At 32.1% G+C, this 60,948-nt stretch overlaps 3 protein-coding genes and 1 non-coding gene across 4 annotated transcripts; 1 reads left to right on the forward strand and 3 right to left on the reverse strand.

Moving 5' to 3' along the window:
* Positions 1–16,938: 16,938 nt before the first annotated feature.
* Positions 16,939–38,619, reverse strand: LOC140044800 (uncharacterized). The gene is made up of 17 exons (XM_072089474.1): positions 38,543–38,619; positions 30,778–31,026; positions 29,874–29,947; positions 27,863–27,900; positions 27,192–27,436; positions 26,956–27,028; positions 25,633–26,011; positions 24,492–24,588; positions 23,992–24,075; positions 23,145–23,365; positions 22,557–22,727; positions 21,078–21,215; positions 20,554–20,812; positions 20,300–20,432; positions 19,881–20,025; positions 19,524–19,622; positions 16,939–19,420 (listed from the first exon to the last, which is right to left on the reverse strand). Exons 1-17 carry the CDS (start codon positions 38,556–38,558, stop codon positions 19,394–19,396), a joined length of 2,448 nt encoding a protein of 815 aa, XP_071945575.1. The 5' UTR covers positions 38,559–38,619; the 3' UTR covers positions 16,939–19,393.
* A 2,744-nt stretch (positions 38,620–41,363) lies between these two features.
* On the reverse strand, positions 41,364–41,436 carry Trnar-ucg (transfer RNA arginine (anticodon UCG)). Its single transcript has one exon. It is a non-coding gene; the product is annotated as a tRNA-Arg (tRNA).
* Positions 41,437–43,332: 1,896 nt separating this feature from the next.
* LOC140044822 (dehydrogenase/reductase SDR family member 11-like) lies at positions 43,333–47,166 on the reverse strand. Its single transcript, XM_072089500.1, has 7 exons — positions 47,029–47,166; positions 46,173–46,382; positions 45,490–45,584; positions 44,610–44,736; positions 43,931–44,017; positions 43,687–43,752; positions 43,333–43,511 (listed from the first exon to the last, which is right to left on the reverse strand). Exons 1-7 carry the CDS (start codon positions 47,164–47,166, stop codon positions 43,470–43,472), a joined length of 765 nt encoding a protein of 254 aa, XP_071945601.1. The 3' UTR covers positions 43,333–43,469.
* Positions 47,167–48,594: 1,428 nt separating this feature from the next.
* Positions 48,595–58,549, forward strand: LOC140044809 (uncharacterized). The gene is made up of 9 exons (XM_072089487.1): positions 48,595–48,991; positions 52,611–52,770; positions 53,164–53,312; positions 53,524–53,650; positions 54,716–54,774; positions 55,345–55,461; positions 56,268–56,354; positions 56,827–56,974; positions 57,448–58,549. The coding sequence occupies exons 1-9, from the start codon at positions 48,812–48,814 to the stop codon at positions 57,759–57,761; spliced, it is 1,341 nt and encodes a 446-aa protein (XP_071945588.1). The 5' UTR covers positions 48,595–48,811; the 3' UTR covers positions 57,762–58,549.
* Positions 58,550–60,948: the final 2,399 nt, after the last annotated feature.

Here is a 60,948-nt window from a genome sequence, read left to right on the forward strand (position 1 = left end):
AATATTTACAACTGCTAAGTTGTCAATCTAAATCGGATACGATTGCATTGCTTTTAAAAATTGTTAGACAGAGAACGTATGTTTTTAGGAAGTAGTGTTATACAAACCAGGGAGTTGACTCCCTGTACAAACCATGGAGGACCTCCATGTACAAACCAATATAAACATATTTAAAATTGCAATAATAATCTGTAAATGCTATCTAGTAAATGCGTTATTAAATAATAAAAATTTAACACTGTGACAAATACTGGAGTAAATACATAAGTATATTTAAAATGCGACTTAACTTTAACAATAATTAATATAAAAAGATAGATTTAATAAGTGCAAACAGAATTAATAACACGAGAAACTAAGGTAGGCCTACCTTTAATAATAAACGTTTCATTGTTAAAGTAATAGTAAAACGTACGAGATGTGGAATTATTAAATGTGCGACATAAAACACAACTGAGAACATTTAATCAAATTACTAGCTTTTGACACATTGATGGCGTGGATAATGGGGTTCTTCGACAAAATTTAGGGAAACCGATTGAATAAGCTTAATGCACTTTTTATTTTTTTTTTTTGGTGTAAAATGGTTCAATAGATATCTCGGAACCTCTTCAATATGAAAACTACAATACAATTACATCACGACGTGTTAAATAGAGTAAAAATTAGTTTGTGTAATTGTCGCCCTAATTAGAGGGGTTGGGTTGCATTTATTCAATTTATTCGAATAAATACGGTACTATTTTTTTCACATTCAAATCTTTGTATTATACAAGTATATACTGATTTAATATAAATGATATTAAGTTAAAAACATATACAAAACAATATTATTATAAAAAGAGTGTAATTATTGTAGATTATGAGTTTCAAATAAGTGTGAATATAAAATAGCCTAAGTAAAATCTTCACCATTAATTCTTTCAAGTCTTGATACAACTCTTATTTCTTACTGAATGATGTGGTTTTTGCAACTCTGGTTCTTTTTTTTTGTCCTGGTTTTTTAGCACATTGTGGTGTTGCAGGAATAATTAATTTCCCGTCTTTAGATGTTGTTGTTTTTGCAACTGTTTTGTTCAGTGATATTTTCAAAAATCGTAAAACATATTTGTTTTTTTCATCTTCAGATTTCCCTATCCAAACAGAATTTGGCACTGTATATTTCTTTAATCTAGGGATAACGTAAAAATTGCCTTGTCCGTGAATTGCACGCCGGGCGTCTGCATATTGTAATTTCGCAATTTTGTGTAGAATTTGTACTAAATCTGGAAGCCTTTGTGGTTTCCAGTTAATGGATAGTTTTAGAATGTGATTTATGCTTTCGCAGTTGTTGTTTGTCCAACGGTCCGGAATCACTCGGTCGGTAATATTGGGTCTGAAAACCTTTTCTTTTAAGGTTGGGCACAGTTTATCTCTAAAATAATTTCCAAATAGTGGAACTTGTTTTTGGAAATCTATTTCCAATTGTAGTGAACGTTTGTCAAATTGTGAAATGTTTGTACTCCCAAGTAATCCGGACGGCGAAAAGATTTTGTTTAGTATTATTTGTCGGTACTTATTATTTGCTCCTTGCTTTTCAAGCAAGTAACGAGATGCATTTTGCTTGATATGCCTTGTGCACAATATGTGTCGCGAATTGGGGAAAGAAAAGTTTAAAGCTTTCAAAATTGCCTTTTCTTCGTCGGAACCTATGACCATATTACAACTCATACCAACTTCGGAATTGTTTATGTCACTGTCAAGCTGACAACGCAAATGTGTAAAGAAATCAAGATACGTGCTGTACCGACCATCCCAGTGTAATAGCATCGGGCCGACAAAAATGGGATGATCATTTGCTTCTTTTTTAAGCAATAGAGTGTTTTTAAAAACAGTAACCGTTAAATAGCAAGCCCCCAAGTTAAAAGTCCTATCGATCCCTAGTATACTTTGAGAAATATTGCCACAACAAAACCTTCGTAAGTCATTAATTTGATTGTTTGTGTACAGAATTACACAAGGAGGCTGATTAGGTACAGCAAAGACTTTTTTTACAAATTCATGTTTTGTTAATTCGGTTATTAAATTTTGTATATCATCGGCAACATTAGACCTACTACCTGTGGTGAGTTTTTTTGATCGGTTATATTTCAAATTTCTCAGTTGTTTCATATCTCTGGGTGCGCTTTCGGGGTTAGAAAAAACCATATCTGCGTAAGTATCCCTGGGTTTGGAATGGACAAGTCTACATTCAGCATCACGTAGAACTTTCGGATGAGTACGTACGTATTCTGTGTGTGTATGTCTGTCATTACCATGTGACGAAATGGTAAAAGGAAAATTGCCAATGTATTCAACTACTGCTTTAGGCCTATTGAAGTTGTTCATTTTTTCGTTTTCGTTTTCTATCCACGACACTCGTTTTTTGTACCCTTTGTCTCGTTTTAATTTACAATAACACCTATGCAAAGTTATAATATTAGTCGGTTGTGGTACGAGCGGGACCCAAGTACCGTTTTTTTTAATGCAAAATCTATCACACTTAAAGACAATGGTGATAAGCCTTCCAGCTACTCTTGTGAACTGTGTCTTCGGAGTACTACTACTTGACGAGTCCCATACACCACAATCATCAGGAAAGAAGCTACGACCACCTCCAAAACGTTGTTGTACATTGCCTTCATTGTTGACAACAAATAACATATTTTCTTTAACACCCTGCGGAATGTCTGGGAATGTTGCATTTTCTGATGTTTTCATGAGGATTTGGTATAGTTCAGACACCTGAACAAATTTTTTGTTTAACAACCGCTTTGTGAACCTTTTGCACGACATTCGGTCACCTAAAACGAAGCATATTGAAAATTTCAAAATATTTAATAACAGTAATAGGCATGTTTCCTTTTTTGCGGGCACTGTTTATAAACTTTATTTCAATAGTTACTTTTGAGCAAATGTATGATGCATGCATTTTCTATTTTATATGTAATATTTTCACAATAGAATATTAGTATATTAGTAACATGTAATTGTACCTTAAGAACACGCTAAAACGTAGTCGATACATCTAAAGATAGTTTTATTTGGAAAATAAAAGATATCAGCCGTCACAATTTCCCACAAAAATAAACAGAATTATTTTAATTTTAATTGCATATTGGAAATGATAATGAATTTTGTTTTCGAATATTGTGTCACACAAAGATAATGTAGATTTTATTAATATAGTGTTTCAATTAGGTTGTGTAAATTAAATAACGAACCTTGCTTTTCCAGATCAGAACTAAATGAATTGTTTATGTGACTGTATCGTGTTTCGGAATTACTTAGAGCAACTTCAGACTCGGACGAAGAAAATATAATTGGTGAATTATCGCCGACGTCTTCAATCTTGACAAATGCAGTGTGTCCCCTCTGTTTTTTTCCTTTTTAAAAATATATAAATATTTGTCAAACCATAAAGCAATACATAACTTACAAATGTATTCCCCTATATTTTCATGCTATTGCTGGGAGCTTTTCTTTTGCTTTTTAACGGTAAATAACATACAGTACATGATAAACAATCAGACATTGAATCGTGTTCTATATCATGATACATTTTATCCGCATTTTATGCAGGTTGACCGCAGTACTATTGCAAATAACAGTACTTACAATGATAGGTGTATTTTAAACACTACCCTCTTATTAATAATGACACGATTTACTGTATTTGGTGATTTGAGTTTTCTATTTGAATAATGAAACTCGAATCTTGTTATTGAAATATCATAAATTTAAGAAACTCAAATATCTGAGTTTTTTAGATCTAGGAAACTTAGATATATTTAAAACTTGTGTTTTCTAACACAGATCTTGTAATGCGAAGATCAAAACGAACAAAACACTTACTTTCATGTTGCATAGTTTTTGTGGTTTTCGAGTCGGGCGTTGTCATCGACGTGCTTTTTTCCTTTATGATTTCGCTGTGGGGGTTACAAATTGGGGATTGGAAAATCACACTATCGCCGGAAGGCCTTCCTGTTATAGGCGTATGCAATACATCATTACGATTAGGTAGTAACTTTTCATTGGTGTCTGTATGATCACTGCTGTCGTTGTTGGAGTCAGAAAATTGATGTGATAATGAAATCAAATCAAAATCTATATCGGAAGATTGGCTAAAAAAAGAGGTAGCTGGAATGCCCTTAAAATTAGCCATCGTGGCATTTGTGTCTGTCTTTTTGCTGTTGTCGCTGTTTGGTGTGGAGCGTGGAGATATGGAAATCATATCACGTTTATGGAAAGGTTGTCTATCAACAGAAGTGGAGGGAACGTCTGTAGGATCAACCTGTGGTGTTGAGTCAACGGAATCAGATGATATGGTTGCGATTCGTTGCTTCTTCTTCGGTCGCCTTGTTTTCTTTTTCCGCACTATAAAATGTAGATTCATATCGATAAGTAAAAACACACAATGTTATATGATCTAGATACATTCAGATATCTCAGTTTCCTATAGACACCTACACTTATTGAATAAAACATTACTTTGTTAAAAAAAAAACAACAGATCAAAACACTACCTCCTGCATGATTCGTTACTTTCGTGGTTTTTAAGTCGGGCGTTGTCATCGACATGGGTACGTTGTCGCTATTTGGTGTGAACAGTGGAGATATGGAAATCATATCCCGTTTATGGAAAGGTTGTGTATCAACAGAAGTGGAGGGAAAGTCTGTAGGATCAACTTCAGACTCGGACGAAGAAAATATAAATGGTGAATTATCGCCGACATCTTCAATCTTGAAAAATACAGTGTGTCGCCTCTGGTGTTTTCCTTTTTGAAAATATATAAAATATTTGTCAAACCATAATGCAATGCATAACTATACATGTATTCCCCTATATTTTCAGGCTATTGCTGGGAGCTTTTCCTTTGCTTTTTAAAGGTAAATAACATACATGATAAACAATCAGACATTGAATCGTGTTCTATATCATGATATACATTTTAGCCGCATTTTATGCAGGTTGACCGCAGTACTATTTTTGGCAAATAACAATGAGTACTTACAATGATAGGTGTATTTTAAACACTACCCTCTTATTAACAATGACACGACTTACTGTATTATGTGATTTGATTTTTATATTTGAAGCTTGAAACTCGGATCTTGTTATTTAAATTTCATAAATATAGGAAACTCAAATATCTGAGTTTTTTAGATCTAGAAAACTTAGATATATCTAAAATTTGTGTTTTCTAACACAGATCTATTCTTGTAATGCGAAGATCAAAACGAACAAAACACTTACCTTCATGTTGCATAGTTTTTGTGGTTTTCAAGTCGGGCGTTGTCATCGACGTGCTTCTTTCCTTTATGATTTCGCTGTGGGGGTTACAAATTGGGGATTGGAAAATCACACTATCAGAAGGCTTTCCTGTTATAGGCATATGCAATACATCATTACGATTAGGTAGTAACTTTTCATTGGTGTCTGCATGATCACTGCTGTCGTTGTTGGGGTCAGAAAATTGATGATCAAAATCTATATTGGAAGATTGGTTAAAAAAAGAGGTAGCTGGAATGCCCTCAAAATTAGCCATCGTGGCATTAGTGTCTGTCTTTTTGCCGTTGTCGCTGTTTGATGTGGAGAGTGGAGATATGGAAATCACATCACATTTATGGAAAGGTTGTCTATCAACAGAAGTGGAGAGAAAGTCTGAAGGATCAAGTGTTGAGTCAACGGAATCAGAAGATATGGTTACTGTGGTTGCGATTCGTTGCTTCTTCTTCGGTCGCCTTGTTTTCTTTTTCCGCACTATAAAAATGTAGATTCATATCGATAAGTACAAACACACAATTGTATTTGATGTAGATACAATCAGATATCTCAGTTTTCTATAGACACCTACACTTATTAAATAAAACATGTCTTTGTTAAAAAAAAAAAAAACAGAACAAAACACTACCTCCTGCATGTTGCGTAGCTGTTGTAGTTTTCAAGTCGGGCGTTGTCATCGACAAGGGTACGTTGTCGCTGTTTGGTGTGGAGATTGGAGATATGGAAAACATATCACGTTTATGGAAAGGTTGTCTATCAACAGAAGTGGAGGGAAAGTCTGTAGGATCAAGTGTTGAGTCAACGGAATCAGACGATATGGTTGCTATGGTTGCGATTCGTTGCTTCTTCTTCGGTCGCCTTGTTTTCTTTTTTCGTACTATAAAAATGTAGATTCATATCGATAAGTACAAACACACAATGTTATTTGATCTAGATACAATCAGATATCTCAGTTTCCTATAGACACCTACACTTATTGAATAAAACATTTATTTTTTACAAAAAAAAAAACAGAACAAAACACTACCTCCTGCATGTTGCGTATCTTTTGTGGTTTTCAAGTCGGGCGTTGTCATCGACATGGGTACGTTGTCGCTGTTGGGTGTGGACAGTGGAGATATGGAAATCATATCCCGTTTATGGAAAGGTTGTGTATCAACAGAAGTGGAGGGAAAGTCTGTAGGATCAACTTCAGACTCGGACGAAGAAAATATAAATGGTGAATTATCACCGACATCTTCAATCTTGAAAAATACAGTGTGTCGCCTCTGCTGTTTTCCTTTTTGAAAATATATAAAATATTTGTCAAACCATAATGCAATACATAACTACAAATGTATTCCCCTATATTTTCAGGCTATTGCTGGGAGCTTTTCTTTTGCCTTTTAAAGGTAAATAACATACATGATAAACAATCAGACATTGAACAGTGTTCTATATCATGTTATACATTTTAGGCGCATTTTATGCAGGTTGACCGCAGTACTATATTGCAAATAACAGTACTTACAATGATAGGTGTATTTTAAACACTACCCTCTTATTAATAATGACACGATTTACTGTATTATGTGATTTGATTTTTATATTTGAAGATTGAAACTCGGATCTTGTTATTTAAATTTCATAATTCTAGGAAACTCAAATATCTGAGTTTTTTAGATCTAGAAAACTTAGATATATCTAAAATTTGTGTTTTCTAACACAGATCTTGTAATGCGAAGATCAAAACGAACAAAACACTTACCTTCATGTTGCATAGTTTTTATGGTGCTTTTTTCCTTTATGATTTCGCTGTGGGGGTTACAAATTGGGGATTGGAAAATCACACTATCGGAAGGCTTTCCTGTTATAGGCATATGCAATACATCATTATGATTAGGTAGTAACTTTTCATTGGTGTCTGCATGATCATTGCTGTTCTTGTTGGGGTCAGAAAATGGGTGTGATAATGAAATCAGATCAGAATCTATATTGGAAGATTGGTTAAAAAAAGAGGTAGCTGGATAGCCCTCTAAATTAGCCATCGTGGCATTTGTGTCTGTCTTTTTGCCGTTGTCGCTGTTTGATGTGGAGAGTGGAGATATGGAAATCATATCACGTTTATGGAAAGGTTGTCTATCAACAGAAGTGGAGGGAAAGTCTGTAGGATCAAGTGTTGAGTCAACGGAATCAGATGATATGGTTACTGTGGTTGCGATTCGTTGCTTCTTCTTCGGTCGCCTTGTTTTCTTTTTTCGCACTATAAAAATGTAGATTCATATCGATAAGTACAAACACACAATTGTATTTGATGTAGATACAATCAGATATCTCAGTTTTCTATAGACGCCTACACTTATTAAATAAAACATGTCTTTGTTAAAAAAAAAATAACAGAACAAAACACTACCTCTTGCATGTTGCGTATCTGTTGTGGTTTTCAAGTCGGGCGTTGTCATCGACATGGGTACGTTGTCGCTGTTGGGCGTGGACAGTGGAGATAGGGAAATCATATCCCGTTTATGGCAAGGTTGTGTATCAACAGAAGTGGAGGGAAAGTCTGTAGGATCAACCTGTGGTGTTGAGTCAACGGAATCAGATGATATGGGTACTATAGTTGCGATTCGTTCTTTCATTTTCGGTCGCCTTTTCTTTTTTTGAACTATAAAAATTTAGATTTATCTCGGTCAATAATATAAACACACCTCTGAGATAACTTCGTTACAATAAAAAATAACAATGAACCAATCTATTGCGTACACTACGTACGGATAAGTTTTGTGTATTCTTATCCTAAAATTTTATTTTTTTTAAATTTGTACAAATAAATAAGAAACCATTTGTCTAAATTAGTAGAGTAGGCCTAATTTACCTTTCCTTTTGATTACTTTCTTGTGACCAATGTCGTCATACGAAGTAGATGACAAGCAAGATGACAATATTTCGGGTAAACACACTCTCTCATCTATTAAAGAACTGTCCAATAACGGGACAAAGTGGTTAGGAATCCACGTACCCTTTGAAGAAGGTAATAGTGTACTAGTCCACATAATAAAAATCGGATGTCTGTCAGCTGTTTCTTCGCAAGGATAAAAACTTCTATTCAATATGCGATGTGCATTGTCAGTAACGCCATTATAAGGAGGATACACAGAAATAATTTCTTGCCCTATAACACTAGACAACGCCTGTATCTGCCAAGCTGAAGAATAACCGCTTTCACGACTACAATCTGAACAAGCGAGATTGTAATCAGGACTGGTTAAAGCAATTTTTGAATGTTTGTGCAGTTCCTTGTAGAATGTTTCTTTTTCTACCATATCAACAAATGTTCTTACGCGAAGTTCAGTAGCAATGTTTTCATTGCCAGTCAAAGCAACAGCTACGGCATTAAACAAGCAGCTACCGTCACCAGCGACAGATACAGGGATTAAACGCCCACCTCCACATTTGTTCATTATACTTGTAGAAACAGCATCGATGACATACTGTTGAGATATCGTAAACGGGGGTTTACTAAAGCGATGATTACGTAGAAATAAACGTTCACTTTGCGCTATGTCAAGTATATTGTAATTGTTTTTGGTAGCTGAATCAATACGCTCTAATGAGGCCAAAAAATCAAAACTGCCATTAGGGCTACAGCATTCGGAACAAGTGAAATGCAAAGGAGAGTTACCTAAGCTATGCAAGTTTGCTTTAGTTAAGTTTTCGCACAATATGTGGAACCAGCGTAAGCAATAATCACAAAATATACTGTCATTGTTGCACGCAAACTTACAAACACCACAAAAGTATTTCCCCGTTTTTTTCTTGTCACAATCAAAACAAGTTAAACAAGGTCTAGTTTTTTTGTGCTGCCTTTTTTGTCTGTACATATTCTGAAAGTAAAATAAGAACAATTGGTTTGAAAGCAATTGTAAGGTCCTATCATTAGCAAGTACACATTATATTTATCAGATTATATTTACACTTTTGCAGCATTTACTATTTATAGAATAAAAATGTTATCTGCACTAAATAAGCCAGTCGGTAAATCTTTATGGAATTCATTTAAAAGCAATATGTTATATAACATTGAATGTGAAACATATAACAATAAAGAAAAAAGTATAGAAAAATGGGTAGCTTTAAGAAATAAGATTATGATAATATAATTTCTAATTTGATACGATTAACAGAAAAAGAATTACAGTGATACGGGTTACTGGTGGTACTGAGCTATTATTGTTTATTTTTATCATGTATATAAATATATTGTATAATCCGGGTTGTAAAATGAAAACAAACAAATGAAAATGTGTGAACTATTTTAAAACGGGATAGATGATAATGATGATCCTGTCAAGTGTATAACAAAATATAAGAAAATTAATGAAAAAAGGAGTAATACAGAATTCATATATGTAAAAATGTTACTTATGAACTGTAACGACATTTACAAGTTAAATAATACGATTTTATGTAATATGAGATAATATGAATGTGAATAAAAGTGGTGTTTGCGCCACAAAAGAGAAAAAGAAAAAAAAACAAGTACACAAATCAAATTGCTTAACTTAGGCTTTATTGTTTTTCAATTCTTTATATCATTATTAGTCAAAATGATTAGTTTGATGATTTTTGGGTAAAAATTAAACTGCGAATGCGTATACGCGAAAAATTGCGATTCGCACAAATAAATAACTTGAATACCGTTGTAGATATTTAAATTAAAGCATTCTTTATACACTGAATAATGATTAACTATTAAAAAATGAACTGTAAATAATTATGAATGACTTACCACTGTGTGCTCGTCAGAACCGAACGGTTAAGTAAAAATAGACTGAACTGTTGTACAACTGAACTGAACTGTACAAAAATAAAGATTTAGATGGATTTTCTCCAGTGAGAATTCAAGAATAAAGGTATGATGTGTTTTTTTATCGCTTTAAATAGTGGAAAGAAACTTCAGCAGAACCACGCTTTTTACATAGTTGCATGAAGGTCTTTTTTATTGGCTTATTTTCTGAAGCCTAACACCGTCAAAGTTCTAGACCAATCGCAATGCACATTTTGCCAAAGCTGCTCTCATATTTGGGACCATCTTTAAGAAATCGGAAACCAACAGGCTGCTTTGATAATAACCGCACACGGAACCGGTGCTATCGCCATATCAAACACTATTTTGACAAAACCGTCCGACTCCGATAAAATGCCAGTTATTCCACTGACATATTGCAAAATAGGTTACCGTCAAGAATAAACATGTAAGGAACTCCTTTGTATGATCTTGATAAAATTACTAAGGTTCTTCGAACACAGAGACCAGAGACTAAGAGATAGGTCGAAACGGGTGTCTCAAAAACAGAGACCAGAGACCCGAGACCCAGGGTCTCTGTTTTCGAGAAAATCTGGAAAACAGAGACCCCCACTAAAACGTCTAAATAATACGTTATATAGGGGGTCTCTGTTTTCCAGAAAAACTCGAAAACAGATACCCCCATTAAAACGTCTCAATATTAAGTCAATATTACGTTACATAGGGGGTCTCTGTTTTCCAGAAAAACTCGAAAACAGATACCCCCATTAAAACTTCTTAATATTAAGTCAATATTACGTTATATAGGGGGTCTCAGTTTTCGAGTTTTTCTAGAAAACAGAGACCTCCACTAAAACGTTTCAATATTAAGTCAATATTACGTTATATAGGGGTCTCTGTTTTCGAGAAAAACTCGAAAACAGAGACCCCCACTAAAACGTCTCAATATTAGGTCAATATTACGTTATATAGGGGGTCCCCACTAAAACGTCTCAAAATCACAGAATGACGTATCAGTAATAAACGGTAACTGATATGCCGATATCAAAGAACATGCCGCAACGATAAGAAGATTGATGAATTCTTGAACGCGTGTGAAGAGACTGTCATTTTGGAATACAAGGTCGACGTCCTAGAAGTTAAGTAAGATGTATAAATGCATGTTAGAAGCTAAAAAGCGGGAGATTATTTCAAAAACTGACACTAGTTTCGTAACCTTTATTAACAAGCATAAAAGATAATAACGTACAATGCAATAACAAAATGATATGAGGTCAGACTTTGAGGCAGACTGGAGGATGAAGACAAATATATTGTGTTGGGCGAACCTTTAAAAAGAAATGAATTAAAAAAATAAAAATAAATTGATAAATAAATAAACATAAATTCACGGTTTTTGCGATAAAAGTTGGGTTTTAATAATTTATGACCAAGCTCGTTGGTGGGTATTTGCAACACTCTCAATAAACAGGGATTATATTAGGGGGTCTCGGGAAATCTCAAAAAAAGAGACCCCCAATATAATGAGACGTTTTAGTGGGGGTCTCTGTTTTCGAGTTTTTCTCCATTAGTATTTGTTTTATTATAAGGTTGTTGACATTATAATGTGTCTATTGTATATTTTAATGGTATTATACATATGCCTACATCATTATAATATAGCTCATCCCCACCCTCCTACCTCCTCCATTAGGCCTATTCCCTGCCCCACCGTTCGATAGAGATTAAATATAAATATATGAAAATTCACTAAAATTAGTTGTGAAATTAGGTTCTTTTTTTCGTAAAAAAATTAGATTTATGAATAACTTATACAAATTCTCAAGTGTCAACAATAAATCGTCTGTGTTTTTAAACAGTGAATAGTAGCCGATAAATTCACGTGCATCCTTCACAATAACAATACAAAATATAACAATATACATACAGAAAATTATAAAGGCAAAAAACAACTAACAACCCCTAAAATATCCTCTACCCTCCGCAACACCCCAACCAATTTTAATCGATACATAGGGACATAGGGTAGATCATTACTGTACAAAAATGAATAAAGAAATATAGTGAAATTGTATTAAATAAAATCAACAGAAAACACAGCTTATTAATAATACAAACGATTTGTTTTGTAATTCAATTCTCCATTCATCTATCATTATAGAGTTAAGTTTCTTAAAATTTTAGACATTTAAAAGGAGAGAGGAGAAAATATATTTGGATTCACAATTACACTTCCATCTTTAGTATTTCATACAAAGAGCGTTATGGATCTCAGTTAATTGGAGACCAACCAGAGGTGCTTTTTTTAAGGTATAACGCGCCATTTGGAGCTTGATACGCTTTAGCTTATCTTTATCTATTCTATACTTAAAGAGCACCAAATAAATGAACAACCATAGTTGATAGAACTATCGATCTCCACAGAGTATCTCCATAATATACTAGTTCAAGTTACTGATACCGTATCTATAAGAAACTGAAATACACAGCATGCTTTATACGTGTGTGATTGCATTTGATTGTGGGAATAGACATTTCTCAAATGTTGTGGTCTTCATGACGTGCTCTTTTGAAACATCATATTCATACTGGTTCAATAATTTTGTTAACGCTAGTTTTTGCAGGTTATTTATCCTTTTGATACGATAGATCACGACATCCTGATCAGTCGTATGCAGAAGGAATTTGGCATTACTGGCTTTTCTTTAAATTGGGTAGATAGAATATTGATGGATCCATTCTTCTTCCTTGGTAGTTTTAATATTTGTCTCAGTCGAGCCTTGTATTTCAGGACCTGGTACCCAAGCTATAGTTTTCCAGAGGTTCTCCCATGTTGAAAATCTCAGACTGACTTATTTTCATTACTATCTATGGGTGCTGCCTCATCGATAGTTAGTGTCATCAACTACAGAAACGCTGGCCCTTAATTATAGCATCTAAAAAAGGGTGTAATTCGCTCTCGCATACTTTTTGTGTTGTAGTTTGTAACATATTTCATGCCTTCTAAGTTCATCTAACCAATATTCCATTCGGATTGGATGGTGCGAGGTATTGCATCATCCCAGCCAAGTTCTTGACGGCATCAATTCTGTAAAATAAGTTAGTAAATTAATTCGATGAGTTGCATAGGCCTGTCAGTTATGGCCTTAAGACAGATTTCCGAGGAACTACGTAGAATTGTTTGCCGTGATTAATTACAATTTTTGTATGAAACGTATATACAGGTTCGAATCCCGCCAGAGACATTTTTTCATACAACTAAAAAATACGGAACTTTCGCCAATGACGCGTTTATGAGATCATGTTCCGATGAGCACTGTAATTTGACAGTATTTATTTATATATAATTTACACAGTGCTTCGCAATACAATTGTATAAATATAAAAACACAACAGGCATAGAAATAAATTCCAAACCGCCCGGTGATACACTGAAAATTATTTAATTAATTTTTGAAATGATAAAGATGAGGAAATCTGTGAGAATGAGAAAAAGTCGACCCAACCGAGACTCGAACTCGGACCGTCTGCTTGATATGCAGTTGCCCTAACCATTAGACCATTTCATGGTATTGTTCTTTAACTCGATTGGATAACGACCCTTTAACATTCTCGGCGTGGTACGGTTGGAACACAACTAGTCCTCAGTATATATATATATATATATATATATATATATATATATATATATATATATATATATATATATATATATATATATATATATATATATATATATATATATATATATATATATATATATAATCATCAAAGTAAAAAAAAATGTATAATACAGCGCAACACATAATCCTTGATGTACATAAAATAAAGGTAACAACAATATCGCCAATGCATTTAATGTAAAAATATTATATCGTCATTCACCTCTGGAAAGTAACCTGGCATGGTTATGACGAATTTAATGAACATGCAATCGTAAAAGTTTGTAAACAAATCAACGTATAGTTAGAAATAAATACCCAAATAGATATTATGTTTTTCTCCTGTCATTTGTTTAAATCGGGCTATATACAAAATATTTGTACTGTGTATTTGACCTCCATTTTTAAATGTAGCAATATATCCGTTTTGCCCATTTTTATCCTAATACATTTTAAATAAAAATAAAAGTTTTAAAACACAGAATCGATTGAATTTATATTTATACTGGGTAACCTCTTCAGTCAAAGACTGGTCTCCCAGAGGACCCAGTTGGTGATCAGTGGCTGTAATGTACTAATACACCGGGGTAACCCCCTACTCGTCTCGTACTAGGTTCTTTAAAGTGCACACGAGCGAGATGTGTACACTGGACCTACGGTTTATAGTCCTTATCCGAGAAGACTCGTTCTAACCACCAGAACCACGGAGTGAGTGAGCCTCGAACCCCTGCCGATGTTATGGCTACGTAATTACTGTTCCACTGTCGTAACCGCTCGGCCACTCACTCCCTACGAATGTCTACTAATGTTGATTTGCGAAATTATTGGTTTAGGTTCCCGACCAAATCAACATTAAACTCAGATTTTCGCCCAGTTTCTAACCTTCATACGTTAGGTAAGATTATTCAGTATCTAACCATTTCCTGTCTACTTTATGAAACATATCAGTCGGTATAAATAATATAATAAATCTCATAGTACGGAAACTGCTCTATCGCGTTAAAAGTGATATATTATGTTGATGAAACATGATAAAGGGTGATATATTATGCTAGTTTTGGCAGTTTTTTTTTTATCCTTTTGATACGATAGATCACGACATCCTGATCAGTCGTATGCAGAATGAATTTGGCATTACTGGCTTTTCTTTATTAATTGGGTAGATAGAAATAAAATTACTTCAGCATTACATAAAAGGGATTTTTTTATTGGCGTCTTTCTTGATTTGTCAAAGTCAGTCAAATACCACAATACTTCTATCACAATTAATTGATTGGTTTAAAAGTTATTTATTATTTACCTCCGCCAAGGAGGTATCTCTAATCGATCGCGTGTGTCTGTTTATTTGATTGTCTGTCTGTTTGTTAGCAGAATTACTCAAAAAAGTTATTGCAAGAAATATGTGGCCAAGGACCACTCCATTACATTTGGAGGCAATCCGGACTACGGTCCCAATTTTTGACCACTTTTTAGTATTATTTTCAGACCTGCTAATTTACGATTTGCACCGAATAGAGGTGTTTTTCACAAACTGTTTTACATATAAACACAATATACACAAATAAACGTCGTAGAAGTGGTGTATTATTGTCATGCGGTAAGTACATTTGAAATCGCTGAAATTATACTATGTATTCGAGAACCATCCCTAGTTGTTAAAATTGTTATAAAATACTAAAAAATATTTTAGAAGTGATTATATCGAATTACAGTATTTAAAAATGCTTATATATTAAAATGCTTATATATTATGCGTGGTGCGTGTTAGTGTTAGGCTACTATTATGTAGTTTCTTTTATATTATATGTAGGAATACTTTAACTTTCCAACTTGTATCTTTAAAACCTTATTTCATGTTTTTTTCTATGATAATGTTTTATTTTTCAAAGGGTCTTACGACTACAGACAATTCCTTGTCTCCGTAAGATTCATGTAACATATATATTAAATATCTAACATATTGTAGATTCTGTAAGTAAATGCACGGTGTTATCATTGAGTTTGTACGATATTGAGTTAAATTTTGTGCACACTTCCATTTCGTATGGTCTCTATCTCCTTGGCTTTGCGCGCGCGGTCTTGTTGGCTTTAGAAACACCTATCAATAGAGGGCGACATTTAAAAAATATACTGTAGAAATTTGTTTGGCGTGCGAGGTCAATATAGTAGCTGCATCAAATTTGTTTTCGGTATTTAGATATTGTTATTTTGTTTTCGGTTTGTTTTCGGTTGTTTTCGGTTGTTTATGGTTGTTTTCAGTTGTTTATGGTTGTTTTCGGTTGTTTTCGGTTGTTTTCGGTTGTTTTCGGTAATTAGACTGACCGGTATGTACAGTGCATTTTTTTCATCCACAAAAATACACCAGTCGAACTTTGCATGCTTACGTCAAACTTAAAGCTCAGGTACAGGCATGAATTTTACATATAATATTTGGTTAATTGTACATAAATCAAATATTTGTCGAAAAAACATGAATTTCCCTTAATATAGTCAAATACAAAATTTGGCAAAATTCTTCCATAAAAACCAGGAAGACTTTTTTTAAGTAGTTAGGTAGTTAACCTAATGTAATAACATGTCTGGTGACTCCCTAGACGGTGAAAAAAGATGGTGGATATACGGTGGATACTTTTTGCTATAGCATGAAAATAAAAATCTGAAGTTGAATAAAAATATCAGAAATGTAATATTCAAGTTATATTATCTATATTTAGTCATCTGATAACATTTTTTACCACACCATTTATTTTTCATAGCTTTTTAAAATGCCTCTCTATTTACAAAATGTGTGTACAAAAGAATAGAGATTTTACTGTGTAATTTGAACTATCCCCCCCCCCCCCACTGATAAGAAAGGGCTTATTTTCAACAAGCTCGTGTAACACAAATAAAATCGATCAAATATAGATCGATAATTATTAGAATGTCTGATCAATAGACATTTTTTGCCCGCACCTTGCCTTTAAAGCTCAGGTACAGGCATGAATTTTAAATACTAGATGGTAGATGGTAAATCTAAAAAATTATGAAACATAGGGGAAACTATAGATAAAAAATTATTGGAATGTATGATCAATAGAAATTTTTTGCCCGCACCTGGCCTTTAAGGATTTGAAGCATGGTATTTTGGTAGGGGTGAGAGAACATTAACATGCGTATATTACAACAAAAAAAAGCCTGCCACATGCATCATTTGTTGTTTTATTTTCAAGAACTAGTTCACTTGTTAATCTCCGTTAATCCAGATATCTGTTAGCTGCATCTCATGCAACATGAAGAAAAACATGTCTATAAATAGACTATTTCTGTAGATACACATGCTTCAAATAATAATGACTTTCCTTTAACTTTGCTGTATTATGACCCATATCATAATAATTATTCTGACACAGTAGTACACATGTATAATAACATTATGTATACATTTTGAATTCCTTGAAAGTCTGTATACATATATAAAGTTAAAGTTCAGTTGCCTACAGTATACTGAATATCATAACCCATCATTAATATAGAAACCCACCATATATTTTTATTTTTCCTTACATTTTTTTATAACCAGTTCAGTTGAGTGCAGTTACTACATATGAAATAACTCATAATATTTTTCTAAAAGTATTAATAATAATACCATTAAAGGTTGTTTCATTTACATAATTGAAAGACTATAGGCCTATAGGCCTGAAAAAAAAATGACAATTCAGAAAACTAAATATACAGTACACATTTACCATTTAAGGTCAATTTTCCACAGAAAAAAACCTGGACAGTGTACAGGTTAACACCACCACTGCCAATTTAATAAAATAATATTTAAAACATACTACAGTACTAGCAATGCCTAATTAATAATAATAAATTGTGAGAGGTTCAATTAAAGAAACAAATATTTAAAATTACATGAAACTTGCTCACAACGGTGAATTATGATGGGCATTATAAAGCATGGGATTACAAAGGCATTATCAATATTAGTCCAGATCCCTATGTATTTTCGTGTGCAGATCATGGGGAAAGTGTAAACATTGTGTTTTATGAATATTTGAATCATGCTGACCTCAAGGTCAAAGATGAATTTTAGAAATTTGACAACATGGGTTTTTATAACCAGCATGATTCAAATATTCATAAAACACAATGTTTACACTTTCCCCATGATCTGCACACAAAGGCACTTTTTTGACATAGGGATCTGGACTACTGTATATGGCATTCCAAATTCCATATACATGTAGAGGCAATTTGCATATGTGTTAGCAGGTGTAACGAACGGCATGCAAACCTTTTTATTCTTTGTCTCTCTCTCAACTACCGACCATTGAACAAGCAGGACGTATTTGTTTTACTTACCGTTGTTTGTTAACTCAAGGAACTTTGCGTATCCTGTACATGTACAGAAGAAACTATATTATTGGAATATATTATGTGTATATAATTACGGAGCCAAGTATAAGAAGTTACTAATGATATTTGGACCCAATGCATGCTCTCACAACAACTTAAATTATTTATTTGGTTAAATAGTCAAAGAAAGTATACATCTCGCATTATATATTCATCTGTAATTAGAGGTAGGCCTAACTATTTAATTAAGATGTTTCTTTACAAGTATGGAATGCACATGTGTCAAAATTCTTCTAAAACTTCCTAAAATACAATATTTAAAATGCTAAAAAAAAAAACTAAACATATACAGATTAAAATCTTGCAGCAATTATAATATAATTTTCCAAAAAGCCATTTAAAATTTCAGTAATATTCATTATTTTACAAGCTGTCTGTGTAGTTACATGGCAAATTCTTAAATACAGTAAAACTGTTGTTAGTCCTCTAGCCTTCAAGTGACGAATGTATCATGGATTTATCCTAAGAAATTTAACACATCTGAAATAATGCAGGATTCACCACAAAAAAAAAAATATTATTTAATGTTTCTTGGGTGGTAATGGTGATAATATGGTAGTAATTAATCTTATGATAAACCAGGTACAATTATTTTTTGGTCAATTTGACACTAGTCTCATTTTTCTTAAATGAAAATATCAGCAACAATAGTTCCAAGCACCACATTTAAAAAGTGCCAAATTAAATGCTTTACACATGTACACATGGTAAGATCCACATACTATGAAATCTACCTTTATTTGTACAAATTTAATTCTTTTGTTCTTTCAAACAGGTCCCATATAAAATACAGCATTTAAAACCGAGATAAATTAAGAAAACAACTACTATCTTCTTTAACAAAAATTTACTTAAGTTTAAATAAGACTTATATTTTTATATGTCAATCGATCCTTTGTGGAAGACAAATGGTGACATTTGTTTATTATGATATAATCATATAAAATCTTGTTTTTCAATGTTAACATATTAAACCTAGTAGAAATATTTAAAGTTAACTTTGAGGAAAAATAAAAATCAACCAGCAATCAGAATCTTTAGTAAAAAAAAACAGCATCATTATCTTATACGTGTTTGGTTAAGTTGTACCAATCACAGGGTCCTAGATTGAACCCTATTCTGGTTGTGCCTACCACGGCAACACCCATACCCTCCCACAATGCCCCACTTCTTCAATACATAGTCATGTCTAGTTCTCCTCTCATATATTTATTTACATAATAATAATAAGTACCACTATTCTTTTCCCATAGCTTCAAACATCTAAAAAGGAAAAAAAAAGAAAATAAAAAGATCAATAACAAGCTCACTAAGCAAAAGAAATAGCTAAATAGAATCAATTTACATACAGTATGTCTGACTTTACCTTTGCTCTTGCCATAACATTCTTTGAAGATATAGCACGTTGTAGCATTGGCGACGCTCTGCCACTTGTTTTGTTTGAAAACTTTTCAACATTTAGATTCTGTAGAGATAAAATCAATTAACAAATCAAGTTTAGATAATCGTCTTATACACACGCTACAATATTTGGTTGCAATGAAGTTAAAACAGATTGCTAATGTACTGCACATTTATGTTTATTGCCAGTGCGCCAGATAGTCTGATGACTTTCCCGCCTCGGCTGCTTTGCTCATATCTTGGATTGCTTTCCTTCAGTCCAGTACTTTACTGTACCGTAGTATTAAATTTATGCAATGTTCTTCTTAAACTATACTAATACCTCATCTCCTTTGGAAGCTCTCGCTATCTTCTCCTCCATCTCAGTTAGTTCTTTACTCGAAGCTGTCCACTCTTGTATGGCTGCATTTAACTCTTTTTCAATTTTGGCTTTCTTTGCTTCATCTTGACATGCATTTTTTCTTCCTCTATTAATATTAAACAAATGAAATGGTAACATTATATACAAACCAGTTAAATCTAGGTATCTATGTATGTACATAAACATTTTTTTAAATACATTTATGATTCGGTCAGTCATAAATTTAAGCCACCATTTCACGAAAAAATGTTGTTGATAATGGAAATCTTCCATTCTGTGAATGTCTATAGCTTTATGAATTTATTTAGAAACAAAGATAATTTTGATCAGTGCCCTGAATTGTTGATGTGAATACTATTTTAAAAGAAATCTTGGTTTACCGAAGTTCAGTTTTCTTTATGCGAAGATCTTCTCTCTTCTGCAGCAAGAGTTTCCTTTCTCCTTGAAGTCGATCAATATCTAATAAATGCTTTTTGTCAGACTTCACAAATTTGTTTTCCATTTTTGGAACTTCTGCAAATATAAAATAGACAGATTTTTGTTTTAAAATAATATATTTGTACCATGTTTTGAAGCAATATTTAATAATTTCTCGGGACCACTCAATATTCTTTTTTAATTTATTAATACCCACCCGAGACTTTCTCTTCATTCTTTTTTTGTACAACTTCAGTGACCAAAGGCTCTACACTGACTTTACTGGAATTGTCTGCTCCAGAATCTGCATTACTATCTGCATCATCTTTTGGCTCTTCTGTTTTTTTACCCTTTTCCTTCTTTTTCTTTTCTTTCTTTTTCTTTTCCTTTTCCTTCTCCTTCTTTTCCTTATCTTTAATGTCCTTTCTTTGAAGGTTAGGCGATTTTTTGGGTTGCAATTTGGCCTTCAGCCATGCCTGGAATAAAAGTGTGGAAATTGTAAGTATGAACTTTCACCACAAATACAGATTTTGTGATTATAATTCGTAACGAATGATGTTGAAAATGGAACAAATTTAATAAATAAGTTAAATACTAATTAATCTCTTTTTGTCAAGTTAAAATATTATCTACCAAAAAAAAATTAGAAATTAAAACTACTTATTTGAAAAATGGTTTGGTAAACATGTATGCATACTGTAGACCCAGGAAAAACACATTCCAGAGTTGTTTTAAACTTACAGATGCCGTGGGGTTATTTTGATACACTGGATCAGTTTCTGGTTCTTCTACATTGATTGTTGGTGTTTCAGGCTTAGCCTTCTCTATTGATTCATCCATTTCAAGGTAAACAGAATCTTTTCCTTCTGTTTCTGCGGACTGAATACAAACCACATTCAATTTTTTCTTGGTTTTGACTAATACCAAACAGATTAAGATACTCTTGCTAAGTTACAGTAACTACTGTATTCATTTAACCATAATAAAGCAATACCGAGTCATCTTACCTGAGGTGACTGCAGAAAACATTTTTTTTCGTGTGCTGTGTTTGCACAATACATTTGGCAAAATCAGCAATAATCATTAAAGCTATAATGTTATAATATTAATGGCCCAGGGACCACTAACGGTTGGAATCCAATCACCTGTGAAACTGATGTGAACATGATTACACATCCTCATATTCACTTTCTTTTTGGTTATCACATGGTATACTACAAACCTTATACTTTTTACTATTTTTTCCCATTATGAAATATATTGATTGATTGATTGAAATATATATTTATACTGGGTAACCTCTTCAGTCAATGACTGGTCTCCCAGAGGGCCCAGTTGGTGATCAGTGGCTGTGATGTACTAATACACCGGGGTAACCCCCTACTCGTCTCGAAAGATGTACTAGGTTCTTTAAAGTGCACATGAGCTAGATGTCATTTACTCTCAATTCTTAATTCTGGCCCTGAAACCTTGACTCAGAAATACCGGGATGGTGTCCGGCGGGGGATAGTTTTACCTTAGTTAGGCATAGTTAAGCTTAGTTACATTTTTTTTTTTCACATTATTGATTGTCTCCATCCCCGAAACCTCGACTAAGAAATACTGGAATGGTGTCCGGCGGAAGATAGTTTATTACCATTAGTTAAGGTCCTATGTAAAGCACCTAGAGGGGTCAGTGATCCATTAGGCGCTATATAAATACTGTTTATTATTATTATTATTATGTGTACACTGGACCTACGTTTTATAGTCCTTATCCGAGAAGACTCGTTCTACCACCAGAACCATGGAGTGAGTGAGCCTCGAACCCCTGCCGTTGTTATGGCTAGGTAATTACGGTTCCACTGTCTTAACCGCTCGGCCACTCACTCACTCACTTATATTAAACAATAAAACAGATTTTTTAAACATGGAGATCTACCTGATGCCAAATAAAATTTTAGCTTTTGTCAGAACACAAGATCTTTCCATTTACAGTACCGACTAATTGACCGATTTTCAAGAGATTATTCTACAGCTTTGATTCTTAGCAGCATCAATTTAGATTTAATACAAAAACATTTTTATTATTCAAATTTGTTTGAATTCAGTTCTTGATCTGATAGTTGTATCAAGGAAATACCATTTAACAATGTTATACGCAACTTTACAAACCCTAAAAAAATGATTTAATCAAATCACTAATAATAAAATAAAGTTAAACATATCAAATTAACATACATTTTCAAAGCGTTGCAGCAGAGAAAAGATACTGGGTAGCTTTGGATTTTGGACAACAGGTGGTTCCATTTGCTCTTCTGGCATGATGTAGTCACTTTCCAAACTCTCAGCAAAGCCAGTCTCCTGGATCAATTTTCGTAATAGTTTGCCATGGTCTAACTGGTTCACTGCCTAATATCAATAGGTAATGATGGTACATAAAAAATGATAATTAGAAAATAAATTTGATAATTTTATTGAATGTATGGGAAAAACATTTTAAAGAGGCAGTAAAACTATTAATGCAAACAAATTTGTATCATGTTTTCTATCCTATTGTTACATAAATTCAATATGGCCATCATAATTGTCAAATAGATAAATGATGCCCATGGTTTCATAAGACATAATCCCCATGGCAATACCACTACTCTACAAAATCAACAAAAAACACATATATTTAGAAACATTTTTCATAGCAGAAACGGATAACCTTGAAAAACTAACAAAACTTAAATTTAAATAAATACAACTGTAAATGCTATATTTTTATTCCACCAACCATGAAATTAAACAATCATATCAAAAGGTTTTTGTTGAAAAACTAACCTCGATGTAGAGATAAGTTGTGTCACCCTCAAATAGTGTTAGTGTATTTTGTCGTTTGGCTTGTTTTCCTTGTCCAATCTCCAAGCCTTGTAGGGGCTGTGACAGTACAAGTTTTTCACCAGATGTGTCTTTGTAAATATGTATAATTTGATTTGTGACCAAACAAAAACGTTCCTTCCATTTTGTTTCTCCATGTACTGGACTATAGACATTTACAACTCCTTAAAAAATTTAAAACAAAAAATACTGTACAGAAACTCTGTATACATGCTTTGGCATGTAGTATACAAAAGCGATTTTATGCAGCTAAAAAAAAATTAGAAAACTAGCTAGTTGAAAAATTTTATCCATCAAAATGTTGGCAAACTTCCGAAGAGGAAACCCTTAAAATATAACTATTCAAAAATAGAGAAGGAAAAAAGAAGAAAAAGCACGAAATAAAGAAAGAAACAAAGAAAGAAGGAAAAGAAGAAATTAAACATAAAAGCATTAAAAAAAGTATAAAAGAAAAAAAATAAAGCAAAAAAAGAAAGAAGAAAAGAGTAGATTAAAAAATAATTAACAAAAGAAAACAGAAAGCATAAAAGAAAATCAAAAAAGAGAAAAAAAAAGTGAAAACAAAAGAAAATAACAAAAAAGAGGAAAAAAATAAAAAGACACACAAATGCAATAAAAAAAAAGCAAGACACAAAAGAAATAAAACTAATTAATTAAAGGGAAAAAAGTAGAATAAAAAAGAAAAATAAAAGAAAAATGAAAGAATAGATAAGGAGAGAAAAAAGAAAGAAAAAAAATTAATGACAATTATAGAATAAAGATATTAATTTATTAGTAAATAACTTTCTACCTGCAAGGTTGCCCTCATTGTCCTCAGTAAATACAGGAACTGATCTGGATCGTCTCTTTAACATATTTGGTAACTTTTTTTTATCTGTAAAAATAAAATCGGAAAATAATTACGAGCTCTTAAAGATTGTCCACCTGAAAAATAATTTTTTTTCTATTTTATTTTAATATGTCATTTGGATGTTCCATAATAGTTATTTACTTTGATTAAAAATTGATTTGAAAAAAATAAATATTTACCTGAAAAAACGTATATTTACAAAAATTAGTCAAATTGATTGCAAGGTTGAATTTAACCATTTGTTTTGTCTTTATATGTGTTTTTTTTTTTGTTCTGTGGAAGTGATTACATTTATTAAAACTACAAAATGGCCTTTTTAAAATCTGATTTTATAAATCTTTATTTGTCATGTTTTTGGGGGGACAATACATCTTTAATCTAGATAGTAAGATGGCACAAAGTCATATGTGAGATGCTACAAGTTGAAAATATATAGTTACCTTTTTTAGATGGCGCGTCTGTCACTTCAAGAATTGAACTGTGTGGGTTATTTTCAGATGGAATGTTGTCTGCATTTGTCGCCTCTTCTTGGAGTACCTAAAACATTTAATTTATAGGGAACTTTGTGATGACCAAGGACTGAGGATTAATGTGTTCTCTTTATTGAAGGAATAGAGTATAGGGAAGTAAATCCAAACTTTCCCATATGCACACAATACATTATTAACATGACCTAACTTTTTCCTAAGTTTTTACTACAGTAGTTTATAACCTAAATCTCTTTATTCATCTCACAAACAAACAAAAAAAAGCAAGGAGTAAACCTATAATTAACGATGAAAGAGACATCCAAGAAACCCCAAGGGGCTTGTGATAGGAGGCCCACTAAAAAATAGTTACATTAATTAAGATACCGTAAAAAGAATAAAAAATTAAATTTTTTTTTGTCTTGTGTGGGTTCGTCCCACTTTTATTATAGTTCTATAAATATAATAATATATGTATATATGCACATTTATATAATTCTCTTATTTATAAGGTACATTGTTAAAAAAAATACATATCTTTTGAACAGTATATACATAAGACTAAGATTATTTTGATGTTAAGAAGTAACCACATTTACATTCATATACATTTTTAAAAATACAATTAATTAAAATATGTCGATGGCAATAAACTGACGATAAAAATTGATTTAAGAAAAACGTACTTATGAAAAAGTTATTATTGTTGTTTTATTCTGTTCGTGTCCGTTGTCTGGGTAGAGAGGCTACAAACTCAGGGGAAGAATATAAAGAATCTTCCCTTTTCACCAAGAAAAAAATGGATGAGATGAAAACGAAGAATGCAAAAGCTTGAAAAAAGGGTGTTTAGAATGGATAGGATGGAATGATATATATAATGAAAACCGTAAGGTTAGAGTCCATACACAGTGCAAGTCCAAGGTAATATTTTGGCTCTGTGTGTATGAGTCGCTTCATACCCGGATCTTAAAACTAATATAGTTACTAGGCCTATATACAATGTATTTAAGAGATAAAAATAGCATTTTTTTTTATTTCATTAATTTAAGGAGATTTTGCTTTATATCTCCCCATTTACATTGAGCTTTAAAAAATTAAACTTAATTATGAATACCTTAATCCAAGTTTGAAGTTTCTCTTGGCTTGTGGTTGCAAAGTACTGTGACGTCTGCCCCTGGTGATGGATTCCAAATACAAATTCATTCTTTCCATCCTGTACATCCTCTGTGATATTGTACCCAAACAGGGTCAAAGATTTTGATGGCACTTTATCAGATGGCTTACTATACATATATAAAACACCCTTGTTCACGGTGCAATATTTTCTGCTCCACTTTCCAAGAGAGATTCTTGACAATGTACCAGAAAAGCTTTTGATGGAGAGAATTCCGTAGTGGATGATGTATGGGTCATTTTCACATCGTATTTTGAATTGTTCAGCTTTACTATTTCTTGTTTGTACCGGAACATCTCTTTCTGGTAATGAAGGTGCACTAAAAAAAAAACAAATGTTATGCAGCTATCAGACTTCTTAACTTGCTATATAAAAATATGTTTGCTTTATTTGGCAATATACTAATTTTATAGTATTCAGGATGCTTGATAAATACCAAAGATGTCTTTAAATGGGGGTTCTCCTCTAATGTACTTATTTTCAAAGAGATCCAAAAATATACCAAGTATATACAGTATATTACTTTCTGATACTTTGCTGGTAAGCCAGCGACCTAAATATAACATATAGTAACTTCACAATCCTAAGCTAAATTCAATGGATTTAATTGTATTTAAGTCTTTCTGCTTTAGATAATGTAACATTTTAACAAATTCCTAAAATTCTAATGAACTGTAAAGCCACAAAAGACAGAATTACAAACAAAATATAGGCCTACTTTTGTGTATTCTACACAACATGCTCAATCAACAAAAGAAGTTGACAGTCTGACACTGTATTGTGAGTTTTATTGTCTAGTTTAACCACAAGTTACTATACAAGAATGAACTAAACCATGCATAAATCTAATACTTCAGGACCTTTATAAAACAATATAAAGCCTGGTTAATTAGACCGCAACATTTTTGTAATGTTGCTCAAGCACTGTATCAATTAAAAAACAGGGTCGGGTTGTTGGATATGTATGTATACATTGATTGTTGATTATGTGTTATGATAATATGAATTCTACCAAAATCTCAACCAACCATAGATTTTTTAAAAATTTGAGTAGGTCGATCATGATTATCAATTATGTTGTCATTTAAGATGTCACCACATTATTTTCTAGAAATCTTTAGAGCTATCTGTGAATTATATTTCTTTAAACTAGAGGAATGTTAGCAATATGACTAGTACTCAGTGGTGTGAATAAGCCTCTTCATAATATTAGGCCCACTGGGCTTATATTTGAGACATACACATATACATTTAAATTCTTACATTGTCTGTTGCTCATCTACAAATTCATCAGAATCAAATGATTCATACGATCCACTGGCATCTGACCAGCCACCTAAAAATACAAAACGTTTGAAAAAAATGCAAACATTTAATTAATGTTGTTTTATTACTTTTAGGTCAAAAGATATCCTCTCTTACTCTTTTTAAATGCTTTAGTAATTGTATCATAGAAAATAAGGGTAAATGGAATTGCCTGCTTTTTATATAAAACTAACCATTTATTGGTCCGCCACCTTGATCTTCTGGATTTTCATAAACATCGTCATCATCATTTATGACACGTTCATGTTCTTCATCAACCAGTTCATCATAAACTTTTCCATCCTCTGTGACGGTGCGGATGGACGTGCAACTGGTTGGAATTTCGTATTCTTCTTCTTGGTCGCTGATGGGCAGGGAAGTTTTATGATGCAGAGCTTCATGTTCAGTAATTGGAGTTTCATAAACATCATCTAATTGCCTTCATTAAAATAATTTTTAAATACCATGATAAATAATACGAATCAATATCTGTTTCAAATGTCAGTTGTTCAGATGCCTCTGCGAAAATAAGAGGTTACTCAGTATCATTCAGGCATTCTTCAGTCAGAAAATGACTATAAAAAAGACAATAGACTCATCGCAATTAACAAATTTGGAGTGGCATCTCCAAGAAGTATCCCTGCTTGGGTGAAGTATATGGTACTCCTAAGTTGGCCAATAATTATACTAAATACAATCAATCAAATCAATAATGCAAACAATCAATCGCAAAAGTATTTAAATGTATTGGAATGTTCTGAAGTATGTCATAATTTTCCACAAAAAAATATATTTCCTCTTTAAAAATGTTTAAGATCATTTTAGAAATTAATTGTATGTATTAAATTTAACAAAAAATACTTACTCTGCTGTTGAACTATTATCACCTTTACTACTTGAAACCTTAAAAAGAATGAGAACAGAATGTTAGATATGTAAAACATTTGATTATCACTATATTGTTTCATGGCAGGTGGAACCATCAGGATTATAAAACCTCTTCCACTAGGAAAAATTATTTACATGATGTTAAACTCATTTCTGCGAAGAACTTTAGTTTCTTGATTTGTTCACAAATAGTTTTTTTACAGTTTATAATTGTTTGTGATTAGAATGCGCAACCAATCAGAGGTTAGGAAATGGTTCTTATGTGGACACTTGTGCAAATCGAACAAATTAAAAAAAGGGTAAATTTAGCAACTTTTTTTATCTGCAAAAATGTTGGATTTCTGCATATAATTGCATCTAGTCAAAGTCACTGAATTTATCACCCTTTATTCCTTTCCCGGTTTTTTATTTCCATTCATCATACATAATCATAAACATACATAAATAATCATAGTACGAAGACAAAAAAAGATTGAAAAGGGGGAATCTCTGAAGTATAGCTTATACAAGTAGAATATTGATATTAAAGGCTGCTACACATTAGGACGATATCGATAACCATGTATGCTGCCTTTGATAATGAATAATAAAAATAATATCTTTTTAATCCAATAAAATGACATCATAATCAATAAGAACAATAAAATTGTTGTAGCGTTATTCTATAGAATGAAAACATTTCTAATTTGTTAAATGCAGGAAAAATAAATATTTATCTAGCTATGGTCGATCATTATCATCCTAGTATAAATGGAACTGAAAATATATATTTCACTTATCACTTAATATTAGAAAATAAAAAAAAAATGTTTATATAGTTTCATTATTTATTGTCTAATAATATAGTAATTTCAGTTTCTGGTTCTGAAACTGCATGTTTCATTAACTTGATAACCTAAAAACCAATAATCTTTTTCTGATATTGAATTTTATATGTAACATACAGTACATATTATTGGTACTCCGCATATAATTTGAAACTTTTTCTTTTTGTTTCTTTTATGGTTTATTTTTTGTACAATTTGAAATCTTTATTGTATGTATTCATCTCAAAAAGCATACTCCACCGACGTTGCTTTGATAAAGATCTGCAACACAGATAAGTGGTGTTATGGTGAATGATTCCTCATTAAAAGAAATATTAATAATGGAATAATAACATTAGGTTTTTTTTACATTTTATTTTTAGTATAGTTTGTTCAACTTTCAAAATTATATTAACGGTTTCAAATTATATACGAAAATCTTGTCACATAATGTATTTCTGTATTATTTCCAAGACCTAAATTATTCAAATGTCAATCAGAAATGTTGATGTGATGTGTATTAGAAAGATGATAGATAATGCAATTAAAGACAATTTGTATTTTGACCTTGAAGAAATATGTTTTACTTTTATTGCCAGCTTTCAGATAGGATGTCGAGCCCTTTATCCCATTTACACAAAGAACTCCTAATTTGAAAAATCTACTGGCAAGCTGATCCACAAGATATACTCTATCTAAAGCTCTATATTCTATTATAATAATAATTACAATTCTGCATAATATTAAATTATTACATTTTTATTATTATTATTATTATTACATAAAACAGTAATTGTTTATTTAAAATTTTTTTTTTAGTTTATTGTACTGGGTAATGAGAATATTCATATACTGGGTAAAAAACATCAATTAGTTAAATGAATGGAAGCATCTATACTAAAATGACATTATGCTAATGAAGCCATCTCAAGGAGTTACAATGCACTCAACTTGAGAGAACATCTCGATTATAAACGGTGATAACAGCAGCCTCACAGCTTCATAAATACAAATCGATCGAAAACATGTTACCCTAGGGAGTATAGCAAATCTACTTGGACTTTATGTTTAGCCGTGTGTATAAAACAACTGTTTTATAAATGCCATTTATATATCAGACAATGAATATGATTCAAAACAAATAAATGGATATATGTCTCCAAAATAATAATGCACTTATACGTTTGAGTACTGCCAGGAGAGTGTCCTTTGGGCTGCTATCTCATCCACTGAAAGGCCATCGTTGGCATCATATTCTGTAAAATTAAAAGAAATTGCTAAATAATAATAGTATATGAAATATAAATTAACAGAAACACTGTGGTTAACATAAAAATCTAAAAAAAGGGAAAAAAAGAAAAAAAAAATCTATCAGGCTGAAATTGTCTTATCATTATTTTATATTATATATACAAGTATTGATCATATATTGTAAATTTATAAATATAAACGTGTTTTATTTTTGTTTTATGTTACATGATATTCGCCATAGATAAGTAGGTCATAATTACCATTGCAACATATGGATTTGGATATGACAATCTGTATTTAGCTACAGTATGTTAATTATTGGCAAACAATATGAACTGTATATTATACATTATTTTCAAATTTGTTTTACTACACCACTCCCCATTAAATCTAATGTAATATACAGAGTACAAAACTCTATTATAAAATATTATAATTTCTTTAGTTTATGAGTTTTATTATCTGTATCAAAGTTGACTAGAAGGTAAAAATATGGATACATAGTTATGGAGACATAAAAATGGGAGTTGTGGAGACATCCAAATGGGAGTTGTGGAAACATCTAAATAGGAGTTGTGGAGACATCCAAATAGGAGTTGTGGAGACATCAAAATGAGAGTTGTGAAGACATCCAAATGGGAGTTGTGGAGACATCTAACAGGGTGTGGTAAAAACATCTATCAGCAAGTAGCGGGGATATCTACCAGCAAAGACTTGTGGAGATGTTAAATATGTTAGAAAACAATCTCTCAGTTTGAGTTTGGTCAACTTCACCCATATTGACAGAAATATTTACATTTTGTTTGAAATAAAGAGTAGAAATCCTATTCCTTACCTTTCTTCGGTGTTGATGTTGGTAATGGTGGTGCTACGGGTTGTGATCCTGGTAATGGTGGTGGTAGTGGTGGGGGCAGTTGTGACAATTTTGGACATATCTCAGTATTTATATATTCAGCATGGTCGTTAATATAAGATTTGAGTTGTTTTAGGTAAAACGCTAAAGTATCTTGCAGATCTCTTGTCAATTCAAACTTTTGTAACTCAGACAAGAATTGTTGAAAACCAGGTAACAGTTCGTCAAGCACTATGAAAAACAAAGAAAATATGATAGGTTTATATCATAAAACAGTTTGACACTCAATGAAAAGATGAACTAAGTAAGTTTGGAAAACAGTAAGTTTGGAAAACAGGAAGTTATAAACTAAAAAGCGGGAATGACTAGGGATGGATGACCATACATAAACATAGAAAAACCGACGGCACCGCCTCAAGATGGTTTTTTTACCAATTAATTAGAAAATATGGTTCAAATACATTACAAAATGCTGTTACTCAGACAGTACAAAAAGACAAAACAAAATACAACACAAGTTTCTGAAACAATTAGCATGAATCACAATTGCAAAAAAAAATTGCATTCAATAAGACTATAGTTTTCCTAGAATCTAATTATCTAAACCACCATGAATTCATTGTGCTCCATTAAATAAACATATTCAAAAGAATAGAGCAATACCTTGCTCCCACCTATGCAGGATTCTTTTGAATGGCTTTCACACAACTCCCAATATAAACACAAGTAAAACCACAGTAAACAATGGATCTAAATAATTGTATTTCATGGAAGTGAAAATTTTGCATGTCATATTCAAAAAGTCCGGCAATAAAAAAAAAATTGTAATGAAAGGCTTATAGTTTTACTACAATTGCTATAGAAAATACATCTAATTTACACAAACATCTCCATATCGGTGTTTAATCAGAGTAACGTACGCGGTTTAGCTATACTGTAGATCAGAACACAAAAAATTACAGGTCGTTAAATATTGCATCCTGAAACATTCTGAGGTACAGCAGATTTTCCCTTTTTTTTCCCAAAAACATTTTCAAAACATTGATTTTATATGTATAACTCATGTGAATAAAGTGATTGGTCAAACTTGATTTAAATATATATATTCTAATGTGTGTTTATATAAAAACATCAGGCAATGAACATTAATTCGAAACTGCCCGGTGATATACTGAAATTTAATTAATTAATTTGAAACGATAAAGATGAGGAAATCTGTGAGAATGAGAAAAAGTCGCCCCAACCGAGACTCGAAATCGGACCGCCTGCTTTATATGCAGATGTCCTAACCATTAGACCACTGGGGCTTTCATGGTATTGTTCAAACTCGATTGGATAGCGACTCTTTAACACTCTCGGCGTGGTACGGCGGAACAGCCATATCTAATGTGTTTATATACTCGAGATCCCGTTTAGTGAATAAATATACTGAAATATAGATGAGGGCGTATCAATTTGATCTCTGGTGCGCGTGCGTACAACTGAGGACTAGTTGTGGTCCAACCGTACCACGCCGAGAATGTTAAAGGGTCGTTATCCGATCGAGTTAAAGAACAATACCATGAAAGCCCCAGTGGTCTAATGGTTAGGGCAACTGCATATCAAGCAGACGGTCCGAGTTCGAGTCTCGGTTGGGGCGACTTTTTCTCATTATCCCAGATTTCCTCATCTTTCAAAAATTAATTAAATAATTTTCAGTGTACCACCGGGCGGTTTGGAATTTATTTCTATGCCTGTTGTGTTTATATATATATATATATATATATATATATATATATAAATCCAAAGGCAAATTACTGAAAAAATGACAATGCTGTGGGTATCAGTAGCTGGATCTCAATGGAGATACAAAAAAAAAAGGGAAAAGCTAAATCAAAACGATAATATATACACAGAAATCATACTGTCAAATTATTGAACCATTTTTTTTTAGGGTGATCCATCCAGCAATTGCTGATCATTAGGGACCCTCAGAGGTTCACAAGACAAACATATACACAAGATGCTCTACATAAACAAAGTCGCATGTCAGGTTGTTTCGGGTTGTTTCGGCCCCTCATTCTGATGCCACCTGAACTTTAGTGCCTGTGAATACAGCAAAATTCCTTCTTTGTCAATATACTTAATCTCCTGACCTTTTATCTTTAAAGAAACTTGTGCACATTTCCTCTAACATACAACATTCAAGTAGGAAGTATTTAATTGTTCTATTTCAAGGAAAGTTATCTTACATTGAAATTTGTTTTTTTTTAATACAGTAAGGTGTGCTTCGGTGTTGTAGTTGTGCTTCTGTATTCTCTATTTTTTTATTCGACTGGAATTTTGAAACAGAACAACATTTGCGAAGACCTTTTAAAGAAAAAGAAAATGTTTAGGCCGACGTTGTACAAACTATAGGCAGCGGCCAAAATGTGGGCTGCGGGGTGGATTAAGAAATTGTGAAAAAAAACCATATTGAACGCCTTTATTCTAACATAGTTTTATGTTGCTGAAAATGTTTGATGTGCGGCTTGTTACCCTCCAAAAAATACAATGCAATTTATAGGGACCTGCAGGTCTATATATTCCTAAAATGTTCTTATACCTCAACTCAACAATGGTGGATGGGGATGAGGAGGAGGAAAATATTGGCATTTGGCTGCTGGACGTATGTTGTTTTTGCGTTAAGAGAAAACCTCGGGGCTGTGTTGAATTTTTCTGGATTATCAGCGCATGGTGGGGCTGAGGTGTGATGGACTCTCATTACCTTTATTTCATTGGTGCAGCTAGGTAGTTGGGCTACAGTTTTATCGCTGCAATGACATTTGTTTTTACAAAAAGTACTATTCAATAAGGAAGTAATTGTGAATTTTTTTTATTAGAGCAACATGTAAACAAACATAGTAGGCCTACAACAAAATGGACTGACCAAACTTAAACTTGTTTTGTAGGTTGGATGTTTTTATTCATTTTTCATGTTTATTTAAGCCTACTGTGTTTTCTTGAAGTTGTCAATTCTGAATGAATAAGGAAATAAAAATGTAAAATATTGAACCGAGAAAGTATAATAATATATAAAAGGAAAACTGTTTTCATTGTGTTTATTCTATACACTATTCATTTGATCATGAGCCTTTATTTACAGTTCTGTTCACAAGACTAATATCTATAAAGGAGCCATAAAACTATGTTACAGACTAAAAGTTCATGTACTGTACTTCTTTTCAGCAAAATATTGTACAATAGGTAGTTAAAATATATTTAGTATAAAATACAAGTTCAAGTACAGGTACCTTTGAAATAAACTTTTATATACATTAAAGTACAGTAGGTAATACAACTGTAGTGTTATTTTCTTATTTAACTACAGAATTCATCAGCAGATGTTTCCACCTTAAAAATTGGTTAGAAATACAGTATTATAGACAGTTACACAAAACCAATTTTCTATAAAGTATTACATTTCAAGAAGTAAAAAGTATTTTTTTTTATTGACATAAATTCAAAGTAACTTTTTATCTAGATTAGCAGAGTACAGCAAACTCACTATACAATAATTATATTCTGAAAGTAAAATTCTTACATGTTAAAGTTTTTTTTCTATCGTAATTTACAGAGAAACTGAAAAGAAAGTATAGTACAGAGAGTTCAGCCAGGTTGATGTATGACCCAGAAAATCTTAAGTAAATGTTAGATGTTTTTTGGCTGGTTATGAGAGGTCAATTTGAAATTTAATCTTTTAAAAAAACTACTGCCTACAGCTAATCAAAATGAATGAGTATAAAAATAATTGATATTATTTGAATTAAAGGAAACTTGAAATAAATACGTGAATAAGACTATGCATATTCATTTTTTTAAAGGGCATACTGTAGGAACAGGAAACAAGTCGTAGGGGTGGAAAATGTATGGCCTGACCCCTCAACACTTCTGAATTCATAATGACCCAAATTCCTGAACCTTTGTAGAACTTATACAGTATGTTGAATGGTAAAACCACTAAAAGGCCAAATAAAATCAATAATCATTATGACTAGTGATGAAGAAACAGCAATTAAATTGCTTTGGTAATTTAATCCATTTTTTGTGTGAATATTATGTACCAAATTCATTTACCAAATATCTCTCAAATTAACTTTATACACAGTTGTAGGTGGCCTTTGTGGTTACAGGAAAATATGAAATAAACAAACATATTACTATACAAACTATCTGTACTGACCTAAAATTTACTTTACTATTAGGTCAATACTTCAGTACAATTTATCTGTTTACAGGTATGTTTATTACTGCAAGAGTAAACGTATACAATAAACAAAGCTTTCATTAGATACACTAATAAAATAGTATCCAATAGGATGGCCTACTTTTAGGCCCAAAGAATGGAATGCTTGTACTTAAAACAATAGTTTTTGATTCATTACTAGCTGACCAAACAGTGATATTGTAATCTAACTTAGTTCAAGTGGTCTTCATTCATAGTGTAGTGAAAAGAAAACGTCAACCTAGGTTTACAGTGAGTGGTCTACAGTATGCACTAAAGTAGTTAAAGTGGTCCTCATTGATATACAGGTCTACTGATAATCAATGCCATTGTCAGTACCAAAGGGCTCTCTGTCAAATTTGGTGAAAATTTAAAATATTACCAAATTTAATTAATTCATCAAGCTGTGTTGATCCAATGTTGGGTGAAGCCCTCCTCCAACAATGTGATGATAAATTCAACAAATATAATAACACTAAAACTTGGAAAAGGATGGCATAGGACAGAATATTCTAATTACAATAATTAACATTAAATGATGATTGTACTGTACGCCAAAAAATCCAGTAGAATAATTTCTACTTTAGAATTTTAGATCTGCTCCAATAAGCACTGGTGCCACTCCCACTCCCAATGACAACAGTCTAGACTGAACCATTCATTGTTACAAAATTTACATTTTTTATTTACAGAAATACCATACATATGAGAATTATTAATAAGGTAGTTAAAATTGTAATCTTAATAATATTAATATTTTAATATATTAATATTTTAAAAAATAGTTTATCAATCACTGTACTTGGCAAGTTACTCACTGATAGATATGTACGAGATAAAAATAAAATTAAAAATATATCAATCCTTTTATGAATTTGCATTTAGTGAGTCATATGGCCGAGCGGTTAAGGCAGGGGCGCCGTTTACCGTACCTAAAGAGCCAGACAGCAACATCGGCAAGGGTTCGAGGCCGACTCGCTCCTAGTTCTGGTGGTGGAACAAGTCTCCTCGGATAAGGACTATAAACGTAGGTCCAGTGTACACAGTTATAACCTGTGTGTACTTTAAAGAAACCCAGTTCATTATTCGAAAAAGAGTAGGGGGTTACCCCGGTGAACTGGTTCACACAATAGCCCCTGTATCAGGGGGATTACCACCTATTTGATAGGACAGTGATTAATTCACTATTGGTAATCCTTGGCCACATTGCCTAAAGACATAAAATAAAATAAAATAAATTTAAATAAAGTAGGGCAATGACAGCAAAGGAAATTATTAAAATAACTTTACCTTATTCAAAGAATAGGGCTTAACTATATTATTATTGTTATATTATCATTTCCTCTTTTTGTAATTTTAGTACATTTACTTCCTGGATAAAATGTTGCATGTTCCTAAATGTATGTGTATTTAGTACAGGATTGTTTAAACTAAGTGGGCCTAAATAAATACTACAAGATGTACAGCACATTACTGTTTGTTGGTTGGGTCAACTCAGCCTTATTTAACTTAAAGACACCTTCCCTACGTTTTTTAGATCTAATTGAAGATCACAAACTATATTTAATGTAAAAATAATACTGTATTTTTTTGTCTTTAAATGGTTAAAAATGTGAAAAATTTAAGTTGATTCTAATAATTATAGCGGCCCGCTATAAATTCCAAAATGCATTGCGCGCGGATTGATATTATTGTTTTTCCTCTGTAATTCACCCACTTTTTGATCGATCGTGAGGCCAAAACAAATGGAAGACTCCTAACCTTTCAGCGAAAATACCAGGTTTTCCCCAATTTGTATCAATAGAGTCTGGCAAAAATAGAAAGACAATTAATGCAGCAACTATACAACGTCAGGCTATAATATAGCTAGCGTCTGATGTTCGTACGAATACCAATGTTTACCAGCTAGGCCTACAGTACAAAACTAAGCCTAGCTAGGCTAGGCCTAAAGACCGTCCACGAGAGGTCATTCGCCGCCGCGGGTTTTATGGCGTATTAGACGGGTAACTACTGTATGAGCTCCTCAAACTGAGCATGCAAATATCTACTACAGTAGCACTGCTCAGATAGAACAGCGAGAGGTCCGAGGAGCTAGGATCTCCTCAAAACATAAAAGTTGATACACCTACTAATAATTATAGAAGTATTTATTGTATAGTCATGGCTGGTGGCCGCAGGTGATAGGCACAAATGACATGAAATGAACTTCCTCATTCCTCTCCTATACTCTAAATTAAACATTAGGCCTAAATGGATAGAAATAATAATATACAGATGTATGTGAATGTACACTGTACTTTTTTGTCATTGTTCAGAAAAGACTGTTTGTTCATTAGAACTCTCTGTGCACAGAATACCATAATTTAACATGATACCACATTTCACTAATAGGTTATATTATTTATACTGGATATACTGTACTGTACTTTTTATGTCGTAAACCAGTAGTGAAAAGAGAAAAAAATAAAAAGTATTTGGAATTTTATAGTCCAATGTTTTCCTTTATAAATATATGCCAGTGGCACATCGAGGTACGACCTAAATATTATAACTGTCTGATATTTATTATTTAATTCAAATACTCTTTTAATAGAACCTTCAATTGAAAATGTCTGCTTCACTTCATAATAATAAATCCTTTATCAGTTAATCAGGCATAAAGGTGAATCAACCAAGCAGGCAAAAACACAACAGGGCCAGTTAGCAGATTTGTTAAACTCTGTTTTAAATGGAAATAGGCCATCATTTTGGTGGTATAAAAATGTGGATATATTGTAATTTAAAAAAATAGTAGTGAAACGTTTCCTATGAGCTAGCTTCATAGAGGTTGATCTGGGTAGGTAGAGGTTGATCTGGGTAGGTGGAGTTTGGGTGGTGCTATAGTATTTTGATTTATACAATTTTCAGGTAAAGAGGGCAAATATGAGGAAAAAAATAAACACAGTTTGTGGTTTTTATAAATTTATATTAGAGGCTGAAATACTTTAGAAACAATAATAATAAAAAAAAACGTAATGCACACTTTCCTCACACTACATGCACTAATCATGAAGTGATATTGAAAGTTTTGGGTCATTAAAATGCAATTATGTAACTTCACATTCATCCAATCAATATCAAAAAATTTAAGAAATTATTTGATGGGTCTGAAGTGAAACATTGTGAAAGTGTTATTTTTCTATCACTACATACACATTTACATGTCACTAATTGTTTTAATTCATCGTTAATCCGATACATTAATGATGCAGAATATAGGAAGGAAAACAGAGGACTGGGGCCGACGGCCATACGAACCAAAATTGGGTCAGTGACTGAAACCCTAACTAGCCTCTTTACAGTATAATATACCGTCGTATAGTATGTGTGCTTAATTAAACCATGGAGCGGTATACAACAGCATACTAACTAAACTGCTCCCTGTCACTCCAATCTAAACAGTATTCCTACTAATAAATATTGTCGCAAAATTAGTGTTTATTACATATAACAGTAAATGCTTACCTTCAATCGTATCCATCTCTGTGCTTGGTTTAATAAACTTGACGCTACTGTACAAAGTGACAACTCGCCTCGGCCATGCTTCGACGTTAATCCAAACAGATTTTGTATTTCCGGGCAGAGGCAGGTAGTTTGAAACATCCATTATGTTATAGGGATACTTTTTACCTTTTCAAAAAACATATTTTCTTAAAACACCTAATGTTCAATAATTCCCAATAAAAATAAAATCGTCTGTTTTATTTCATTTATGTAACAATCCAACTGTCCTATTTTTATTTTAATATAAGCAGCATTCATAAATATTTTAGTATGCATAAACATGATTCCCCTTTTGTTGAATGGAAAAAGTTTCAAGTTAAAAGTGTTTAAAAGACTAGATCGTGAGATTGAACAAAAAAAAGAATAACAGGGCTTAAATAAAGCCACACAGCAGAAATGACTCAATGAAAAGATAGTTAGACAAGACTCATCTTCAGATGGGACCGACATTGGGGACTAGCAAAATTTTGAAGATTCCAGACTGACAAGCTTAGCCCTCTAATCTCAAACACAAATTTATAAGTTGCTTATGATGTAAAAATATTTAATGTTAATACTCTTGTTTTTCTTTTTTTCTTTCACTTGACTTTCAGCTCAGCTTTCAACTACACGGGTAAAAGAAAATATTATAGGCCTATTGCTAATCTATTATTAAGTAAAATTTACATCTTATTGTAATTATTTCTCTGTATTACTTAATGTTATAATCAAAACATAATTATTAATCTATAATTGTTATGATAAAAATAACAATATAAGTGATATCATAAATTAACACTTGAATAAATAAACAAATATTGCACAGACGGTATGTTTGATATTGTTTTGATTCTTACAAACTAATCCTATATTAGGGAAGTTCGTTATAATAACTACAAAGCAATTAGTCGTTATCAAAACACGATTGAAACTGATTTACTGGCTTGAGTTATCAAAACAGATCATTTTATTGTTTACACTCACTTACGGTATCGATAGGTGAGTTCTGTGTAAGAACTACTTTAACATGGCTGCAGTGGCGTGCTCACATTTTAGACCGACTGACCAACCGACCGACATAGTGAGTTGTAGAGTCGCGTTTGCACGAGACTACCGCGCGACTAAAAATCTGTAAAATGATGGTTATAATGACTGGTTATATTCAGCTTCAATGGCTCAAATCCTGGTTCTAATGGCACCAGAGGATTTTTTAGTTTTGTTATTGGTGTCACTGTTCTTGCCTTAAGATATGCAATGCATTCAAATACTAATTAAAAACAAACTTTCTCACAAGACCACTTAGCCCGCACAAACAAGAGGAAAGAAAGACCACCCAAGCCCGTTAAAGATATATTGTCCCACTGACAATTTTATTAAATGTTTTTGTTGAATATGCCATTTTAATGTCAAAGAATAGTTTTTCACTTTGACTGAATAAATGATTTACTTGAAAAACTGTAATTTAAAGGAAACAATATTCAAATGTATTGGAAGTCAATAAGTTTTTGGTTGAATTTAATATTTTTTGTCTTATAGTAAGTGAAAACATTATTCTTGAAAGGTTGTTTTCCCTACAGAGGTGATTAGGCATCTTGTTTTAAAACTGCGAAATGGCCTATTCAGAGTCTATTCTTGATTAATCTTCATTGTTCATGTTTTTACGGGACAATACATGTTTAAAGCTGTTGCTCTCTCAGTCTAAAGAGAAATTATATAAATAATATTATATGAATAATAAATAATAATGAATGTATTAATAATTACACATTCTATAATAAAAAAAAACAGCAGTTCCAGAGGGCGATATACAGAGAGTCAAAGTGGCCTACCAGTATTTTTATAGACCAAAACGCCGACCATCTGCAAATAATAAAAGATGTGTGTGTGAAGTTATAATTTAAACAATAATGAAATGGCATTTATATTATTACTAATTAGGAATTAAATATTAATAATTGTAACGATATAATTCTGGGATAAAGACTAAACAGTGTACACATTAGCTCACTTTGCACTTAAAAAAAACTGGAGTAGGGGGGTTACCCCGGTGTACTAAGTACACACCCAGTCACTGTCACTCACAGTCACAAATCATAACTGGGCCCTCTGTGAGACCAATCTTTGACTGAAAAGGTCACCCAATATAAATAAAAAATAAATAAAATAAAAAATATACAATAATTCGTTATTAATGCCCAAAATACTACATTAAATCTATTACCGTTCCTAGACCACATTGGTGTGTATGTAGGTACACTCGATGAAGTGTAAATCTGAATCAGAATAATTTTATTGATCTCCAAAGGAGAAATTCATTTTCTTAGAGTTAAAACAATTAAAATATTGAAATAAGTATATTTATATATATATATAAATTTTAAGAAACTTTACATAGTAATGATTATTATAAAAAATACGATCAAAACAATACATATAAAGAGAATACAAGCACCAATAACTATATTTAGAAACACACCTTAATTCATATTGAAAAAACTTGATGCTCATTGAAACAAAGAAATAAAGATAACGATTGGTCTTAGTACTATTTTCTCCATGATAGATAACAACTCGCAAACGATTGTTCGTCCTATTCTAAAAGTATTTTATTCACGTCAATTTCAAACTACAGTACTATGATGATTTTGCCAAATAAATTCGTCTAAAACGTTCAAAGAATTTAAAAATAAAAACGTTAATTGTAAAAATTAAAAAGTGCGTTTCAAGATCTAAATATGCTTTCAACTTCATAGAAATATTGGTAAAGTTATAAAATCAAGATGTATCGGATGTAAAATAATTTCGACCACGATGGGACTCGAACCCACAATCTTCCGATTCGAAGTCGGACGCCTTATCCGTTGGGCCACGCGGCCACCTGATTAATTGTGTGGAACTGAGCATATAATTAGTGACAACAAGCAAAAATAACACCATCTGCCAACATTTATTCAAGCTATGAAATCACAACAAATAAAAAGTACAATGACAATAACAAAACTTGGTTGAAAAACCACCGACCTTGAATTATTGCCGGAAGCCTATGTAGTAGAAATACAATTGCTTCAATTGAACTTTTAAGTCTAATGCACATAATTTTAAGTGCTTCCTGCTGATTTAAAGAAGATATTAGAATACAGTAAGTTATGCAAAAGGTACAGCAGCTACCAGAATTTGTTTCTTTTTGAAAATTTAATTTCGGCTTCTTTGATTAAATTTCGTTTAATAAATGTTGTATTACTAGTATTATATATAATAATAATTTATTCAAACGCTTACAAGTAAAAAATTAAAAGAATATGAAGAAACATATTATCACGAATAAAAGATTTTTTTGCAATATTAACATCTATATAAGTAGGCCTAAACTATACATCTATGTCTTCCTTGAATTGTAAATTTTAAGTGGTTACTTTATAGAAGTAAATGTTTTCTTTTAAATGTGAATATTTCCATCATTAAAAAATCATTATTTGCCTAACATACCTTTAGTATTTATAATGACTGTTAATAATATAATTTAATTATTTTCTTAGTGACGCACATGAAAAAGCCAGCACTAGGAGACACTGCCTCTTTTAATGTAGGCCTATATGTTTTGCACACATCGATTAAGATTATAAAATGGTTTGACCTAGTTACTTAATTTGCATAGCCAATTAACCAGTTTTTCATTAGAAATACTGCAACATTCAAGCTAGGCCTATTTCGAGTTTAGTCCCTTTTTAGCCATTATTTTGACAGTATAATTCTACTTTAATCCATCAATTATTAAACGATGAATTTAAAGGTACAGATCAAAGATTAAAGATATATTGTCCCCCTGAAAAATATATATTTATTTTATAGTTTTTTGTTGAATATGCAATTTTAATAATAATAATAATACTTTTTTCGCAAGTATTCTCAAATGTACTTAGTATAAAGTACAAATTACGTCAGAGTAGGGCAAAACATCTAATTACTCAACTCCTTGACGCAAAACTACAATTACAATAATTATTCACTTTAAAAATTAGATAAAAAAAAATTATATTTACCTGAAAAACTGTAATTTAAAGCAAATACAGTAGTCAAATTGACTGGAAGTTAATAGGTTTTTGGTTGAAATTAACCGATTATTTCGTTATTTTATAAGTGTAGAGGCTAAACATAATTTTTGTTTACGTAAGTGATAACTATATTAAAACTGCGAAATGACCTAGTGCCTATTACAAGAACAATACCTCTTTAATAACTCCACGCAATTATATAGGTATATTTAAATTTTAATCGGAAATATATCTTTGCATTATTACTTTTATTAAAATAATTCCAGTAAATCTGGAGACACCTAAAATTGGAAGGCTTATGGATATTTTTCATTATACATGCTAAAAATAAATGGTAGGGTGGTCAGTGAAAAATCGAAAAGCATTCGATTTTATTTAACAACACTAGTATCAAGGGGATACTTTCTCGTAAACGAAATTACGAAGGGCGATATAATTATATTTTGTCAATTCTATTCCGAGAATATGGAGACACTTTGATGGGTTTCGAATTGTGGGTAGCCACGAATGTTCCTTTAATATGAGTTCTATTGTAGCTAAGATGGAAACATTGACAGACTATTAATTATTAGTAAAACCAGTTCAATACTATAGAAAGGTTAGTGTACACACACTTTAAAAAATCTTTATCGTATCCTTTTTTATTTAACACATCTAAACTAAAGGGTAGGCCTACAACAATCATATGAATATAGGTCTATGCAAAAACAAACAACGTTATACACTGTGTTCGATGGATACGAAAGTATAACCACATAACGTTTTTGCGACTCATGCGGGTGATTGTAGGTTCATTCCTTTTGGTTGCGTATGCCCATTGTATCCCGTTATGTCTGCTTCTGATAGACAGGAGTCTATTACTCAGTCTGGTTAGTTGGTCGTAAAATTATATCGTGAATCTGTATTTAAAAAAAAATAGGATTAAACGGATCACTAATAACATACAACGGCATGGTTTTTGTATATTATGTGTGTTTTCTGACGTGTAATAAAGGTCTTCTAGTGTCAGAAATGTAATCTTTCACATTAGTTTTATTACTTAAAATAGTTTTTATCTTTTTTTGTGAAACTTACCTGGCAATGTGCAGGAGCGTGTAAAGCATAAGCCAGCGCGTCTGAAATATCTTCAGCATCAAGACTCTGTTAAAAAAAAACACACTAAGCTAACCAGGTTATATAAATGAATGGATAAACATTGAGGTTCAACATTGCCCACATTTTCTTCAGGCTCCTAGAATAATACACGCCTATGTATGATTACATATTAGGAAATTGAAATTTGGTAATAATTTATCAATAATAGTCGGTAAGAAAATACCTTCATTTCATAGAAAATGTTTTTGGCAATTTCTTCACCCATCATCTTCTTTAGAAATTCAGTTTCAACAAGACCAGGAGATATGCTCTGGAATAGAAGAGAAGGTAGGCCTACAATGAAACTGTTCACATGTGTCCACTAACTTAAGCTTGGTTCCCACTAGCGACGTAACGTAACGCAACCTTCGCAACGAAAGAAAATGTCCTTCCGATAATTATGTTTACCCCCGTCCGCGTGAAATCAAACCTGCGATTTTTTCAGCACTGATGCGTCGTCAGTCCCCACAATACAGCACTTTGCGTCAACACGTCGTAGCGTTGCGTTACGTTGCGTCTCTAGTGGGAACCACGCTTTACCAAAACATTTTTATTTGATTTTTATTTGATCTTTACCAAAACATTTTTATTTGATCTGTATTTTTATTTGATCAAAGTGGCCGCACTTTGAAACAATAGGCCTACTGATGATTCCTTAAAAAACAGCTCCCTCTTTATTCACATTGCGAAAGTCTTTAGAAGAATATTATTATTCTAAATTATCATTTATTTTAAGAAGCCTCAACAAATCTAAGACGGTAAATATTGCTGATTTAGATTGACAAGCGACTTCCTTGTTTGCTGATTCCCAAATAAAAATAAGTGCCATCACGCTATAAGCGCTCTGTGTAGGCCATGCTAACCGTGATTCGAATGTTTGATTTCTTCTCTCTCAGTTCTTGTCGAAGTCCCTCAGTCAATGCTCTAACCATGTGTTTTGTCCCGCAATAGAATGATAAAGCTGTAAAACATACGGCATGTCCACCTATACTGAAAAAAAACCACTCCGAATCTTTAAACAATGGTTAAAGGCCAACAAATTATGGTCAAATAAAAATATTAATGTTACAATGATACTATACAATGTAAAGCGTGGTTCCCACTAGAACGCAACGCAGCGACGTATTGACGCAAAGTGCTGTATTGCGTAATCGCAAGTGGGAACTGACGACGAAATAGTGTTGCAAACATCGCCGGTTTGATTTCACGCAGGCGGGGGCAAACACAATTATTAGAAGGGCATTTTCTTACGTTGCGTAGAGATTGCGCTACGTTGCGTCGCTAGTGAGAACCAAGCTTTAGTCTTTTTCATTACAGAAATAGAAGCGTAATACCAGGGGGGTGTTTACTCTTTCTTGGTAATACACACTTCTAGGCATAGTATGAAGCGCCATCCAGCAAAGTTGTGCTAAAATACAAATGTCATATATACGTTTTAGGGGGAAGAGTGAAATTTTACTCTTCCTTGGTAAAACGTACACATTTAACAATTACACTGCAGTGTACGTTTGATGAATTTAGACGTGATTGTATTGATTGAAAATTTGTATTTTTGCTGTGTATGGCTTGCGCGCCACAACCGACAGCAGAATAAAGGTTAGAAACATAGTACATTGTCATACTTTTGATGCCTTAATAAAAATACCAAATAGAAATTACAAATAAAATTGCACATAATTATAAACCATCCATGCAATAAAAATACCGTATTCTATAATAATTATTTAATGTAAATAGGCCTACCTGCTTATATGAAATATATGCCCATCATCTACGCCTCTATCTGTCATTTGGTTTAGCGTCTCTCTTGTGCAGATTGAAAGTCCTAAAACATTTATCTAAAGTGCATTGTAAAATAGCACAAAAAAACGAACAACAAAAAAATCTTGACTATAATCAGTTCAAGTTCGTATGAGATAAGTAGCGGTTGTTAGTTACCGTACTGAAAGTAGTGCATGATTTCATGGATATATCAAAAAATTACAAAATGTTTAGATAAAGCTCCCTATTAAAGATGTATTGTTTCTAAAAAACAGGAAAAAAGAAGATTAATAAAAATTACTTTTAATAGACCATTTCATAGTTTTAATAAAGAAAAGAACATTTTACAAATATTGTTTTCACCTATAAAAAGAAAAAATAAACGGTTAAATACAACCAAAACCACATTGACTTCCAGTCAACTTTACTATTCTTCCAGTCAACTTTACTATTCTTCCAGTCAACTTTACTATTCTTCCAGTCAACTTTACTATTCTTAATTTGCTTTAAATTACAGTTTTTTCCAGGTAAATAAAAATTTTTTTCAATCCAATTTTTGGTCAAAGTGAATAACTATGATGTGACATTAAAATGAAATATTCAACAAAAAATATTTAAACATTTTTTTTCCCAGGTGGACAATATATCTTTAAACCAACCCTTACATCTAGTAGATATCGCCAGTCCTCTGTTTTGCCGGACATCAGGGGACAATAAATTCCAATTCCGGCATTGTTAACACAGACATCAACTCCTCCAAACTTCTCTTTGATCTCAGCAAACATAGCTAAGATTTCATCCTCTTTACTAACATCACATTTCACAGGATGGAGAAGACCAGGGGAATTCTGAGATTTCAGTTCTTCTGCAATTGCCTAAAAGATATAATTAATAAAACAAACACGTATTAAACTCTCTCTTTCTCGATGTATACATGTCTCAACGGGATGGGAAGTGCGGTCCAGTATCATTTGTCCAAAAGCAGTTGCTGAAAAAGTAAAAAATGGGTTTACTTCGTTCCCACCGCGTCGTTCCTTTAGTTGGTATCGTGAAGGAAGAACACCATATCAAAAGTTCTCCACAAAATATCCATTCCATTTCCAACACCTCAGATTTATAGCAAACAGCACTTTCTAAAGGTTCGTAATAAATTCGCTGTCGCCTAGTTCTGACTAAAATTACAAGTCACTAACATTGGTGTATTAAAATTAAGTATTGTTGTTCATAAAATTATTATTCTAAATATGTTTAGAAATTATAGAGGAGGTACGTGGAAGACGATAGGATTTCTTGTCACTGGTCGTATTTTTAGGATAAACACAATTCAACCAGAAATTCGTTGAACATTGTACGTGAGCCTCCCTTTTGATTATTCTTAATCCCTGGTTATTTGCAAATGTTCACCCTTCAATTTTTCCGCCATAATCCTCGGTAAAGTTATAGGTTACCGTACTGTACGTATACTATCAAATTCATTGTCTACCACATCTAGAGTCGAATATTAAACATATTGAATAATACCTTTACTTTATCAACTCCATTGTTAGCACATCCAACAACTTTCATTCCATGTTTTACCAACTTTTTAGCGATTGCTGCACCAATACCTTCAGATGCACCAGTCACCAAAGCCACACGTCCATTCCATCGATCTGCCATTATGCGAATGGTCTACGTAAGTTTGGATCGTAGACCTATATGGTCAATGCCGATTAACCAAGGACTTGTTAAAGGACTTTTACTGTTATAAGTTCTTGAATCATGAATGTAGATAAGGTTTTCTTTTGTAACCTGGATTGGCCATGGGGGTACACTTCAATGCTTTAGACATTCAAATTTAATTAGTTTTCTTATTTATTATCAGGACCTTTTTACTAAATCCTTTTCGTGTCACTTAATTATTATTGACTTACTATAATATGTCAACATTTCGTCATGTGATTAAAACTAACAGCTACAGACCGGTGGGTAAAGTCCGATGGGTATATATATATGTGTGCCTACCTACAGATTTCAATCAGGAAAATGAGGAAAGATGTATTGTCCTAAAAAAAACATGAACAACGAAGATTAATAAAAAAGTTTTTGTAATTAACTCCCGTAGAAAAAAAAATGTTTTCACTTATAGAGACAAAATAAATTGTTATTACATCAAAAATTTGACTACTTTTTGCTTTAAATTACACATTTTTTCACGTGACATTCAAATGGCACATTCAACCAAAACATTAAAAAAATTATGTTTCAAGAAGAAATTATATCTTTAATTAACGAATATTATCAGTCTGTATCCATTTACAAATGAATATATTCTATAGTATTTTCAATATAAATAAACTGTCATAAAAATGCATTTACTTCACAGTAGATTAACAAAAATCAAAAGTTTATAAGACCAAATATATGACTAGTACTATTATTCATTTGTCAAAAATTGGGCATATTAATTCGATACTTAATTTAAATAATACTCGATAAGTGACATGAAACGCTTTGTATTTAATTAATAACGCAGTATTAGCATAGACTTATTATAGGTCCGCAAGGCAATTTAACAACCTTTGGTTTATGATGGCATACATTGCAAATAGCGTCCTCTATAGTGCACATCGATACGCAACTTTTAAAAAGTTTTAAATCATTGCATGCTGTCTCTTTAAATACGTGTTTGAATTTTTTAAATGTAAAAAAAAAATTGTTTTCAGTGTGAAATTGTCTTGTCTTAACCGATCGTTGTTTTCATCTATTTTCATTTATTTCTACTCTTAAAATTATCCTTTTTTTAAATTTTTTCGATCTGTTTTGTGTTCAAACATACTATGTTTTTTTTAATTAAAGGAGAGACTTATAGATATGATATATATATATATATAATGATTGATGTTTTGTAAAACTACTATTCTCATCTTTTTAATCATTTAGGCCTGGCCTTGTTTTCCAGGCCAGTTATGACACACCGTAATACAACGCCGCCTACTTGCTGAAGCTCTTGCGGTGACTAGGAACACGATGTGTCATTCCTTGGCTTCCGCCAAACGAGTTGTTATAGCGGCAACTATATTTGTTAGCTTACTTTTTAAACTAGTCAATAGTTATAAGCGTTGATAACCAATGATCAGACATATCTGTTGTATAAAACTATTAGTGTGGAGAGTTTATCGATGCCAGGCCTGTATATAAGCACAACTGAAGCACTAAACTAGACCTCGTGTAGGCCTACTTTCACACCTCTACAGCAACCTTTTCTACATGGATAATTCGTACTTGTTCTAAGTTATTCTTATCGGAATTGAAAAACATAAATATGGAGTGTAGCCCGAAATTATTTCGACATGAAACTAGGCCAGCAACTTTCGGTGATTTTGGTATAGATGTCCGTGATTTGATCAACAAATCAAAAAGTCTGGACAGACCGGTAACATTTGCGGATTTTGGCGTCAATGTCGAAAAAGAAAAACCAATTATACAGACTGCAATTGGAACAGTAAGTACTGAAACATAATAATTATGTAGGTCTATTATTTAGCTTTTTGAATAATCCTATACAACTTCTCTCCAATTAGATTAGATGCAGGAGTGCGTAGCATACTATTAATATAGGCCTATTTTAATATTTTAAGTCTATACCAAAGCTTTGTACTTTCCGTAGTTCTGTAAAATTATTATATAGGCCTACAACTGAAAACACAATTAGCAAAATTTGCAAAATAACACCTCTTTTAAAGTTGTGGTTTTCTTGAAGGTTCCCGACGATGTTATTATTTTTCATAATTTATTTAATAAAGTAATAAAGAAAATGTTCACAACGTACGGTATATTTTCCAACGTTACTTTATACGTAAGTCTATGGCAAACATATATAAAGTTTTAACCAAACAAAAATTAAAATCATCAGACAGAAAACTAAGCTACATGTTTACTCACAAAATAAATTCTGAAAAGTCAATGTAAGTAAGCATTCTATTGTATTACTGACAACTTAAGTACACGCCGTTTAATAGCTACGATAAGTGTAGGCCTACATTCTATATAAAAATAAACATTAACATGACTGGTCGAAATTGCAGAAAGGCCACTACATGAATGATAATGCAACTGTCAACTAATAACGATCAAAAGAAAAAACGCACTAATTGGATAAAAGTGTCTATCAACAGAAATTAAGAGCGTAAGAATGGAAATATCACCTGACGACATTGAAAGCTTACTGTCAACATAGTTGATGAGTGTCAGGATCCGTGACGTATCAAATATTTTAAAACGCCTCTCAGAACGTTTATACGAGTCTCAGATTAAGTAATCTTCTTGATGAAAAAAAATCTCTATTGAATTGTACCAAACCCTATGAGTCTAACGTGTGAATAGCTGCTTAGTTATCATCAAAATAGAAATAACGTATTATAAAATAAAGAAAACAAAGCTTCTTTTCTAAGTTGGGAATACAATGCTACTAGGCTACTAAAGTTTACCTACATTAAATGTAAGAATGACATAATATTCATTCATTCATTCAATCTTTTATTTCGGAATCTGTGGTCCATAAAAAGTAAAAATTACCTATAAAAATGAAATAAAATAAACAAGACTAATTACCTATCTCGGGATGGCATTCAACCTGGAGAGCATCTTCGACTTGACTAAGATGTTGCTTATCGTTAAGACTAAAGAATTTTCGCTTGTATTTAGTCTACCCATCAGGCCATATATTGATTTTCTTAACAATTCATAAAAAGAAGGAATTCTACAACCAGTAAACATAAGGCTGGCACTGCAATTTTGAGGCCATTGTAGCAACATTCTTAAACCATTATTGTAGCATACCTGGAGAGATCGCAAGGTACCCTGATTATAGTTGCACCATAATGTAGCACAATACATATTTACACAATATGTTCTAAATAAAACACATTTTACATTAATAGAACATTATACTAAATTTTCTGACCAAGGAGTTGGCTCGGATATACAAAGATCTGTATTGCCGCTTTATATCGAACTTATCACATAAATCCAAGAAGATAACATGACATATTCTAAGCTTTTGCAATTAATGGTAATAATAGGTTTCAATTGAATCCTCCGTGACTTAGGACAGATTATCATACAAGATGATTTCTTAGCATTGTAAACAATATCTTTTTGGCCGCAAATCATTCAGAAATTGTTATTAAATGTTGCACACCTGATGCAGAAGGTGATATAAGCACCATGTCATCTGCATACAAGAGGTTGTTAAATTAAATATTATTTAACTCACACCCTTATTTGCTGTTGCTAAGCTTTAATGATAAGATCATTTATATATACATATTATACAGATGGGGAGACGTCACTCCTCCCTGTCTAACACCATTCATATTTGTTGATGTTTTGCGGAACAATAAAATCAGTTTTATAATCAAATCTATCTCATGTACATATTAATTATAAACAATGTATCTCGACCTTGCTGTTGAACTACTACATTCAACTTTGATTCATTCATTCATTCATTCATTCATTCATTCTTTTTTCTTTATCCATTACTAGACCTATGCATTATTAGAACTTAATACTAATATCATAAAATGTAAGAATCTATGCATACACTGTATTAGAACGATGCTTTCTTAGCCTGCTATCAATATTGAGATTATTACTATTTGTACATGATGATTGTTGTATACTTTACATCACATGTCAAATAATGTATGATTCACTCAACACAAGAGGCCAAAAATAGGAACATCATGTTTTATAAACTTGTAAATTTATTAAAGACAAATCGATTCCACATAAAATCTGTTAGTGACACATGAAGGCATTGACAGAATTATGCGATATACATTACACAGAAGATGTGTTTTCTTTTTATCAGAAATCGGTGTAAAAAAAAAATGAGTTATCAATATTAGACCTAAAACATTTTAGGAAATTGACATAGACACGAACTTATGGCAATGATATAATGGCGCCGAAATACATCTTTATCTTATCATTTTTAAAGTGATGTTTTAATTATCTAAATTCGACTATTAAAAGAGCATTGAATTCGATAGTAATAATCGTTGTTATATTTCATTATAACAACATTTTATAGAGCTAATGATAAAACGATACAACTAAACAAAAACAATTAAGAATAAAAATAAGAACATATTTTTCATTTTGTTAAAAACAAGGAAACTAAAATAAATTATGGTAAGTTTCCATAAATATAATGTATTGGGACAGTATCTAATATTGGATTAAATTAAAAATAATAGAAAAAGACGTAGATAAATAAAATCTAATAGTTGTGATCTAATCCTAACCATATGATAAATTACTGAAAGTCTCAAGAAGGGTAATCCACGAAGGAAACGAACAATATGACGAGCATTAATTTTACCCTTAACCTTTTGGGGAAAAAAACCTCTAATAGGGTGTTCTTTACGTTTACCAATATTACATCAAAAAGAGCAAATGAATTAGTATAGAAGATTTTAATTTATATTTGAATGAAATAGTTAGAACCTAATTGATTGATGATTAAAAAATTTGCAAGGGAAATCCTTAGTGCATGTTTTACTATAAGTTGTTGTTTTGATCACATTGTTGTGCCGTATCCGTCTTTATAGTCTCTGACGTGTCTTCGATAATTTTCTCTATTAACCTTACATGAGTCACTGAAAAGAAAAGCCAAAACACAATTTTGCTCAAAGCTATTAATTCGTCATTATTTTGGAAAGTGAGGAATGTCGCGCGGAGGTTATAAACTTTAAAACTATTAATAAACAAATGAGTATTAATACAAATTAATAACATATAAAACATGTAGTCCGTACGTATGTTGTGTTTCAGCTGAAGTTGTTCAGCTAAACAGATATTTGACAAAGTTATTACATTTAGAACGACTATCGTTGTTGTGAAACATTGGGATTCAAGCAAACTAGTCTATGAGCAAATACCAGTTATGAATCTAAGAAATGATTAAACCTTTCTCTTTATACGTTATTGTCCTCAATTTGAAAAATTAAATGCAGTTGCTCCACTAGCCGCTAGCGCATTAGGTCTGCTGAAGCATCTAACACAAAATAATCCAAAATGTAACTTAACTAAAATGCATAATTCTTATTTTGCAGTGTCGAAAGATAAGCGATTTGACTTGCAAAGAGAAGGTGTTCGTCTGTCTTTCATTATTTACATTGCTATTCTGCATTGGCTTAACCATCGAACGTCTCCTCATCGTTGACACTCTCTCAGCTGACTTTACATTTGTGTTGCTCATTTTAGTCAATTGTGGTAAGTAAAGTAGGCCTTTTCAATTCCATAGCGTTGCTTATTGTGTTGACAAATAATGGTGAATTAAGAAATTGAAAACAGGGTCTGTTATGTTAAAATTATGAGCACTGCTTACTGTTAATTGTATAAACCTCGAAGTATAATATGACTTAAAACGGGTACAAAGGTATGAATATCTAAGATGAGAGGTTCTCAAACACTGATCTTACAACCTTGATAAAAAAAACTCATCATCAGGATCCCTCATTTAAAAATGCGAGCCTCATGACCATTTACACAAAAAGTTTAAACATTAATTAAACATTCTCTAAATTTTGCTTAATATTTATTTATTTATAGTTCTTGGAGCATCTTATATTGTAATTATTGAATTTTGTATTTGTTTCCTCCTAGTATTCTGTGTATATTACGTAATACATGCAGTACTCAAAGAACATCCATGGGAACTATTTGTGTTTTCTACAATGATACTGCTAGTGTTAGTGGTGTGCATTGTAAATTATACCATAACATACAATCATTCAAAAGACCATGTCAAATTGGTATGTAATTTTTAAATCTTTTCATTAAATTTCTAATTTTAAAAATCTACTACTAATTGATTGAAATAAGACAATTAAAAACACTCGGTGGTAAAAGTACACTAGATCGTATACGGCATTCTAAACAAAAAGACTAAATAAATATTAAACAATTAAACTGGAGCATGCATCTGTATTCTCACTTTAAGAAATACTAATTTTCTCCATATAGGTCCGTCTTGTGTTGATAAGTTGTGTTGCACCTTTTGTGGTTATATTAGCTGCTAAGATAGGCATCAATTATCATCGAGCGAAGAATCTGATTTTTCGAACAGTTGGCGCCAATTTGAAACTGCAAAGTAAGTCTGTTGTTAATATTATATTGACCGTTTTACATTGAGTTGGCTTAAATCTGTCACGAGTAATTTAAGTTATATCTTTTATAGAGAAAAACGTTAGAAAGTGCATACAATGTATCATATTGAGACCGCAAAGACTGTTTAAACTAGGACGCAGCGTAACGGCATGGCACGACGTAAGTGAGTTGACCAATCACACGCGACAGATGGTCCATCAATGCTCAAATTACTTTCAGTGTGTGGTTACGTTCTTGCGTTGCGTACCCAAGTAGAATCCAAGCTTTAACATTTGTTAAAAGATCGTATTTTTTTGGTGTTAATTTAGGAATTTCAAAGGCCTGTAAACGTGAATGTTCCTGGCGTGGTTTTGACTGGTTTTCCTAGTATTTGTTGAGCTATAGCCTAGACATAATGTGCACTATATAATACGCAACGCGGAGTTTAACATGATAGATGGGGTGTGGTGCTTACACCTGTGATTGAAAAAAAATGTTAATTGATCGATGTCTTACAAATTTCAATAAGAAGACGAATATTGATTTCCTATACCTAAATCTGAACCAACAATGTAGGCAACTTAGAAATATAGGCCTTCAAAGTTGACGAATCAAACGAATAAACACGGCAAGCGAAAGTACATTCTCTAACAGAAAAACCACATTATTATAATAATGAAGCTAGTTCTTGGAAGGTTGTCAATTCAATCAAGTTACTTGCTGAAAATTGGCACACTCAGTCATATAGTTAATTGATGATCTAAAGTGAAGAACTGTGTACGCACATAATGTAGACTACTACTATTAAACACAGCAATCATGATAAACAGACATTTTAGTTCCTGTCTCCTTTCTTTATTTAAACATAGCGAAAAAGAGATACATCAAATGTATGATGATCACACTAATATCGTAAGGTATGGGGCGTTGTATTGTAACAAAACAGATACCATGGATTGTGGAAGATGTAAAGTGCATCTTAACGCGGCAAACTAACATTCAAACTAAGTCAAAAACTCATAGCCACCTGCTTATTTTATTGTACAGTGTTACATTCATTTGTTTTCAGATATATGTGGGAAGATGTATTTGTTTGCTGATTTGCAGAAATTTGATTTGCAACTACAAGTGAGCTTGTCATTTTTACTAAAATGTCTTTGACATTGTTTTTTGTACAATATTATTAGAACATAACTAAACAACTAAATTGGTTCAAGTCATTTTAACATAAAAGAAGTCTTTTTGGGAGAGTTTTATAATAATTTGACAAAATGTTCATTTAAACTACCAGTAATTTATAAAGAATAGTTTCCCTGTCTATTATTGTAAACAAAAATTACAGAATAAACAAATCCAAAAATGGAGGAATATATTCCTGTGCAGGAATGATGTCTCAGAGTAATACTATAGTGTATTTGCGTGGATTAATGTATTAATGTCTGCGGATAAATATACACTTTGGCAATCATAGTTAGTAAACACTTTCAAATCATTCCCGGACATCCGAATGTTTACACATAGCGTAAACACTTTAAACGCACTATTTACATTCTGAACGCGTCGCACACGTCGACATAAACGCGCCACATAGCCACATTTTTTACATAGTGTATAATTTTGTGCTTGTTTTACATTCAATTTATAATGTTATCAAATAGAAACCAGCTGATTGTGCATTTATCACTTATTGGTTGACAGATTTCCATGTTGGTATTGGTGTTGAAGGAGGGCGCAAATCTCAACCTACTCGAGGAAATTGTTCTAGGCGTCGGTATTCCGCTTGGTTTAATATGGAACGTGCTTGGATATGTATCAGTGAGTAATAGCATACACCAAACTTTATCTTTGCATCAAAAACCTCAATTTTATAAATTTGAAATCAAAATAATCTATACAAATCTGATGCTGAGCAAATTAAGTTAGAAGGTAGAACATCATGCGGGTTTTTCTATTTGAAGCTCAAGAGATAAGAAGATAAATATAACTTTGGGTCGAATTAAAAATAAATAATTCTTAAATATTTCTAAGTAACTTTACTGAGTGACATGCGAAACAGCTGTGAATTACAGTGAGGGAAGGGGTAATCCCATGGGTCAGTTTACAGGCCATCTTCTTATTCTTTCAAAGGCACTATTTTTAGATTTAACAAGACGACATGAGGTCTAAAATTGGCATAGATACCATCTTTTATGAAAGTTCAATGTGACATGAATTCATGTGTAATGACCTAACTAATCTGTATCTTATTTATACATACATTATCTTTTCATGCTTATTATTATCTGCCTGTATGATAAAGATCCATACAGTAGATATACTATAGAACTAAAACGTCAAACTTGGCGACAGTAAAGTGATGACAATACCGCAAAATGGCTGCCATTGCATTAAATAAAAAAGCCCAAATTAGGTCATTTTTACAATTACAAAATATATTTATCAAATATTTAAGTGAGGATATTAAAGTTTCAGGGGAGTAGTAAGTCATCATAGGTTAGGTCATAATGGGCATTTGTCCAACAAACTCGATCGCATCTACCAGTTGAACTTCTAAATTTTAACACGATTAATTATCTACTTATATGTTTGTGTGCTAATAAGAGTTATTTTATAATACTTAGGTTTGGAGAGAGAGTAAACCATTAGTAGTCTTCTATTTATCAACAAGCTGGATATTCCCTGCATATATTTTGTATAAATACATTGATGTAAGTATATTGAATGTCTGCATCATTACAAATTGCTACAAACATATACAGATGTAATGTTATAGATTAACTTTATCAGCACAAAGTCTTTTGTGATTTAGGTCCGACCAAGAATGTTCTAAAATTGTCATGGATCATAGATATTTGCCGCCATATTCTACCTTCTTAAAACTATGCATGCTTACTGAACACTGTACATCCATTTTTAGTTCAAGTTTATAAATACAGTAGTCGTTTTGTTACAACATTATTATATTATTGCACCTAGTTTGATCAAGTAAAGTAAAGTGCATGATGTATGAGTGTTCACTGACTAGTGTCACAAAGTAAAAAGTAGGCCTACTATAAAATACATCGGTAAAATGTGGTACGGTACTTTTATTGGGGAAATGTGTTTTGATGAATAACAACATTATACAAGAATCATACAACATATCAATACGATTATAATTTAATCTTTGACTTTTCATAGATTGGCTTTAACTGGGTTAGTGAAGCTTCTAAGCTTCTCCCTACATGCATCATCATCTGCGGGACGTTAGCTCTCATCATTCGGTTGTGGATAGTAGGCATCATCGGTTACCTGTACAGACATTTTGGTCATGACTTAGGCAATAAAGGTATATTAGGGTCATTTGCACCAATTTGAACACTAAATATTGCATTGTAGTAAGGCCTAATCCCAAGAATTCAGTTTAAACCAATTGAATAGGCAGCCCTTTCTATAAAGTTGTTAAGCCGGTATGTAGGCCGCCTACTAAACTTAGGTGATGTATCATGAAACTTACGATCACAGAAGAGAACTGAAGGTGTAGTTTATTCCTTCCACAAAATACTAATAAGTTAAATCTACTCCAATCGAATAATCTAAACAAATTTAATCTGCAATCATATTTCAATCTTATCTACTCCAATTTAATCGAATCGAATGCAATCTAAAATCGAATCCAATCTGCTTTAATGTGAATTCAATCTAACCTATTCAAATCCAATTTACTCTAATCTAATCTAATCCAATCTGGTTTAATACAAATCCAGTCGAACCTATATCGAATTTATCAAATCCAAACCTAATATAATGTATTTCTTTTAGTTTTTGGAAGTGGTGAGCAATGGCGAAATTCAAGCATTGAAATAAAACAATTTAGACCAAAATCCACTTCACGCCTAAGTAGCGTTCGCTTGAAAACATGGCCGCCAAAATTCAAGAAATCTTTAAAAGATAAACGACGGAGTGAAAGAGATTCTATCAAAGAAAGACCCGACAGCTCGTCATCACGTGACAGGTCTTCGCACGCAGAAACGTCATCGCAAGTCGGACTAATAATGGAGAAGAAAGCAGTCAAGAAAAATGAAAAGAAAAATTCATTATCTTTAAGCTTTAAAATTTCAAAGTCAGAGAATTGAACTATGAATGACATACCGAGTCTATTTTAAGTCATTGTTAATGTACACTCATGAATAAAGTGTTGTATTTATATAATTGTATTATTATGACGAGTATACACTGTAAACATGACTGATCTGAAATATGACGTCATGTAAAATGCAGATAATATCAAGCGTATGAGTTGCGCTTAATCACATGTCACGTGTGACTAAATAATTGTAAAAAGAAAACTTGTATAAATAATTTTAAAAACCTGTTTTGAAAAGTTCTAAAGTAGTGATTATTTTTTCTACTATTTTTTATGAAAAAGTTTTATCGAAATGCTCAAAATGGTATAGGGTAATAATACTATTTATTAAGGAAATTCACACAACATAATAGCCACAAGAGGGAAAGATTTTTAAAAATTTAAAATTTATCGTAACAAAATCTGTCAAATTTATAACGGATCTAGAAGGCAGTTTGCCAACAATGTTGTATGACATATGAACCAAACGATATCTAGACCGAACCTCGTACCTTTTAAAGGGGGGTAAAATGCACGTAAACGAATTGAAAAAAAATTCTATTTTATCGGTAGCTATTTTAAGTTGGAATATTTGAATTAAGCCTATAGCTAAGTTCTTCTGAAATATCAAGCATACAATGGTGTATTATTATATTTTATATTATATCTTTTTTCGCCATATAAAAAAACAAAAGCAAACATACAAAGAGAACAAATATTGATTTATTTCTTTCTTGTCTAATAAAATTTAAATAATTTAATTTTAATTTGTGATCTTTAAATTAACAGTTATAAACACCTTGCAATGTATTTTTCTATTACAGTACAAAAATTCTTATTTAATTGTAAGATATTTTTAATAAAAATCGAGAAACATTTACAATTGAACTTATTGGCTTATGTGTTGCGTCTGTCACGAATTTTTCTGAAAGCAGAGTGAAAGTTATAAAAACGTATTTGAAATGACTCGTCGTGTGTTTGTGGCGTTGTGGTTATTGTATGTTGGTGCCTGGTGAATGTAATTATTGAGTTACATTTGAATCCGCCTACTTGGATCCAATGTTAGCGGTCAAAATTATGTTAACGCTGGCTCATGTTTGTTTACTATAAACATGTTTGCTACTGCACGCAGTATATATGGCTGCAGTCGCGTGCTCAAATTTGAGTTGTTGTGTTTACCGACCGACATAGTCAGATGTAGAGTCACGTTGCACGCGACTAAAAAAGTGAGTAGTGTATAGGCCTAACACACACACAAAATCTACATATTCGACACTAACAGTGAAATAACAATAAAATGCAACAAAAGAAATAAAACAATATACCAAATTCAATTATATACAAATTGTGGAATAAAGTTCGATAGCGCATCCTTAGATATATATCAATTGGTATTGTTCTTGTATCTTCGGGGAAGGAAATAAAATGATATAGGGCCTACATTAGTCACCAAATGCAACAATACATAGGGCCTATATAGAGTTTGGAAGAATGGAAAAAACAATTTAAACAGGTAGAGGAATTACGGATTAGCATGTATCCAATTTACAATTTAACTATATTCGCTTGTATGTTATAATTACATATACTTTTACTTATAAATTTGGTGGCGACTGCGGACAATTTTTGTATATTTAAAATGAATAAATTAGCACTGTGGTAAAGTAAGCCTACACATTTACTCTTAAATCGGGCCTATGTAAAAATACGTTTAATATATTATTAGCCCACTGCCCTGCTACATTCATGTCCTCCCAATGACATTTAACCTACATTAGGCTACTGATACATCCTTTATCCCGATGAACAAGTAACATATGAAAGGGATTGATCAGGAAATTCCTATATTAGAGGTTGGACACTACGTTCCAATAGGATTATTAGCTGTATAATAACCAATTAGAAATTACCAAAGGGATTTCAAATGAAGGTCAATAATATATGCCCAAGGGATAATAATTCAGTTAATATGGGTTTTGCAACAATTTTTTTCATTTTGTTAGGAGGCCGCACCGCCAACTTTCGTTATCATTATGCTATCGCAAAATGTTATCAATAAACGGCAGATTGAAAAGAGTTAATTTTAATTTTCAGACCGGGCGCAATCATCCATTCAAATTAAAAAAACCAATATGATTAACCGTGGAGAAATAAGTTAACTTATTTCTTCATGGTAGATCCGAGATAGTTGTTTAATTGCCTTGGTAAATAGCGTAATATAATAATACCTTAAAAACAATTCGGCTTATATATGGATTAAAATGAAACTTACCTACGATCTATCAGATCCTGTGGAGGAAAGAAATGATACAATAATGTCTTTTCGGATTCTATGTTTACCCCTAGGATGTGTTGGCCTTCGAATGTAGGAAGTCCCTATAATGGCAAGAAACAACTGAACAGTCCAAGATAAATGATTATTAATTAAAGGTAGTTTTTAATTAGTGTGTTTATTTAAAGGAACACACGTTGCTTAACACCATACAGGATGTTTTTAATTGATCAATTTAATTATATAATGTATTTTAAGTAGGGCCACATTGACAATATTGTGATAAAGTTGACAGACAATCATTAATTTTAAATAATGACCTACAACAATGGACGTTTTTGCTTTCATTTTATTGAAAAAAATATACCATAGCGTATGGAATCAATGTTTCTACCAACTTTGATACGAAACGAAATTTCTAGGATTAATTAAGAGGAAAGAGGACCATAAAAAAAAATTTGAAGTTGAAAGACAATCATTAATTTTTAATTGTCAATAACTAATTATGTAACTATATTTAATTAGTTAACAGGGTTACATGAGGTGGTTAAAATCAGTACCGAGATTCTAACCAACCTTATATACCATCTAGTAGGCCTAAACATTCTAGAAATAACGCGCGATTTACCGAATTTTTCCCTTACGTAAATTTATATATAGATGAACTACAACAAATAATTGAAATTTCCATTATTTGGACAATTGTTGAATATGTTTATTAAAAAAAATACCATAGCGTATAGAACCAATGTTTCTACCAACTTTCAAACAAAACAACATTTCTGGGAATAATTAAGAATAAAGAAGGCCATAGAAACAATTATGAAGTTGATAAACAATCATTAATTTTTAATAATGACCTACAACAAATAATGGAAATTGTTGAATAGGTTTATTGAAATAAATATACCATAGCGTATGGAAC

Source organism: Antedon mediterranea, chromosome 3 (assembly GCF_964355755.1).
Source record: "Antedon mediterranea chromosome 3, ecAntMedi1.1, whole genome shotgun sequence".
NCBI lineage: Eukaryota > Metazoa > Echinodermata > Crinoidea > Comatulida > Antedonidae > Antedon > Antedon mediterranea.

What these genes read in the sequence shown, in the direction of transcription:
- LOC140044800 (XM_072089474.1), bottom strand. An exon ending in AACTTCAAACTTGGATTAAG is followed by an intron (nt 24,589 to 25,632) that starts GTATTCATAATT and finishes TAAATGTTTTAG; the next exon opens with GTACTCCAAGAAGAGGCGAC. An exon ending in GAGCTTCCAAAGGAGATGAG is followed by an intron (nt 19,623 to 19,880) that starts GTATTAGTATAG and finishes TTATCTCTACAG; the next exon opens with AATCTAAATGTTGAAAAGTT.
- LOC140044822 (XM_072089500.1), bottom strand. Translation starts at nt 47,166, where the DNA reads ATGGCAGATCGATGGAATGGACGTGTGGCTTTGGTGACTGGTGCATCT. An exon ending in CATATATTTCATATAAGCAG is followed by an intron (nt 44,737 to 45,489) that starts GTAGGCCTATTT and finishes GTTTTTTTTCAG; the next exon opens with TATAGGTGGACATGCCGTAT. An exon ending in ACATTTTCTATGAAATGAAG is followed by an intron (nt 43,753 to 43,930) that starts GTATTTTCTTAC and finishes TTTTTTTAACAG; the next exon opens with AGTCTTGATGCTGAAGATAT.
- LOC140044809 (XM_072089487.1), top strand. Translation starts at nt 48,812, where the DNA reads ATGGAGTGTAGCCCGAAATTATTTCGACATGAAACTAGGCCAGCAACT. An exon ending in AATTTGATTTGCAACTACAA is followed by an intron (nt 54,775 to 55,344) that starts GTGAGCTTGTCA and finishes ATTGGTTGACAG; the next exon opens with ATTTCCATGTTGGTATTGGT. An exon ending in TTTTGTATAAATACATTGAT is followed by an intron (nt 56,355 to 56,826) that starts GTAAGTATATTG and finishes GACTTTTCATAG; the next exon opens with ATTGGCTTTAACTGGGTTAG.